This window comes from Dipodomys merriami, unplaced genomic scaffold, assembly GCF_024711535.1.
Source record: "Dipodomys merriami isolate MVZ:Mamm:240054 unplaced genomic scaffold, mDipMer1.0.p SCAF_201, whole genome shotgun sequence".
NCBI classification, from domain to species: domain Eukaryota; kingdom Metazoa; phylum Chordata; class Mammalia; order Rodentia; family Heteromyidae; genus Dipodomys; species Dipodomys merriami.
Genome location: NW_027203394.1, coordinates 192,969 through 261,959, shown reverse-complemented (window position 1 = coordinate 261,959; position 68,991 = coordinate 192,969). Strand labels below are relative to the sequence as shown.

Genomic DNA, 68,991 nt, shown 5'->3' with positions numbered 1-68,991 from the left:
CTAATTCACAGAACATTTCAAATATTATAGAATGCTTAAAGATTGAGAGTCTGACTTTTAAGCACAATGTTGACTCTTCAGAAAATTAACCAGGGTTGAGATAAATTGTGTAAGTAAATACCACTTTTACAGGATAGCCAATGTGACAAGACACAGTATGACAGTATTTATCAAATAGGGCTCTGTGACCAAAACCTAGTAAGTGGGATTGTGGAGATACTCTTAATCTGAATCCCCAGAATGATGCCCTGAATGGCCGCAAAAGAGGTAGAAGGGGACAGCAATGGACTCACTACTTTCCGAGTAGCTCAGTGCTCCAGGTTTCAAGGACCTGTCCACCACTGGTGGCTGCAATGGCCTTCCAGTTGTGTTACAGCCTGAAGGTTGTGTAGATGAGACAGGTGAGGGTGGGCACACATCCAAGGAGAGCTTTTCCAAGTCTGGTACCAGCGGGCCACCAAGGCCAGGGTCCACCTTCCCAAATTCTTGTACAATTTTTAGTCTCTCTTTTTCTAAATATATAGATATTCTTTGTGCTGTTCCTGGGGCTTGAACTTAGGGCCTAGGCGCTGTCCCTGAATGTTTTTTTTTTTACTCAAGGCTAGCATACCTGAGCCACAGCTCCACTTCTGGCTTTTCTGCTGGGTCATTGGGGATTAAGCATCTCTCAACCTTTCCTGCCCAAGCTGGTCATAAACCACGATCGTCAGATCTCAGCCCCCTGAGCAGCCGGACTGCAGGCATGAGCCGCCAGTGCCCGGCGGGTTTTTCTGAAGTGCGCACATGGTTGTTTCTCTCCGTATCATCTGACCAAGTGGGAGGCTTGTGGCTCACCCTGAGCTCCCGTATGCAGCTGCCAATGCAGACAGGCATCCGTAAAACCCATCAGATGCTCTTGCAGACTGGAAGGCAGGAGCCTGGACCTGACGGTGCTGGCACCCACCGCAGATCAGCCTGCACACTTACTTCTGCACCAAGAAGCCAGGCCACGCTGTGGTGGTCACAACCGGGAAGAGACAGACAGCTGGACCGTGTGGAGGGGTGCACCCGAGAGTTACCCTTGTGGAGAGGACCGTTCCAGAAGAAGGCAGGCCCAATCTAGATGACATGATTACGCGGGCGGCGGGCGCATGGAAAGGTTGGAGTGACTGTCGGGCAGCGGCTTCCTTTCTCTCTCGGAATTCTTCTGCCCTGGGCTAGGAAAAAGCAGCCGACCATAGAACGGGCAGGAGAGAGCTGGTTTGCTTCTTCTTGTTCCCCTTTCCTGGAGATCATTTGGATAAATGGTTTCATGTAATGAGAGGCGTTACGCCTTTGTGTTCCGCCCTCCTTTGGGTTTTGCTTCTTTTCAGCATGTTTTTGATGATCTTTGCGTAGTTGTACAAAGGAGTTGCCATCCAACAAAGCACTTTACGAACTCAGCGTGTGCTGATCATTCCCACGCGCACGCGCCCCTCCCCTCATTCCTCTTAATGTTTTAGGACATGCGTTGATTTTTTTTTTTGGGGGGTCCGGTCATGGGGCCTGAACTCTGGGCCTGGGCGCTGTCCCTCAGCTCTTCAGCTCAAGGCTAGCGCTCTACCACTTGAGCCACAGCGCCACTTCTGGCTTTTTTCTTTTTGCTTATGTGGTGCTGAGGAATCGAACCCAGGGCCTCATGCATGCAAGGCAAGCGCACTACCACTGAGCCACCTTCCCAGCCCATGCGTTGAATTTTTTCGGTCATATGACAAAGCAGTTGGTGTATAGCATGCATCTAGATCCCTGTCACATCTTCACCCCCCTTCCACACACCCCTTCCCTTTTCTTAATTTTGGGGTCTCTACAATGAATACTTTTTTTTTCTTTTTGTCAGTTATAGGGCTTGAACTCTGGGCCTGGGCGCTGTCCCTCAGCTCTTCAGCTCAAAGCGAGCACTCTACCACTTGAGCCACAGCACCACTTCCGGTTTTCTGGTGGTTCATTGGAGATAAGAGTCTCATGGACTTTCCTGCCTGGGCTGGCTTTGAACCGCGATCCTCAGATCTCAGCCTCCTGAGTAGCTAGGATGGATGACAGGCGTGAGCCACCGGCGCCCGGCTTCTACAATGAATTCTTGCCTGCATTCTCTCCCTTCATTCCTGTACCCCCTCCCCTTGCCCCCCAGACACACCCCTCTTCCTTGTAAGTACCCAGCCTTTTCCGGCACTGGTTTTGTTGGGCGTTGACTTTGTCCTGGGCCTTGGGGCGACGCGCAGGTGTGGTGCAGGTTTGTGTTGGTTATGATGGCTTCACTTGGCACATTCCCACGTTCGTTGAGGCGGACTTGGTACTTTGAACTTTGCCAAGGGGATGATTTTCAGATTTTCACCCCTCAATCAGACCTAGCTCCCCACCAGGGGGGGACACTGTCCAAAACAATCCCCTGCCTTACCTAACTGCAACTTCTCTCTGCTCATCGCCTGTATCATAACGACAAAGCAATCGACGATTTTCTTTGTAAAAAGAAGAGCTCTGACTCCTGTATGGATCGCATCAGACCCTTCCCCCCCCCCCCGTGGGAATCGGGGTGAGGTGACGGTGACTGAGCTCCTGGAGAGAAAGCCCGGCCCGGCCGCGACACCCAGCCGCTGGGAGACGCGGCGACTGCCCCGTGGGGTGCGTGGCCTGGGTCCTCGTGGACGTGGTATGGTGGCCTCCCCAAGACACGTGGCTGCCCCCCGCTTTTCAGTGGCGTCCCGCAGTCACCGCCTGCCGGGCCCCCTCTGATCCGTGGGAATGGGGCCCTGGGAACGGACGGAGACAGGCCACCGCACACCCCCATGCCCTGGGCGGCTGCTTCATCTGTAAGACTCTTCTCTCTCAGTTGTTCTAGAACCTTCCATCCTCTATCATGGGTGTGTTTGCTGGGGAGGTGGAAATCCCTTCTTTAAAAAAAAAAGGTATTGTTATTATTTTTTATTTATTATTTTTATTGTTAATATTTTTATTATTGAAGGAGTTAGACAGAGGGCGTTATGTTTCCCTAAGTCAGGTAATGGGTACAGTTCTTCCTGGAATTCTTCCCACCCCTTCCGTGGCTCCCTCCCAATCTCCCCTCCTGTTTCCACCCACCATTCTGTAGCTCATTTTATTTATTTATTCATTTATTTACTTTTTGTTGGTGGTGGGGCTTGAACTCTGGGCCTGGGCGCTGTCCCTCAGCTCTTCAGCTCAAGACAAGTGCTCTACCACTTGAGCCACAGCACCACTTCTGGTTTTCTAGTGGTTTTATTAAAGATAAGAGTCTCACAGCCTTTCCTGCCCGGGCTGGCTTTGAACCATGATCCTCAGATCTCAGCCTCCTGAGTAGCTAGGATGACAGGCGTGAGCCACCAGAGCCGGGCTTCATTTTTTAATATGGTGTAAAATACCATGGTTGCATTTGTTCCCTCTACATTTGTGCACCCCCCCCAAAAAAAAAAAAACAGCCAGATGGCTCACGCCTATCATCCCAGCTACATCAGGAGGCTGAGATCTGAGGATCATGGTTCAAAGCCAGCCCGGGCAGGAAAGTCTGTGAGACTCTTATCTCCAATAAACCACCAGAAAACTGGAAGCGGCGCTGTGGCTCAAGTGGTAGAGCGCTCACCTTGAGCTGAAGAGCTCAGGGACAGCGCCCAGGCCCAGAGTTCAAGCCCCACGACCTACCAAAACAAAACCAACAACAAAACAAAACAAAAACAACGCCGTCCTTTAATGGGAGTGGTGAGAATCACCCCAGACGCTCCCTACGCCGTTGGCTCCAGTTGGGAGATTCTGCGCTGGGTAACAAGCAACCTTATCCCTGTGCTGTGGCTCTCGGCGCCCACCCATCCACGCAGCCAGAGCTTTAGTAAAAGCAGCAAGCGACTAGATGATGCTCAGTGCTCTGTGCTTTGTGCTCAGTGCTTAGTGCTGCATGCTCAGTGCTCAGTGATCCGCGCTCAATGCTCCACGCTCAGTGCTCAGTGCTCGGTGCCCAGTGCCAGCAGTTGTAAGGGCCCTGCTCTGAGAGCTCAGCTCCCACTCATTCCTGAGCCGCCCTGGTCTCTGGCCCGGCCCTGTGCTGCTTTGCTGGAGCCAGACTCTATTTCTGGAAGGCAGAAAGTTCAGGCAAAGGGTAAGCTGCCAGGAAGGTATTAATTTACTGCACGCAGTGTTCAGGGCAGGCCCAATAGGGAGAGGGTTATTTTGGAAGACTGTACTCATCCAGTTAAGCCAGGAACGCTTGGGGTGATCAGAGTTGGGGGAGAAGGCAGAATGTCTGAGCCCGGGAAGGGACTCTGTGCCTACTGGGGGTTTGGCTCTGCTCTGGCGCAACGGAGCCTTGGAAGCTGGGCCTGGTGGGGCACACCTGTAATCCCAGCTACTAGGGAGGCCGAGGTAGGAGGATGCCAGTCAGAGGCCAACTCTGGAAAAAGGGAGGAGACCCTGTCTTCCAAACCAAGATAAAAATACAGGGCTGGGAAGGTGGCTCAGTGGGAGAGCTCTTGCCTCGCACGCATGAGGCCCTGGGTTCAATTCCTCAGCACCACATAAGCAGAAAAAGCTGGAAGTGGCGCTGTGGCTCAAGTGGTAGAGCGCTCGCCTTGAGCTGAAGAGCTGAGGGACAGCGCCCAGGCCCAGAGTTCAGGCCCCAGGCCTGACAAAAAAAAATACATATGTGTGTGTATGTATATGCATATGTATATATCTATAGATAGATATGTAGATAGATAGATGGATAGATAGATGGATAGATAGATGGATATGTAGATAGATAGATAGATAGATAGATAGATAGATAGATAGATAGATGGATGGATGGATGGATGGATAGATAGATGGATATGTAGATAGATAGATAGATAGATAGATAGATAGATGGATGGATGGATGGATGGATGGATGGATGGATGGATGGATGGATGGATAGATAGATAGATGGATGGATAGATGGATAGATATCCGCTAAGCTGATGGAATAAAACGTCATCGGTGGTTAGCTCAGCTATCAGGTGACCTTAGTTGTTCGGTGCAGGTGTGAGCAGGGCTCACTGAGCAGGGCTGTGTGGTCTCCAGGGTGGCGATCATCTAATGAGAAGAAGGAGAAGCGATCTCAACTCCTGAGTCTTCGCCGGGGTTGGGGGTCGGCAGGAGGCTGGGGGAGCAGTCGGTTAGGAGTCGCCGTGGAAGGTCAGTGGTGGAAGGCAGTTGATGGAAACACAGCCAGGAGGGGGGGGAGACAGGCAGGGCCGGCCTGGGATGGGAGTCAGCCGGGCAACTGAGGCAGGCTGACCGCAGGAACAGACACCAGCTAGAGGGCCGGAAACAAACCAGGGGAGAACCATCCTACAAGGGAGCGTCCACAAGTGACTCAGGACACCCCTAGATCTCAGAGAGAGTGCTCCAGCGCCCGCCCCAGCCTGCTGTGGGGGGGGAGAGGGGCTGCCACCCGGAACTGGGCACCGTCCATTAGCTTTGTCTCTCAGGCCTGGCGCTCTACCACATGGACCACAGCTTCACCTCTGATTTGGGGGGGATTCATTGGAAATAAGAGTCTCATAGACTTCTCTGTCGGGCTGGCTTCACACCTCGATCCTCAGATCTCAGCCTCTTGAGTAGCTAGGATGACAGGCGTGAGCCACGGCGCCCAGCTGGAATCTCCTTTAGATTTGCGTTTCACTGCGGCTGAGGACGGTGGAACGTTATTTGCCACTTCTTGAGAAACATTGGCTCAATTAACTTCCTCACTCACTGTGTAATCCATTCTATTGGAGCTAGCTTTGCTGTGCTCTCCCATATTCTGGATATTGAGCTATGGATTCTTTGATGACTAGCCGGCAAAGGCTTTCCCCCTCCTAATTCTCTAGAATGTTCCTCCATTGTTTCCTTTGCCGCGTGGAAGCTTTGTAATTGGATGCGGTTCCCTGCCATCCATTTCCACCCTGTCTTCTCCAGCCGCTGGGGTCCTGTTGAGTGGTGTCGCATCTCACGCGAAGGTCTTCGATGCACTTTGAATCGGCTTTTATGGGGGTGAGAGAGCGGCGTTCAGCGCATCTACATCCTGCCTGTGCTGGTTTTTTGTGGACAGACACACAAGGAATGGACGGTATCCCTGACAGCGTCGAGCTGGAGATGGGCTTCATAACTAATCCAGAGATGGCACACGGGGACAGGGCAGGTTATATACACACGGTGCGCCATGTTATACGGGGGGCTGGAGCATGTGGGATTTCAGTGTCTACTGACACCAGGCAAACACACACACACACACACACACACACACACACGCACAAACACAAATGCACACATATGTCCACACGGGTGTACACACACATTTTTATGTACCTAGAAAAGAATAAGAGCTTGTTAGAGAAACGCATAGAGGGCCAGAGATTTGGTACCGCAAGGGAGGAGGATTTTGTGACGATCTGGGTTTTTGTATGAATTTGTTGTTGTTGGTATTGATGGAGGTGGTCCTGGGGCTTGAACTCAGGGCCTTGGCGCTGTCCCTGACTGAGCTCTTTTGCTCAAGGCTAGCTTTGTACCACTTTTAGCTACAGCTCTGCCTCTGTTTTTTTTTTTTTTTTTTTTTTCCGCCTCTGGTTTTTGAGTGGTTCATTGGAGAGTCTCACGGGGACTTTTCTGCCTGGGCTGGCTTTGAACCTCCATCCTCAGAGGATCTCAACCTTGTGAGTAGCGTGAGCCCCTGGCTCCCGGCTTTCATTAGAGCTTCCTGAATGTCCCGATCTTGATATTTAACTTCTTTTCCAATGTTTGATTTTAAGGTTTTCAATTGTTGCTATAAAGCAGGCGTTGGAGGCGCCACGGTCCCGTAGGTCAGGTGCAGAGTGCCTTTGTGTTTGGACCGAGTTTTCCCCCTCCCTCATCACTCTGGTAAGATCTAAAGTAGAACCTGGCTTCTGTTGGAGGCAGTTCCCATGAAGGGGGTGCTGTGTGCACCCCTGGGGTCCCCTCTCTGAGCACCGCACCTCACAGAAGCCCATCTTCCCGGGGCCCGCGCCAAGATCAGGGGAGAAGAGGACATGGGAAAGCCCCTCCCGGGAGCCGCCCAGCGGCCGGGGTTCTCTGCCAGCTGGACCTTGTCCTGCCTGCACATGGCGTTCTGAGCACGCTGGGTGGCACCCAGTGGCCTGGGCCGGGACCCGAGCCTCACCCACCCTGGAGAAGCAGGCGCTCTGCCAGGCCTGGGCCTGGGGCCGGGAGCGTGTCCGTCTGGGCTTCGCACGGCCGCCAGGGTTCATCTCCGTTCCATCCTGCCAGCCTGTGTCCGGAGGAGCAGATGGCCCGAGGGGTGACATTCGGTTCGGGCTGCCTCCCGCCGGCAGCCCTAGCGACTTGGCAGGTGGAGAGGGGAGGAGGATTGAAGTTCGAGGCGGGCCAAGCACGGAAAGCGCCGGGCACGCCTGCTCCGTCTGAACCCCGGGTGGCTGCCTGTCCCACCAGCTTTGGGGGTGGGGGCTTGGGTGAGTGGAGGTAGGTGGATCACAGTCTGGGCTGGCTCGAGCATCCAGTACAAGAGCATCTCGAAGCCGGCTGGTGCACCAGGCGCCCTGCCGGTCCTCCTCCGCGGTGCTAGCTGCCTGTCCAGGCAGGCTGTCCCCAAAACAGGCTCAGAGTGTGGGGACCGGCAAGCATGGGTGTTCACTGGCCTACCAGGAGGTCACATGTGCCTCTGCAGACCAATCACCGTCCCTCTGATTTTCCCAGGCCCGCCCAGCCCACCGGGTCTGAAGCCAGAGCCCCTGAGGACCAGGGGCCAGGGGGAGTTTCAAGTCTCTCCCCCTGCAGTTCTGCCACTTTCCATAGACTTCTCCATCCTCAGCCCCAGCCTGCTGGCCCTACGCTAAGGCTCACTTTATCTGAGCTTAAGGTGAATGGATTTCCACTTGAATTAACCTCCCACAGGGAAGATCCTCCTGGGCAAGTGGGGTGGGGGGAGAGAAAGCATTTGATGCCTTAACCACCATCTCCTGGAGCCCCTGGGTCTGCAGCAAGACCTCCGTGCTCCTTCGTGCCCTCCATGGAGAGTGGTCTCCACCCTCAGCCTCTGGACATGACTGAGGACGGCAGAGATGCCAGCAACCTGTGAATGACTTTCTTTTGTGTGTGTGCGTCTGTGGGGGGATCGTGGGGCTTGTGGGCCTGGGTGCCATGCAGCTCGCACACCGCAGCCGTGGCCAGGAGGGGCGTGGGCTAGTGTCACGGGCTGCCAGCAGGTCAGGGGGGAGCCGGGTGGGCCTGTGCTGGGAGCCGTGCCCTGGGGAAGGTGGGAGTGGGAGCCCCGGGCCCAGGAGTCTGAGCCTGAGCAACACGTTGGTGGCCTGACTCCTGCCGGTCACCTGTGCCAAGCCCCCAGACTGCACAGCTAGCCAGGCGCTGGTGGCTCACGCCTGTCATCCCAGCTACTCAGGAGGCTGAGATCTGAGGATCGCGGTTCAAAGCCAGCCCCAGCATGAAAGCCCATGAGACTCTGATCTCCAATGGACCACCAGAAAACCGGAAGTGGCACTGTGGCTTAAGCAGTAGAGCTCTAGCCTTGAGCTGAAGAGCTGAGGGACAGCACCCAGGCTGAGAGTTCAAGCCCTACCACCTACAACAACAACAACAAAGAATGCACAGCTGGCAGTAGTAGCTCCAGGCTGAATGTTTGGGATTCTTCAACTCTTGGAACACGTGCTTAAGGATAAAACACACAGACACAGACACAGACACACACACACACACACACACACACACACACACACACACACACGTGTCCTCACGGCTGTCTAGCAGCTCCTGCTGGTTGTAGGATGAATGGCTGAGTCTCCAGATCTCCCTGGGGCCTGGATGGCTGAGCAGGCTGTTAGGGCAATGACGTGACTTCCAGAAAACACCAGACAGGTCCTGACTGGGCTGTGATGTCGTGGGCCCCGGAACACCTCGGCCGGTGGCGTCAGCCTCTCCAGGAAGCAGAAGCACCAAGGAAGGGAGGTACGTGCTCTCCAGCCACCATTACACAACTCCAGGGTGACCCAGCAGAGCAACCGTTGTTTGTTTTGTTTTGCTTTATTCCATACAGAGTTTCCAGCTGCCAATCACTTTTTGGTCAGTTGTGGGTCTTGAACTCAGGGCCTGGGCGCTGTCCCTCAGCTCTTCAGCTCAAGGCAAGCGCTCTACCACTTGAGCCACAGCACCACTTCCGGTTTTCTGATGGTTCATTGGAGAGAAGAGTCTCACGGGGACTTTCCTGCCCGGGCTGGCTTTGAACCGCGATCCTCAGATCTCAGCCTCCTGAGTAGCTGGGATGACAGGCCTGAGCCACTGGAGCCTGGCTTTTTTTTTTTTTTTTCTTTTGAGCAAAGTTGCTGTAGGTTCAGTGTACTTTCCAGGCCATCAGAATAGCTCCGGGGTTCGTTGGCGTGGTCTGATGACGCCAGCCCTGCCTCTCCGGGTGCTTGGGCTATTTAGAACCTACTGGGTCACCAGTCTCTCCTCTTCCTTCCTTCTCCACCCATTCTGGTGTCACCTCATTTCCTAAAAAAGATCTGCAAAAATAAGTTAAAAAAAATACATGAAAGCCTGAGAGAAAGCTATCTCCAGAGAGAAAGATTTTGAGACAGAAACCTACTTTTTGTATTGGTGTTTTGTGGGGGCAGGAGAGGAACGCCGTTCTGATTTCGCAGACTTTGAAGAAACTGCTGTTTTGGATCTTAAAAGGCAGGCGTGCATTATTTCTTATGTTCATCCTCGAAAGAATTCCAGAAGGAGTCTAACTCAGGTTTGAAAGGGATGGGGGACAGTTCACTGATCACAAAAATAAAAATAAAAAAATAACCCTCCCCTTCCCCCCCCACAACTAATCGATGCCAATTTAAAAATATTGGAGACGGAAGTAAAAAAAAATAAATAAATAAAGGTGCGTTTTTGGAGGTTCTGCTTCTGCTCCAAGGCTGAGGTGAACCAGGCCTGAGGTGTGTTCTGATTGGTTCTGGTTGGTGGTGTAGCCACGGCTGAACCAATCCCGGTGGACAGAGGACGGGCAGCTCATTGGCTGGCTGGGGAGGGACTGAGTCAGGAGTTCCGCCCTCACAGCCAGGTCCCGGGCCGGGACAGGCAAAGAACAGTTATTAATATCCCATCACTACCACGGCCAGTCACGAATGAACTATTCCCCTCCCTGGCAGGGAGCCGCGGCTCGCACACGTGGAAGGAATGGCCGAGGAGTCTTAGGTCTGGGCAGACGTCAAGACCCGGCCACCTGAGGCCTGTGCACACGGGCCAGCCTCAAAGCACACGGGAGGCGTGGCGGCGTCCCAGAGCTGGTCCCGCTTTGTGACCACCCTGGCCACGTGTGCCTGGGTGCCACGGTGATCTCCCTTGGCTACAACCATGGCCAGTTGGAGGCCTCTCCCTAGGTACGTGATCCAGGCGTCCCTGGCTTTGCACTGCGTTGGGATGCTTCCAGAATGTGCTCTGAGGGGCTGCAGAATGCACCCCCTCCCCAGGGGTGTCTAGGTGTCTAAGTGGGGAGCCCCTGCCACCCTGGGGTCAGGTGCACGCTCTTTCTTCTGGATAAGAGAGAGAGAGAGAGAGAGAGCCCATCGCAGTGAGTGTGTCGGCCATGGATAAGCGGCTCAGCCTCTAAATAAAGACATAAACCCCATGGCCACTTCACCGTGACCTGCTAAACAGGACAGCACACACCCAAAGAAGGGAGGAGGAGGGGGAGAGGGAGGAAGGAAATCGGAAGGGAAGGAGGGAGGGAAGGAAATAGGGAGGGAGGAAAGGAAGAAAAGAGGGAGGAAGGCAGGGAGGGAGGGAGGGAAGGAAGGAAGGAGGGAAGAATGGAAGAGAGGGAGGGAGGAAGGAAGAAAGGAAAACTGAAGACACTACCTTCAAAACTATCATCAGTGACCAGGCATGGTAGCTCACCTCTGTAATCCCAGCTACTTGGGATTACAAGAGGCTGAGGAAAACAACTAAAGCTAAAAAGGACTGAGGGCATAGGTCAGGAGTAGAGCCTGTTTCACCAGTTTAAAGTCCTGAGTTCCAAGCCCAGTACTGAGCAACAACAAACAATAACGAGACTGAAGGATCTTTAAAGACATGTTGACGACCAGAAGACAGCGCATGCGGTGGAATGCACCCCCAGAAATCTACGCCTGACCTGGTCTTTAAAATGACACCGCCATAATTTCCACTCACGTCAAATAGAGATGATGTCACCAGTGGACTGCAACTATCAGGAAAAGGGAAACTGAGTTCAGATAAACTCACCGACCTGTAGAGAGGAGAGGTGGGGGATGGACGGGTCCATGACTATTGTCTCCACTAAAAATGATTCGTAAAATCTAGAACGTGCACGAGAATAAGAGGTAAAACTGTAACAGAAGTAGACGGGAAGTGGTACTGTGGCTCAAGTGGTAGAGTGCTCGCCTTGAGCAAAAGAAGCTCAGGGACAGCGCCCAGGCCCAGAGTTCAAGCCCCACAACCGACAACAACAACAACAAATCTGCACATGCAAGCCACAAAGCCAGAAGGAAAAGAAATCCCGAGCCCAAAGTTATACTCAGTTCAAAATAAAGCAAGAAAGGGAAGGAAATGAAACGGAGCCAGCAGGAAAACTCAAAACAAGAAGAGAATGAGACAGCCAAACTGATGCAAACCTAGCAGCAGGTTTTGTGGTTTGGGTTTTTGTTTGTTTGTTTGTTTTTTGGTCCGGTCATGGGGCCTGAACTCTGGGCCTGGGTGCTGTCCCTCAGCTCTTCAGCTCAAGGCTAGCGCTCTACCACTTGAGCCACAGCGCCACTTCCAGCTTTTTTCTGCTTATGTGGTGCTGAGGAATCGAACCCAGGGCCTCATGCATGCGAAGCAAGCACTCTACCACTGAGCCACCTTCCCAGCCCTGGTTTGGGGTTTTTATTTTTGCCAGTCCCGTGACTTGAACTCAGGGCCTGGGCGCTGTCCCTGAGCTTTTTTTTTTTTTGCTCAAGGCGAGCGCTCTACCACTTGAGCCACAGCGCCACTTCTGGTTTTCTGGTGGTTGATTGGAGACAAGCGTGTCACAGATTCTCCTGCCTGGGCTGGCTTTGAACTACGATCCTCAGATCTCAGCCTCCTGAGAGGCTGGGATGACAGGTGTGAACCACATCAATTATGATCCTAGTCCTTTGGATTAAGGCAGCAGCCTAGCGTGGTGGAGGTGAACTCTGACACTTTCCCATCATCCCCTGCGGGGCTTGACTTCTACTTCCAGTGTTTTCCTCCAAATTCACCAGCTACCTTATCAAAAAGAAATCCATGTCACAGCTGAAAGCTAAAAGATCAGGAATAAAGTAAGTGCTAGAAATAGTGACCTCGTTTCCCTAGAAACTGAAGGAAATGACTGCTTTATAGGTCACTGGATTTTTTTTTTGGTATCAGAAGCATCTGACTCAATTAGGTTATTGTCAGATGTCCTTTAACTGTCTCTCACATAAATAACATGTCCCAAGAGAGCCCTGTGCACTGAAGACATTTCCACCTATTGAATAAGGTATCTTATTTCTGGGTTCAGGAGAAACTTGGTTCCTTCAAATGAACCTACTATGAAAATCTCAGGATCGGAGGTGATACGTGATGATAGAGTGCTAGCCAGTGAGCAAAAGTGACAGGTACCGAGTTCGAGTCCCGGTCCCGGACCTACAACAACAACAACATGAGATGAAAATCTGTTCAAGGCCAAAGGTAGGTGGGTGAGGAATATGTCTCTGTGTAAGAGGATCTCGGTTCAAATCCAGCCAAGGTAGCAAAGACCATGAGATTCTTATCTCCAGTCAACTAGCCCGAAGCCAAAAGTGGCAATGTGGCTCAAATGGTAGAGCACCAGCCTTGAACGAAAAAACCAAGGGAGTGCACAAGGCCATGAGTTCAAGCGTCCATTCTGACACCCACCCCCCAAGCCATACAAACAAAAACCCTTATGGGTCATATAAAATGGATATTATTGTAATCATGATAGGGACGCGGAGATGAAAGTGTGTTCTGACCGGCCAACACCACACCGTGAGACCATAGCTCAACAGAAACTATGATCACCGTTTTCAAGGGAAAAGCATTCTTCCATGTAGGGTAAGATTGTGAAAACCACACGTACTGAAGTCTTTAACATTTTCCATTGGCTGTATTTGTGAGTCTGGAGTTGAGAGGCTGCATTTGTGAGTCTGGAGTTGAGAGGCTGCATTTGTGAGTTTTCGTTCCTCTGCAGGGCTTTGGCTGTTATGTTTCCCCGACACACCACCACAAGAACGTTCTGATTTCCATGCAGGCAGATGGAAAGTTGTGCGGTGTATTTTAATTTGATTTTTTTTTTTTTTTATTTGCCAAGCATCAACGCTGGAGACTGTAATTCTGAAAGCTGTTTCTCTGGCGACATCTGGTGGCGAAACACTGAACTGCATCAGCATGAGGCAGGTGCTCTGGGCTGGCAGGCGTGAGCCTGTAGTGTTTCCTTAACCCTCTCCTGCTCGTTCCAACAGTGCTCCTTGGGCTTCATTCTGCTGGATTCACACCTGCGTATGCGGATGTATGTAAATATATATACACACACATATTCATACGTAGATATGTGTTTGTGTGCATGTACACTTGTATATAATATGTACTATATAAACATGTTAAATGACTCGGATCATCTTCGTACACACCCTTGCCAGCACCCTTTCCTTAATTTAATTCCTGGTCAGATTAGCTGTTAGTTTGCCACAGGAGGGCTGGAGACTCGGCTCAGCCTCCACTACTCAGGCTGCAAGAATGGACAGAAATCCTGAGGGATTTTGATTTTTCTCTCTCTCTCTCTCTGACTGTATTGGGGCTCGAACTCAGGGCCTCGGGCTTATGAGGATGGCATGATACCACCGAGCCACACCCCCGGCCCTGTTAACTTTAATTTTTTCCCCCCAAGGTCACTGAAGCCCCAACTGCTCATGGCCATTTTATTGTTTCCTTGATGTGTGCTTGGTGCTCTTCTATGTTTGTGTAGAGGAATGTGGGTTTTCATTTAAAATTCTCAAACAGGAGTAAAGATGTAAACTGGAAAACTAGACGTCTGAGAAATTGCCTCTAAATCCCAAGGACTCTACATATGAAATATGAGTTTAATATCCGCAGTAACTAAAACAAATGAGTACCTCCTCCAGACTTTCTGGAATTAATTTTGAAATGCTAGGTGCACCTACGTGCTGTGGGCTGCAGTTCTCTGAGAAAGCTACTCTATTCGGATGAAGTAACGTGGCTGTGAAGCTCATCCACACCAAAGAGACTTAATGTCCTGAGGCTGGTCTGATGTTTAAACCTAGAGCTTGCAGCAAAAGAATCTCCAACAGCCATTGTCTTTCACATATTTTTTTTTTTTTGGCCGGTCCTGGGGCTTGAACTCAGGGCCTGGGCGCTGAATGGCTCAGTGGTAGAGCGCTCGCCTTGAGCTGAAGAGCTGAGGGACAGCGCCCAGGCCCAGAGTTCAGGCCCCACGACCAACCAAAAAAATTAAAGGTCTCTGTGAAGCAATTTCTTCCTGCCCTGTTGATTGACACTGGTAAATTCTATCTGGAACCACAAAAGTCATCCATTTGTGAAAAGTGTGTAAAAGAGTGATAGAGTGTTCAGTTGGCAATTCACGTGTACTTAGTGTATTATTTAAAAAGATGAGAGGGGCGGCGTGGATTGACGCGCACTGACAGCCTGAATAAGGATAAGCTCTGCACAGCGGCTCTAAGACAACCAGGGGCGGGAAGGAGGGTAAACCTGACGCCCGGGCATAAGAGGGATGTCTCGATGTGTTGCAGCTTTGGAGGGGTTTCCTCGGCCCTCCTGGGCCCGGGGGCCTTGGGCCGGGATCTGCGATGGAGCTGTGTGCCGGGGTGGAGCACCGAGCTGCGTTCGTTTGGATTGTAATTAGGTGAGGTTTTGGTTTGCTGGTTTCTGGTTCCCATCCTGTCCTAGGCCCGGGGTCTGTCCGTCCACATGGTAGTAGCAGTCACCTTTGCATGCGCGGTTCAGTCACACCTGTCCAGCTGTCCTCTCCTCAAATGCAGCCATGAAAAACAAAGAGCACAAGAAAGGAAAGGCAGTCAGGGGAAACATTCACAAAACCCTGTGATTCTTCAGTGTCCAGGCGGGGGCCCACAGGGCCGGGACATAAATCCACGCACAGAGCCGCCACGGGACAAGGGGTGCGGGAAGCCTTAGCGAGCGGAAATCCAACCCCTCCCCCTCCCTCCCCCTCCCTCCCTCCCCTCCCTCCCCATCTCCCCCTCCTCTTCCCCTCCCTCCCCCTCCTCTCTCTCTCCCTCCCCTCTCTCCCTCCCCCTCCTCCCTCTACCTCTTTCCCTCTCCTCTCCCTCCCCCTCCTCTCTCCCTCCCTCCCCTCTCTCCCTCCCCCTCCCCCCTCCTCTTTCCCCCCTCTCCCCCTCCCTCCCCCTCTACCTCTTTTCCCCCTCTCTCCCTCCCCCTCCCCTCTCTCCCCCTCCCTCTCCCTCCCCTCTCTCCCCCTCCATCCCCCTCCCCCTCCCTCTCCCTCTACCTCTTTCCCTCCCTCTCCCCCCCATTCCCCTCCTTTCTCTCCCCGCCCCCCCCTCCAGCTCGGCCCCGCAGCCCCGCCCAGGCCCCGCCCACGGACGGCCCCGCCCCATGCCACGCCCCAGTCCCACCTCTGTGGCCCCACCCCTCACCCCAGTCCCACCTCCACGGCCCCGCCCCCTCGCCCCAGTCCCACCTCTGTGGCCCCGCCCCACGCTCCAGTCCCACCTCCACGGCCCCGCCCCACGCCCCAGTCCCACCTCTGTGGCCCCACCCCTCACCCCAGTCCCACCTCCACGGCCCCGCCCCACCCTCCAGGCCCACCTCTGTGGCCCCGCCCCACGCCCCAGTCCCACCTCTGTGGTCCCGCCCCACGCCCCAGTCCCACCTCTGTGGCCCCGCCCCACGCTCCAGTCCCACCTCTGTGGCCCCGCCCCATGCCCCAGTCCCACCTCCACGGCCCCGCCCCACCCCAGTCCCACCTCCACGGCCCCGCCCCACGCTCCAGGCCTACCTCTGTGGCCCCGCCCCACGCCCCAGTCCCACCTCCACGGCCCCGCCCCACGCCCCAGTCCCACCTCCACGGCCCCGCCCCACGCTCCAGGCCTACCTCTGTGGCCCCGCCCCACGCCCCAGTCCCACCTCCACGGCCCCGCCCCACCCTCCAGGCCTACCTCTGTGGCCCCGCCCCACGCCCCAGTCCCACCTCCGTGGCCCCGCCCCCACGTCCCAGTCCCACCTCCACGGCCCCGCCCCACGCCCCAGTCCCACCTCCATGGCCTCGCCCCGCGCACTAGGCCCGCCCTCCGCGGTCCCGCCCCGCGTTCCAGTCCCACCTCCATGGTCCCGCCCCACGCTCCCGTCACGCCCTCCGTGGCCCCGCCCCACGCTCCAGTCACGCCCTCTGTGGTCCCGCCCCACGCTCCAGTCACGCCCTCTGTGGTCCCGCCCTGCGCTCCAATCCCACCTCCATGGCCCCGCCCCGCGCACTAGGCCCGCCCTCCGTGGCCCCGCCCCACGCTCCAGGCCCGCCCTCCGTGGCCCCGCCCCACGCTCCAGCCACGCCCTCCGAGGCCCCGCCCCACGCTCCCGTCACGCCCTCCGTGGCCCCGCCCCACGCTCCAGCCACGCCCTCCGTGGCCCCGCCCCACGCTCCAGCCACGCCCTCCGCGGCCCCGCCCTGCAGCCCGGCACCCCCGGCCGTGGCGTGGCGTGCGGACGCCGGCGGGCCGCGCGGGGCCGAAGCTCCGGCAGCCGGGCCTCGCTCCGTGAGGAGACATGGCGGCCCTGACGACGGTGGTGGCGGCGGCGGCGGCGGCCACGGCGGGGGCGGGGGCGACGCCCGGGCCCGGCGCGGGAGCGGCGGCGTCGCCACAGGTGACCGAGGGCCGGGGCGGGGCGCGGGCCGGGCGGGCGGTGGCCTGGGCCCGGGTGGGGAGGCGGCCGGGGGGCTGGGGGCGCGGGCCCGGGGGCGGCCGGGGCGGGTCGGCCCCCGGTGCCCGGCTGGGGGACGCCACCCTCCTCCCCGGTGCCGCCCCGGGCCTCAGGGAGCGAGCTAATCAGATGGAATGGATGCGGAACCCGGATGCAAGGTGCCTTCCTCCGTTTAGCACTTTAGAACACACTCCGGCCCTTGCCTGGAACCCCAGCTACTCCGGAGGCTGAGGATCCGGGTTCAAAGCCAGCCCGAGTGGATTTGATCTCCAGTCAACTACTCAGAAGAAGCCGTGCGCGGCACTGTGGGTCCAGTGGTAGAGAGCTCGCCTTGAGCTAATAAAGCTCAGGGACGGGGCCCCGGCCCAGAGCTCAAGGCCCAGGACTGGCATAAGGAAAAAAAAAAAAAAGAAAGACTGATAGTCCTTTTTCCACAAAGTATTGTGTGTGCACGCACACACACACACACGCACACACACACACACACGCACACGCACGCACACACACACACGCACGCACACACACACGCACACACACACACACACACACGCACACACACACACGCACACACACGCACACACACACACACACACACACACACTGGGGTGAACTCAGGGCCTGAGCTTCTGTGCTCAAGGCCGGTGAGCTACAATTTGAGCCATAGCTCTAACTTCTCCTCTTCTTGAACTCAGGGCCTGGGCGCTGTCCCTGACCTCCTTTTGCTCAAGGCTAGCGCTCTACCACTTGAGCCACAGCTCCGCTTCTGGCTTTTTCTGTGTATGTGGTACTGAGGAATCGAACCCAGGGCTTTATGCATGCTAGACGAGCACTCTACCTCTAAGCCACATTCCCAGCCTAAGTCCCACCTTTTTTGGTGGTTAGTTGGAGTGAAGGGGCTCCACAGGCTTTCTTGCCAGGGCTGGCTTCGAAATCCGATCTCCAGATCTCAGCCTCTTGAGTAGCCAGGATGATGGGCTTGAGCCACAGCGCCTGCCCGTAGGTGTCGTTTTTTTTTTTTGTTTGTTTGTTGTTGTTTTTTGTGAACATATTGTACAGAGGGGTTACAATTACATGGGCAAGATAATGAGTACATTTCTTATCAAGTATTGCAGGCTTCTCCTTTGTTTACCCTTCACATCCCTTCCCAGCCTCCCCACATCCTCCCCACGTACGTGTGTTTTTTAAAAACTGGTTTGACCCTAAAAGGATCCCCTGAGAAACTCAACTGCTGATGTTCTATGTGAAAACCATTGCACGTGGATGCTTTTATTATCGGTACTGATGTTTTTGTTCTCTGTGCAGAGCGATAGCTATCTGGGTGCCTCTGGTAGAATTCGGCCTCAGCTGCAGAACTGGAAACAGAAAGTTAGTCGCATGAAGAGAGCAGAATTCCTACGCACAGCAGAAAAATTAAAAAATCAGTAAGTATAGCATTACTAGTCATTTGTGCATGGACAACAGAAAATTAATCCAACAGGACCTTACCTACTCCCACATGATTAGAAATATCCTGTCCAGTATAACAACAGAAAGGCAGGCTGAGATCTGTGGATCAGGGTCAAAGCCAGCCCGGGCCAGAGAGGCTGTGAGACTCATCTCCAGTTAACCACTAGAAAGCCAGAAGTAGAACTGTGGTTCTAAGTGGTAGAGCACTGGCCTGGGGGACAAAAGCTCAGGGACAGGCCCACACCAGGCCTTGAATTCAAGCCCACAACTGAACCCCCCAAAAAGATTGACACTTGATAATAGACTACTTAATATAGTCTATTTTACCATACTAAAGTAATATACTTCAAGGACAATACGATAGCTATCTCTTTACATTTTTTTTTTTTTTTTTTTTTTTTTTTGCCGGCCGTGGGGCTTGAACTCTGGGCCTGGGCGCTGTCCCTCAGCTCTTCAGCTCAAGGCGAGCGCTCTACCACTTGAGCTACAGCGCCACTTCCGGTTTTCTGGTGGTTTATTGGAGATAGGAGTCTCACGGTCTCTCCTGCCCGGGCTGGCTTTGAACCGCGATCCTCAGATCTCAGCCTCCTGAGTAGCTAGGATTACAGGCGTGAGCCACCAGCGCCCGGCTTCTCTTTACATTTTTATGTATCAACATTTTTCATTTTTTAGCTGTGCTATACATATTTTAACATTTATTAGTCATATAACAGTTCAAATTACAGTTGATACTCGTGGGACTTAACTCCCTGCTCTTTATTTGACTAATATTTTGATTCCTGAACTTTGTTAATCAAAGTAATTATTTTCTTACTCTGTAAATGAATTGATCACAATATAAAGTTGTGATTACCACGCACATCTTCATATTTTAAATAATTAAGCATATTTGAGTCAGCCAGGTGGTAGGTAGAGCCCAAGACTTCAATGAAAAAGCTAAGGGACCACACCCAGGCCCTGAGTTTAGGCCCTAATACTGGCACTAAAAAGATTTATTTACATATCTTTATATATATATATATATATATATATATATATATATATATATATATATACTTAAGTAAATAATCAAACTTGTTAATCTGAATCACTTATACCATTTGTCTCTTTTCCTGAAGGGTTATTATCATAGAAAAAGATAAGTACAGTCATCTCTACAACCAAAAGAGTGACTTCAGAACTGAGCACAATATGCTGGAAGAACTGGAAAACAAATTGATTAACAGCAGGAAAACAGAAAGTAAGTAGAGTTTGATGAACAGAAACGTTTCATGATGAAATCCATCCTTTCCTGCCTGTCCATCTGTGCTGCGTGTTCCGTTGAGTCCTTTGGTTGGTGTTACATGTGTCTTTCAGCTCACTCACTTGACTGGGTAGCTTCCATTTTAATAGGAAAGAGAGAATGGGGGGAGGGGGTAATTGACTCATCCGTACATGCTATTAAAAGCTCTCAGAAGTGGCTTGTGTCCTGGGCTGTCTGACCTTAGCTGGTTCTGGCCTTGGTGACTGAGTTCTGGCTCCCTTAAGCAACACAGATCAGAATGTCTGCTTAGGAGCTGTAGGAAGTAACAGGCCACGTGGTTCTGTGTTTCCGCCCCAAGAGAGGTGAACAGAATAAAGTGCCATTGTCCGCACAGGTAAATCTGCCCTGTGTGCTGTGAGATGAAGGCATTCTCAGTGGCGTGCTAAATGCTCACCCGTAGAAGTCTGTGATGGTACCTTGTAGACTGCACCCGTGCATGCTGGGAAATCCGTATCATACTGGTGCTACTTAGCATTGCTTACGGGAGAGATAAGGGTCCCCAGGCACCTAAGTTTTGTAACATACTGACCTAGTACCGTAGAGATGGCACTGTGTGCGGTACTCTCTCATCACCAGTTCACAGAAATTTCTAGTCTTTCTTTCACAGTGCTAGATCACACCGTTTTAAAAAGTCGCCTTCTGTGGGCAGTGGCAGTCGAGTGCTCCAGGTCCTCATGTGAGTGCCTCGTTCTGGGCCACCCAGAGCTTCGCCTCCCAGATAAGTAGAGACATTGCTGGCCTCGTATTCTTGCATTGCTTTTGCAGAGAAGCAGACTGCTGGTTGGTGACTCTGAGGCCACTTCATTTCCCCTTTGCAAAGGCGACCTGGACCTCCCATTTCCCTTTGGTAATGACACCTGGGTTTGTCTGAGCCAGGAGGGAATGAAGGTTTTCGTTGATGGAATTCCCGGGTTGTACGTTTTAAAGGGTAGAGCCAAGCTGGAGTTGTGGCTGTTTCTTTGGAGGCTGATTGGGGTGCTTCCCCGGCTCAGGCTGCAGCCCGGCTCAGTGTGCGGGGCCTGCACCCGGGCCTGGCTTTCATCCTCAGTGCCACCAAAGGGGAAAAGAAATTGTAAGGATTTTTGGATTGAGCTGTTAGGGTGCTTGGGGTTCATTTGTGAAAAATTGCAAAAGCAGGAAAAAGAGAGTGCATAAAATACCTAAAGATGTACAATGCTGTTGCTGCTGTGTGACTGTATGTATGAATGTGACTATGACCTACATCGACTACTGTAAAGAAATGTTACCATTATTAGTTTAGGAAAAAAACAAGAAGGACTGGGAACGTGGCTTAGTGGTAGAGCACTCGCCTAAGATGCACAGAGCCCTGAGTTTGATTCCTCAGTACCACATAGAAAAAGCCAGAAGTAGTACTGTGGCTCAAGTAGTCAAGTGCTAGCCTTGAGTAAAAGAAGCTCAGGGACAGTGCCCAGACCCTGAGTTCAAGCCCCAGGACTGCCCCCTCCCCCCCCAAAATGGAAGAAGAATCCAGTCAGCTTCCTGCTGGCAAAGACTACATGAGAAGGCCTTAACACCCCCTGTCTATGAGGCTTTTGTTCTGGACCTCACATTTTACTTCAGGCCGGTCCTTTGGTTGAGCTTGTATGCCAGACACACCTCCTGGGGCCTTGACCCTGATTTCACTCACGATTGTAGAGGATGTGTTCAGATTAAGGTGATGGCAATAGGTTTATCAGTATTAATACAATTGCTGGTCACATAGTTCCAGTATGTCTACAATAGTGTTAAGAGTTCTAGTTCTATAATGCAAAACAAAAATGATTTTAAAGAACAAAGGACGACGAGCTTCAGGTTACTGATCAAGCATTTAAAACCGTGTCCCATAACTCAGTCTCCACAGAGGAGAAGCCAGCCCGCTTCCCTCAGCAGCGAGTAGTAAAGGTCGCCGTCCTTTCAGACAGTGAGGAACGCGAGAGGAGCTCTGTCTTTGATAAGGCGGAGTGCTCCACTGTCCTGCCTAGCCCTGTGCTTCCTTTCCTCGGTGACTGGGATCGCCTGTGCACAACCCCAGCTGTCACCACACTTGTCACAGAACCGCTTACAGGAGTGTATTTCTTCCTTACAGGAGCAAAAATCCAGCAGCAATTAGCCAAAATACACAACAACGTCAAGAAGCTTCAGCATCAGTTGAAAGATGTGAAGCCCACCCCTGATTGTAAGTGAACTGAAACGTTGGCATCTTTCTCACCTACTGCTATTTCCGACTACTCATTAAGAAAACATGCTTTTCTAATAAGATAGATATTTCTCTCTTTAAAAAAACAAACGGCTTTAATGCAACAAAACTCTGTTTAAATGATTGGGGATTAGTAAGGAAGCACAAGAGGTTTCTAAAGTGTTTTAAAAAGTTTTTTAACCTTTACGTGCTGCTAAATCTTGTACAAGTATAAGACAGAAGGCCAATACCTGTGGCTCATGCCTATAATCCTAGCTACTTGGACTGCCAAAATCTAGAGGGGCATGACTCAGAGCCAGCCCAGGCAGAAAGCTCTACAAGAGTCCATCCTGAGAATTACCAGCCAGAAGCCAGGTTGGAGGTTTTTGCTCAAGTGGTAGAGCATCAGTCAAGCAAGTAAGCAAGCTGAGCAAATATAAACCCAAGTTCAAATCCTAAGGAAGGAAGAAAGGAAGGAAAGAATGGGAGGGGAGAAAGGGAGGAAGGAAGGAAGGAGGGAGGAAGGGAGACAGGGAGGGAGGGAGGGAGGGAGGGAGGGAGGACGGACAGAGACTAATTCATTTGTGAGGTGGAAAGCATGAGGTACAGCTAATTAAGAGGAAAAAAGAGGCCAAGTGCTGGTGGCTCACGCCTGTCATCCTAGCTACTCAAGAGGCTGAGATCTGAGGATCGCAGTTCAAAGCTGGCCTGGTCAGGAAAGTCTGTGAGGCTCTTCTCTCCAATTAATCACCAAGTGTTATAAAGTGCACTGTGAAGGATAGTGCCCAGAACTTGAGTTCAAGCTCAAAACAGACAAACACCAAAAACAGACAAAAAACATACATGATAAGGGCTCTTTCAAGAGGTGAGTGGATATATCTATGAGGAAATTTAACCACCACATTTGTCTGATGCAAACTGCAGGTCAAACAACAGTTTGCTAAGTAGGAAATACTTTTTTATTAAAAAAATTAATTGTAACATTTAATGATATGTATGTTTGGAAAAAAAAGTTGTAATGAGAAATGGCAGCCAGGCGCCGGTGGCTCACTCCTGTCATCCTAGCTACTTAGGAGACTGAGATCTGAGGATCCTGGTTCAAAGCTAGCCTGGGAGGAAGAGTCTGTGGGACTCTTATCTCCAGTTAACCACTCCAAAACCAGAAGTGGTGTTGTGGCTCAAGTGGTAGAGTGCTGGCCTTGAGCTGAAGAACTCAGGGACAGTGCCCAGACCCAGAGTTCAAGCCCCATGACTGATAAAAAGAAAAAAATTGCAGTAAAAAAATTTGCTTTTGGGGCTGGGATTGTGGCTTAGTGGTAGAGTGCTTGCCTACTGTGCATGAAGCCCTGAGTTCAATTCCTCAGTACCACATAAACAGAAAAAGCCTGGAAGTGGTGGTGGAGCTCAAGTGGTAGAGTGCTAGCCTTGAGCAAAAGAAGCTCAGGGACAGTGCCCAGGCCCTGAGTTCAAACCCCAGGACTGGCAAAAAAAAAATTTTTTTTTTTGAACAGAGTTTTCTTAATTGCTTAAGAAATGTTTTTAAATTACGGAACATCTTGGGCTGGGAAGTTGGCTCAGTGGTAAGAGTGCTTGCCTTGCATGCCTGAGGACCTGGGTTCGATCCCTCAGCACCACATAAGCAAAAAGAAAAAAGCCGGAAGTGGCGCTGTGACTCAAGTGGTAGAGCACTAGCCTTGAGCTGAAGAGCTGAGGGACAGCGCCCAGGCCCAGAGTTCAGGCCCCACAACCGGACCCCCCCCCCAAAAAAAATATTAGGGAACATTTTTTTTTCTTCTTCAACTTTAACTTGGCCATTCTGAAACATGACAAGAAAATAACCATTTTCCCATGGACTTTCTTTGTTTTTACAGTTGTTGAAAAGCTCAGAGAAATGATGGAAGAAATTGAAAACGCAATTAATACTTTTAAAGAAGAGCAAAGGCTGATGTATGTGTAACCTCATTTTCATATGAAAACAGTGGCCTGCTGACTTTTCATCATTCACCAATAGGTCCTTGTATATTATGAGTCTCACATCAATGCAAAGTGGCCCCTGTCTGTCCCTTAGGGTTTAGATGGCTAGAAGGGGACATATTTGGCTTTTTTTTTTTTTATTCCCAAGGGGAGCAGGCTTGTTTTGAAGACTCAGATTTGTATTGGTGTCACCTGGAGGGGTCCGGATAGTTCAGTTTTGAGGGGAATGAAGGGTTAAGGTGGACCGGCCATATCTTCTTCCCCAAGCTTCGTTTGTCTTCTGTTGCAGATACGAAAAGCTTATTAAGGAAGAGAGAACCACTAACAACGAGTTGAGCGCCATCTCACGGAAGATTGACACGTGGGCTTTGGGCAATTCAGAAACAGAGAAAGCTTTCCGTGCCATCTCAAGCAAAGCGGCGGTGGACAGAGTGGCGGCCAGTACCCTTCCGGCGGAAGTGGTGGAGTTTGAAAAGTTCCTCCAGCAGACAGGAGGGCGCCTGGGGGGCTGGGATGAGTGTGACCACCAGAACTTCCTGCGCATCCGGAACAAGCACAAGGGGAAGGCCGGCTTCACGCGGGAGGCTCTGCAGCACCTGCCGGGAAGGACGCAGGAGGAGGTGGAGCTGCACGAGCAGTGGTTCCGGAAGCTGCTGGCCCTGGAAGAAAAGAAGAGAAAGGTGAGGATGAGATTAATGGCCGACTCTCGCCGTGGGTTTCTGTGTTGTGGGAGGGTGCTATACTCAGAACAACAACCTGTGAAGTACGCCTGTGGCACTGACAAGCAGACTTGTCCTGCCAGTGTTTCTAGCCCACGAATCACACAGCGGGACATAGAATGTCTGATAGTCCACTTCCCTGCTCAGATTTGCTCAGACTTGGGAAACAAGTCTGCTTCACCAGCCAGGAGTGTGCTACTCGGGAGAGGAAAAGCAAGAGGCTGTCGGGAAAAATGCTCCACTGTTACAGGCTTTGAGTTTTTTGTTTCATTGGTGGTCATGGGGCACTGTCCCTCAACTCTTCAGCTCAAGGAGAGCGCTGCACCACTTGAACCACAGCGCCACTTCTGGTTTTCTGAGTGGTTTATTGGAGATAAGAGTCTCATGGACTTCCCTGCCCAGGCTGGCTTTGAACCACGATCCTCAGATCTCAGCCTCCCGAGTAACTAGGATGACAGGCGTGAGCCACTGGCACCCGACCTCTTTAAGATTTTTGACTCACACTTCATTACCCATATTAAAGACTCACAGTTTGGCTATCCCAGATTTTTTTTTAAAAGTAACCTTGGATTAAAGCCAATTCTCCCCAAGTTCCATTTGCACGAAGGTCCTGGATGGCGTTGGCTGACGGTGGGTAGCATCCCTTCCTCCAGCTGCCGAGCCCTTCCTCTGGTTGTCAAGACAGCTCTGGTTCCTGGAACTGCAGCACAGCCTAGCATGCGCAGGCTCTGGGTTCAGTGCCTAGCAACACGCACGCACACGCACACTCACTCTATAACCATCCAATTCCCTTGGGAGCAAAAGGAAAAATCTGTTCTGGTTGAAAACCAGGGGTTTATATAATCTATTATCTAAAAGTCTGACTTCTGTCCTGGGGTTTGAACTCAAGGCCTGGCGCTGTCCCTGAGCTGCTTTTTTTTGCTCAAGGTGAGCACTCTACCACTTGAGCCACCGTGCCACTTCTAGCTTTTTCTGTTTATGCTTTTTCTGGAATGGAACCCAGGGCTTCATGCATGCTAGGTGAGCTCTCTACCACTAGGCCACATTCCCAGCCCTGACTTCTTTATTTGCTTAGTAAGAAATGTATCTGTTCAGCCCGGCGCCGGTGGCTCACACCTTTCATCCTAGCTACTCAGGAGGCTGAGATCTGAGGATTGTGGTTCAAAGCCAGCTCGGGCAGGAAAGTCTGAGACTCTTATCTCCAATGAACCACCAGAAAACTGAAAGTGGCACTGTGGCTGAAGAGCTGAGAGACAGCACCCAGGCCCAGAATTCAAGACCCACGACCAACAACAAAAAAGAAAAGAAATGCATCTGCTCAACAGATGACAAAACTGGAGTAATAAATAATGGACTTAGCTGGGTACCCATGGCTCACATCTGTCATCCTAGCTACTCAGGAGGCTGAGATCTGAGGATCATGGTTCAAAGCCAGCCTGGGCAGGAAAGCTCCTGAGACTCTTATCTCCAATGAACCAGAAAAATGCCAGAAGTGTAGGTGTGGACTCAAGTGGGCTTTGCCCATGCCCTGAGTTCAAACCCCAGGTCCAGCATCAAAAAGAAAGAAATATAGACTCTTCATCAATTCCATCTTTGAAGTTTTAGAGGAAGTAGCAGGGTTTGTGTTGTTCTGGTTGCTCTCCGTCTCTCTGGCCCCCATTCCCCCCCTCCAGTATGCTGATTGTAGAAAGTTTGGCTTGGGGAGTTTTTTGGAAGGATTTTGTGAAGCATACGCCAGTTTATAAAGATGAAGCCCACGCTCTCCCCGCCAGGCTCCCCTGTCCCGCGCTGTTGCTCTTGCTGGCGGCCGCTGCACACAGGGCTGAGGTGGAGGCGGTGGTAGAGCATGTGGAGTACTGGTGGAGGGAGGCCGTGGAGTGGGGAGATGGAGCCAAGTTGGAATCTGTGGAATCATAAGACATCAAGGGGAGCCAACCACCTCTGTCCCCCACCTTCTGCCTAGACATGATCTTCAGACATGCGTGGATTTTGTGCGAGCCCTTGAGTGTCTCCTTAACTGTCTGTTCCTCTCCACCCCAACTCTACACACATCGGCCTATCCAACAGAAGCAGGGAGCCCAGCAGCCACGGACACTTGTTTTAGGCCATTTTAGTGACACACAGTGCCATGCTACATCATACCACACCTGGAAACAGGGCTGCTCACACTTGGTCCCCAGACCCGATGTCCAGTCTGCAAACTCCTGCAGGTGGACAAGAGAGCTGATTCCTTGAGATGCATGCTGTGCCCCTCAATTGACTTTTTTTTTTTTTTTTGGTCGGTCGTGGGGCTTGAACTCTGGGCCTGGGCGCTGTCCCTCAGCTCTTCAGCTCAAGGCTAGTGCTCTACCACTTGAGCCACAGCACCACTTCTGGTTTTCTGGTGGTTCATTGGAGGTAAGAGTCTCATAGCCTTTCCTGCCTGGGCTGGCTTTGAACCGTGATCCTCAGATCTCAGCCTCCTGAGTAACTAGGGCAACAGGCGTGAGCCATAGCTCCCTGTTGGCTTTTTTTTTTTAATAGAAAATTTTCTCACTGAAGGAGGAAATGCATTGATTCATTGTGACATGAATTCCTGACATTTTTTTGAGGACCAGAATTTGAGAAGCACTGAATTAGATAGCATTTGGTTTTAATCACCTATAGATATATGTTCAATAAGGGAGGGAGGAGGAGAGGGGGAGGAGGGAAGTAAAGGGAAACAGTTTCGGGGGCTGGGGGTTTAGCCCAGTGGAAGGGCGCCCGCCCGGCACACGCAAGGCCCTGGGTTCAGTCCTCAGCCCTGGAAAAAAACAAAAAACAGAAAGAAAGGGAAACAGTTTCTTGGGAGGGAAGTTATGCAGTATAAGTATATCCTAGAGAAGGCTGGTAGAATTTGAAAGGATCTTTACAAACCTGTACTCGGAGACTGACTATTACTTTTTCTCTGTGTGGGTACTGGGGCTTGAACTCAAGGCCAGGGTGCTCTGTCCCTTAGCTTTTTCCACTCCAGGCTGGTGCTCTACCACTTGAGCCATAGCTCTACTTCTGGCTTTTTGGTGGTTCATTGGAGATAAGAGTCTGATGAAGGGCTGGGAAGATGGCTCAGTGGTAGAGTGCTTGCCTTGCATGCATGAGGCCCTGGGTTCGATTTCTCAGCACCACATAAGCAGAAAAACCTGGAAGTGGTGCTATGGCTCAAGTGGTAGAGCGTTAGCCTTGAGCTGAAGAGCTGAGGCACAGCGCCCAGGCCCAGAGTTCAGGCCCCATGACCAACAGCAACAACAAAGAGTCTCTTCCTACCAAGGTTTGCTTCAAACTGTGATCCTCAGATCTGATGCCCAAGTTTATAGGATGACAGATTTTGCCAGGTGGTTTTTGTTGTTTTTGTGTTTGTTTTAATACTCTTCAACCCTGTATGCCATGCCCTTTAGAGATGAGCAGGATGAAGGCGGCCACATCTAGTGAGCAGCGTGGCCAGGCTTTGATTTCAGGTAGTCTGGCTACAGGGATCATGTTCTTGACCACCCCACCTCTAATTCCTCTCCTGATACTTGACCATCCAGAAGGTTCTCTCTGCAGTGGAAGGCCACATGGAGGCGACAGTGAGACACAGGGAAGGAGAGAGAGGAAGAGATGCACATGGCACTGTGGCCTTGACATCCCGAGGACGGAGAGGAAGGAGGGAAGCCCAGAATGGTCCATTCTTCATGGTTTTTAAAAGTACAGTGTTTTGTTTTGGTTTTTTTTTGGTGCAGAGGAATCCAACCCAGGACTTGATGCATGCTAGGCAAGCACTGCACAGCTGAGCCGCATGCCCCGCTCTGTCCCTGAGCTTCATGCTCAAGGCTAGCACCACCACTTTAGTCATAGCTCCATTCCCAATTTTTTTTTTTTTTTTTTGTACTTGGAGGTAAGAGTCTCACAGACTTTCCTGTCCAAGCTGGCTTTGACCTTTTATCCTAGGATCTTGATCTCCTGAGTAGCTAGGATTACAGGTGTGAGCCACAAGTGGCCAGCTGGGTGTAGTGATTTTTCTTTTCACAGTGGAAAATAGGAAAACAGCTGCCATTGGTTCAAAACAAAACAGAAAGCAGAGCAGCCCGATCCAGTAATCAATATTCTTTCCAAAAATAATAGGTTTGAGGTTGTATCTCAAAATACTGAAGGTTATTTAAAAACATTTCTATCTTTTTTAAAAAAATCATTTAGTCTATTCAGAATTGGAAAACTAAAAAACAGCAAAAAAAGGAAGAACTCATCAAGTTAAAAGAAAACGCAGACACAGTGCCTGTTACTGCTTCTAACAAACCGGAAGGTCATGAAAAGCACAAAGAGGATCAAAGAAAGAGACAGAAAATGGCGGTTGAAGCTTGGAGAAGACAGAAGAGCCTGGAGCTGTCGATGAAATCGGCCTCGCAGCTGAAAGTGGAGGAGGAGGAGAAGGAGAAGCGGCAGCAAAGGACACGCCAGCGCCAGCTCAAACTCAGACTCCTGCTGGAGAGTTACACCCAGCAGAAGAAAGAGCAGGAAGAGTTTCTGCGGCTTGAAAAGGAGACAAGGGAGAAAGCAGAAAAGGCAGAGAGAAGGAAAATCGCTGCTGATGAAATTTCCAGGTTTCAAGAAAGAGTGAGTAAATGTATTTGAACTCAGGGCCTCAGGCTTGGGAGGCAGAGCTCTATCTACCCCATAAACCAAAACTGCCAGGCCCCCGAATGATCCTTACAGGCCACACACACACAGGCGTTACTTCCAGCTTCTGGTCCACAAAAGTAAATTGAGTTGGGCGCCACTGGCTCATGCCCATAGACCATAGCCTCTCAGGAGGCTGAGATCTGGGGGTCTTGGTTCAAAGCCAACCCAGACAGGAAAGTCTATGAGACTCTTATCTTCAATTAGCCAGCAAAAAGCCAGAAGTGGAGCTGTGACTCAAGTGGCAGAGTGCCCAACTTGAATGAAAAAGCTGAAAGAGAGCTCCCTAGCCCTGAGTTCAAGCTCTAGTACCAGCAGAAGGTAACTGCTGTGGTGACAGGTGTGGCCCAGTGCAGAAGGGAGTGGGGAGGGCTTGGGGGGTGTCTGCCTGATGAAGAAGAAAGAAAGAAGAGATGGTCCTGGCAGCCACAAAGAAGGAAGGCGCAGAGAAAAATACATTCCTAGTCGAAATGGTGCTTGCTTTCTTTGAAGCCTTTTTTTTTTTTCTTTTGGTGCTGGTCCTGGGGTTTGAATTCAGGGTCTGGGCACTGCCCCTGACCTTTTGTGCTCTAGGCTAGTGCTCTACCACGCTGCTGCTTGAGTAGTTTATTTGAGATAAGAGTCTCCACAGATGGGGCTGGGAAGGTGGCTCAGTGGTAGAGCACTTGCCTTGCATGCATGAGGCCCTGGGTTCAATTCCTCAGCACCCCATAAGCAGAAAAAGCCAGAAGTGGCGCTGTGGCTCAAGTGGTAGAGTGCTAGCCTTGAGCTGAAGAGCTGAGGGACAGCGCCCAGGCCCAGAGTTCAAGCCCCCACGACCAGACCAAAAAAAGAAAAAAAAGAGTTTCCACAGACCTTGCCCCAGCTGGCTTCTAACTACAGTTCCCAGATCTCAGCCTCCCAGTGAGGATGACAGGACTGAGACACCAGCTTGCTTTCCGTGTCTTCATAAAAGTTCTATCGAATGAATAGCAGGAGATCCCAGGCCTCCCCGCTCTCCCGGAAGCGAAGCAGGCCATGTAATAAAAGACAAACAGTGACTGATGTACAGCTAGATGGGTCTTTGTTGATAAGTGCGCCTCACCCAGGAGACAGACGTGTGAGCCTGAGCCTATGAGCAGGACCAAGGACAGCTCCGAAGGATGGGGGAGGCCTCCATGCCCATGGCACTTCAGGGTACTTAGCTCTACTTGCAACAGCTGACACGGAGGCAGATCCTAACACTGTTTTCTTCTCTTTCTGTTGGTATTATTTTAGGATTTACACAAACTCGAGTTGAAAATTCTAGATAGACTGGCAAAGGAAGACGAAAAGGCAGAAAAACAAAGAAGGCTGACCAAATTAAAAGAAAAGGTACTCAGTTCTGAGGTTTTGGGGTATTTTTTTTTTTTTTTTTGCCAGTCCTGGGGCTTGAACTCTGGGCCCGGGTGCTGTTCCTCAGTTCTTCAGCTCAAGACAAGTGCTCTACCACTTGAGCCACAGCACCACTTCTAGTTTTCTGATGGTTTATTGGAGAGTCTCACGGGCTTTCCTGCCTGGGCTGGCTTTGAACCGCAGTCCTCAGTGTCCTGACTAGCTAGGATGACAGACAGCCAGACACCGGAGCCCAGCTCTTGCGAACTTTCTTGTCCAAGCTGGCCTCCCCACTTTGAGCCCTCTGATCTCAGCCTCCCAGATAGCTGGGATTACAGGTGTACGCCACTGGGTTGCTCAGCTAGCGGTACCTCATCCTCTATGTCGACTTTCCCTTTCTTATTTGTTTACGTATTTGAAAGCAGCTATTGTTTGAATGCCGCCATTGTACATGAGCAGCAGCTTTTCTTCCTCCCTGAATTACTTCGCCCTTCCTCCATGTCGTTCTTAGCTGTATGTGCCTGTGTTTTGTGTCTACGCAGCTGTGAACATAGTGTAATCTTGGTGGTATGCTCAGAACAGAGGTTCTAGAGCCTTTACAGGCCAAGTAGACACTCAGTGATCGTTTCTCACCACTCACTTACTGTGTAATTGGATCACTATTATGCTTTTCCAAAATAGAATAAGATAATAGAAAAGTAAACACCTAGTTTATTGATAAATACATGTAGCCCAAATTTTATTTCAGCTACATGAGCACAATTAGAAGTTCGTTATGAACATGTCACTTTTTAGCTGATAACAAGTATGTTCCATACTGCTGCTGCAGGTCTTACTTGTGTAATAGAAATAAATTTATTTCCTGAGAGTTAACTAGCCCTACTTTACTTCTGATTACAGGTTGAGAATAATGTCAGCAGAGATCCCTCCAGGCTTTACAAAGCTACTAAAGGTTGGGAAGAACGAACCAAAAGCATAGGACCGACAGGCTCTGGGCCACTTCTTCATATCCCACATAGGTAAGCGGTGTTAGAGACTCATATACACAGCACAGTTGTGTTGTAAGCGATTTCCTCATGCACAGAGCACCGCTGCTATACAGCAGCAGAGTGATAAAAACAAATATATATATATATATTTTTCTTTTTTTTTGGGTCTGGTCGTGGGGCCTGAGCTCTGGGCCTGGGCACTGTCCCTCAGCTCTTCAGCTCAAGGCTAGCGCTCTACCACTTGAGCCACAGCACCACTTCCGGCTTTTTTTCCCTGCTTATGTGGTGCTGAGGAATCGAACCCAGGACCTCAGGCATGCGAGGCAAGCGCTCTACCACTGAGCCACCTTCCCAGCCCAATATCTATATTTTTAAGCTACTGTATCATCAGTTTTTTTTTCCTCCCCCTGCATATGGTACAGTAATTGCTATTGTTTCTTCTCCTAGGGCAATTCCAACCTGGAGACAAGGAATAAAGGGAACCACCTGAGCCGACGGGAACCCGGCCTGTGCAGAGCCCGGCTGCCTGAGGGGTTGCAGGCGGCGGCCGGGTCGGGTTGGTGGTTCTGCCCGTGCGGGCCAGGGCCGGCCCCGAGCTGGCTCGCCAGGCCCTGCTTCCACCCGGAGGGCGCCACCAGTGTGCGCGGCCGGCCTCGCGGGGACGTCAGTGGTAACTCTCGAAGCGGCGGCGCGCCAGCTTGCGCACAGGAGTGTTGGGGGCCACTGAGCGCTCTTGCTAGTCAGCCGTGGGCGCCGGGCGGCGGCGGCGGCCTTCTGCGTGGGGATGCTCTGCGCCCGTGGGCGGCGCGCGCGGCGGGGCGCGCCTCCTCATTAAACCGCTGTGCCTCCGTGCCTCCGCCTGGTGCCCTGTGATTGCCCGCGCCCGCGCCCGCGCCCGGCTGCGGCCGGACCCCCGGACCCCCCCGCCCGCGGTCCCCGCTCCCCCCCCCCCGCGGTCCCCGCTCCCCCCCCCCGCGGTCCCCGCTCCCCCCCCCCCCCGCGGTCCCCGCTCCCCCCCCCCGCGGTCCCCGCTCCCCCCCCCCGCGGTCCCCGCTCCCCCCCCCCGCGGTCCCCGCTCCCCCCCCCGCGGTCCCCGCTCCCCCCGCCCCGCGGTCCCCGCTCCCCCCCCCCGCCCCGCGGTCCCCGCTCCCCCCCGCCCCGCGGTCCCCGCTCCCCCCCGCCCCGCGGTCCCCGCTCCCCCCCCCCGCGGTCCCCGCTCCCCCCCCGCCCCGCGGTCCCCGCTCCCCCCCGCCCCGTCCCCGCGGTCCCCGCTCCCCCCCGCCCCGCGGTCCCCGCTCCCCCCCCGCCCCGCGGTCCCCGCTCCCCCCCGCCCCGTCCCCGCGGTCCCCGCTCCCCCCCGCCCCGTCCCCGCGGTCCCCGCGGTCCCCGCCCCCCCCCGCCCCGCGGTCCCCGCCCCCCCCCCGCCCCGTCCCCGCGGTGCTGCCCTGCGCCGTCCGTCCGGCGTCGGGGCTCGGGTCCGCGCCGCTCCCCCCCTTCATCTGCCGTCAGCCCGGGCCGGAAGTGGCCCGGAAGCGCACCTCGGCCCTGCCAGGCGCCGCGGGCGGGCCGGGCTCCGCGAGCCCCTCCAGGCAGGACTCGGCCCTCCGCGTGGGAAGCGGGCCGCGGGCGCCCCGGACCGCGGGGCGGCGGGAGGGGAGGGGCGGGGCCGGACGGCGGACTTCCCACCGGGCCGTCGCGCGGCCCCGCCCCCGACGACTGCTTCCGGGTCGCGGCGGGGGTCTCGCTTCCGGAGCAAGATGGCGGCCACGGAGGACGAGCGGCTGGCGGCGGGCGGGGATGGCGAGCGGCTGGACTTCCTGCGGGACCGGCACGTGCGGTTCTTCCAGCGCTGCCTCCAGGTCCTGCCCGAGCGCTACTCTTCGCTGGAGACCAGCAGGTGGGCGCCGCGGGGAGCGGGGAGCGGGGAGCGGGGAGCGGGGAGCGGGGAGCGGGGAGCGGGGAGCGGGGAGCGGGGAGCCGGGAGCGGGGAGCCGGGAGCGGGGAGCGGGGAGCGGGGAGCGGGGAGCGGGGGAGCGGGGAGCGGGGCCGAGAGCGGGGAGCGGGGAGCGGGGAGCGGGGAGCGGGGAGCGGGGAGCGGGGCCGGGCGGGGAAAAGAAAGCGAAGCACGGCCCCTGTCCTCGCGGAGGGCCGCGGCGGGCCGCAGACCCCGTACCGCACCCGGGAGAGGCCTGCTGGGCCCGCGGGGAGCCCCGGCCGCAGAGCCCTCTGATGGGTGCCGGCCCCAGCTCGGGCCGTGGGCCGTAGGGACTGGGGTGCGCAGGCGTGCCCGGCCATCGTATTGACACTCCGACCTGTGAACTCCCTGACATTTGAATGAAGTCTGACCTTTTAGCCCCGCGCCTGGGGCTCACGTCTGTCATCCCAGCTCCTCAGGAGGCTGAGATCTGAGGATCGCGGTTCAAAGCCAGCCCGGGCAGGAAAGTCTGTAAGACTCTTACCTCCAATAAATCACCAGAAAACCAGAAGTGGCGCTATGGCTCAAGTGGTAGAGCGCTCACCTTGAGCTGAAGAGCTGAGGGACAGCTCCCAGGCCCAGAGTTCAAGACACACAACCAACAAAACAAACAAAAAACCCTGCCCTTTTGTTAAGTTGTATTTTCGAGTCACACTCTGCTTACAGCTGTACTTACAGGTCTATGACTTTATTTGCAAAATGCCAGTGTTTGGCCCTGTAAATTTCCAGGTTTATGAAACCCTGTAAAAGAATACAAAGGGGGGGGGGCAAGTGCTCGCCTTGAGCTGAAAAGCTGAGGGACAGCGTCCAGGCCCAGAGTTCAAGCCCCACCACTGACAAAAAGAAAGAGAAAAAATACAAATGGTATAATCTCTGCTTATAAGCTTGATTAAGTGAATAGAGAAATTGTATGGGGCTGGGAAGGTGGCTCAGTGGTAGAGCGCTTGCCTTGCACGCATGAGGCCCTAGGTTCGATTCCCCAGCACCACATAAGCAAAAAAAAATATCCGGAAGTGGCGCTGTGGCAGTGGTAGAGTGCTAGCCTTGACAGCTCCCAAGCCCAGAGTTCAGGCCCCACGACCAAACTCCCCACCCAAAAAAGAGAGAAATTGTATGACTTAATGAATTTTTATTTATTTATTTGTCAGTCATGAGGCTTGAACTCTGGGCCTGGGTGCCGTCACTGAGCTCTTCAGCTCAAGGCCAGCACTCTACCACTTGAGCCACAGCACCACTCTGGTTTTCTGGTGGTTCATTGGAGATAAGAGTTTCATAGACTTTCCTATCCAGGCTGTCTTTGAACCACAATCCTCAAATCTCAGCCTCCTGAGTAGCTAGGATGACAGGTGTGAGTCACCTGGGCCGGGCTTGACTTAATGAGTTTAATAGTTGATTTTTATTATAGGTCTAGGATTGACATCAAACATTGAATATTAGAGGATAGATATGTTGCATCCTGGTGCATTAATGAAGAGATGAGTATTTATATATTGTTTCTCCCTCCTCTGTCCTCCTGCCCAAGACCTCGTCTTGCTGTATAGACTGACCAGTGCACCCAGACTCCCCAGTGCCGAGATTACAGGCATCTGCCACACTGAATTTTAAAATCATTTTTAGTTTCCTATGGCTTATTTTTAAGAAATAACTGGATGGATCACATTAGGTCATTTGTTTATTTTTTTTTTTCTGTTTTTGTCTTGAAGGATTCACAGTCTTACCTGTGGTTACACTATGTTTTTTTGTTGGTTTTGGTTTTGATTGTGGGACTTGAACTCCAGGCCTGGGTGCTGTCCTTCAACTCTTCAGCTCAAGGCGAGCACTCTACTACTTGAGCCACAGCACCACTTCCGGTTTTCTGGTGGTTTATTGGAGATCAGAGTCTTACCAACTTTCCTGCCCTGGCTGGCTTTGAACCATGATCCTCAGATTTCAGCCTCCTGAGTAGTTAGGATGACAGGCAGGTGCCACCAATGCCTGGCTTACACTGTTTTTTTTTGTGATAATTGTGATTTATAATTAAGATTGTGTCGCACAAAATCACAACCTTTTGGTCACAAAATATCTTGAGTTTTTTGGGTTTTTTTTGGGGGGGGTCAGGTCATGGGGCCTGAACTCTGGGCCTGGGCGCTGTCCCTAAGCTAGGCTACCACTTGAGCCATAGCGCCACTTCCGGCTTTTTTCTTTTTGCTTATGTGGTGCTGAGGAATCAAACCCAGGGCTTCATGCATGCAAGGCAAGCAAGCGCTCTACCACTGAGCCACCTTCCCAGCCCCCATCTTAAGAGTTTTTGGTCGATCATGGAGTTTAACTTTGGTCTTGGGAGCTGTCCCTCAGCTCCTCAGCTCAAGGTAAGCACTCTACCTTGAGCCACAGTGCCACTTCCAGTTTTCTAGTGGTTCATTGGAGATAAGAGTCTCACAGACTTTTCCTGCCCGGGCTGGCTTTGAACCGCGATCTTCAGATCTCAGCCTCCTGATAGCTGGAATAACAGGCCTGAGCCACCGGCACCCGGCTCTTAAGAGTTTTAAAACAGCCGGGCACTGGTGGCTCACGCCTGTAATCCTAGCTACTCGTATCTCCAATAAACACCAGAAAACCGGAAGTGGCGCTGTAGCTCACCTTGAGCTGAAGAGCTGAGGGACAGCGCCCAGGCCCAGAGTTCAAGCCCCACGGCGACCAAAAAAAAAAAAAAAAGTTTTAAAACACAACACTGTGGCCTGAGTTAGGTTCTTGCTCAGTATTTCAGTTCAGTTCTACATGCGTTCACTGAGCGCCTCTGAAGAAACCAGCATGGGCAAAGACAAACCAGCAAAATAGGGCCCTTAAGGCTGGCGTTGGACTGGATGTTTAAAAACATTCCCCACTATTAGGGCAAAGTTACTCCATTTCCCTGCTTTTTTTCAGTCTGATAAGAACGTGTGTGTGTGTGTGTGTGTGTGTGTGTGTGTGTGTGTAAATATATATATATGTATATATATGTATGTATGTATGTATGTATATGTATTTGTAGGTGGTGGGTTGGGTTTGTTGGTATGGGGTTTGAATTCAAGGCCTCTGGCTTATTTGGTTTTCTTGTTTGGTGGCACTCAGAAACACAACCTTGTAGTCAGAAAATATCTATTGATAGTAAGAGTTTTCTGATGACCATGTCTCCGGAAAATTAAGTATGTCATTTGCTGAGGTTTTTCTTTTATATTAACAAAGGAATAGAAGACCCATTCTGAGCCAGGTGTTGTGGTGCAAACCTTCAGTCCAGCTGCCCGGAGGCTGGCATGGTGAAAGACTCTTAAAAAACAACAACAACAAAAAAACCCACCATGTTCTGGGGATCAGGAGAGTAGGAAGACGGGAAGATAGGCATCCTGAGCCAATAGGAATGAATAGTGCTGTTGTATCAGGATGGACTAGCACGTTGGGAATGCTGATGTATGAGAGTTGACTGTTCACAGAGTTTGAGCCACTTGCTTTGCTTACCTCCTTTCCTTCACGGGTGTCCCTGGGGATCTTTAACAGCTGCCTAGATGTCAAGTGGGGCCATAGCTACATCACGTTGCAGTGTTCTAAAATTAGGAATAAATGACTGCATTAAAAAAAAAAAAAGTAGGCTGGGTACAGTAGCACCCACTGTAATCCCAGCTCCTCAAGAGGCATAGGTCAAAAGAGTCTTGGTTCAAGGACAGCTCAGGAAAAAAATTAGGGGTACTTTTTTCTCAACAAAGAAGCCAGGTGTAGGATTGTGTGGCTGTGGTTCACAGGTAGGAAGTGAAAGGCAGGAGATTGAATTGTCCAAACTGAAGACCCTACTTGAAGAGTGACTAAAATAAAGCACCAAGGGTGATAGGCAGTTCCGGGGCCGTCAAGGAGTAGAGTGCCTTCCTAACACCGAGAGGCCTGAGTTCTACTCCACTACCACCAAAAGCAAGGAAGGAGGCAGGGGGAGCAAAGGAGGGGCTGAGAGGCTATGAGGAGGCCCCCGCCCCCTCCAGCACGCACACCGCACCCAGATCCCAGCACGTGCTCGTGAACGGCTGAGGTCCCCTGTGAAGGGGACTTTGAAGCGTTATTCATTCATGCTTGGCAGCGGCTGACTCACCGCAGCTGTTTGAAGCTTAGTCACATCTTTACAACTCCTTCACGGGCGAAGTAGCGTTTCTAGTATCATACATCCTGACAGAGAACAATGTTCACCGCAGAGCCAGTGCGGAACCTGTAGGCATCACGAAACAGAACCGGGCTTCCAGACCAGAACCCGGCCACCTTTCATTTCTGGTGTGTTCTCCTTTGGGGGCGTGGTTTCTACCAGGAGTCCTGTGGGGGCCACTCGGTCCTCTCCCTAACCCAGCCCAGCCCAAGGAATTCTGCCTTGGCTTGGTCAGGCCCATTTCCACTGTGAACACGGGCCTGTGGACTCGGCACAGGAAGAACGAAGTGGGGACTCGGTTCTCCAGGAGAACCAAGTGCTCAATGTGACCGCCTGAGCAGGCCGAAGCAGCCCTGGGGACTGGGTTCTCCATGAGAACACAAGTGCTCGGATGTGACCTCCCGAGCAGGCGGAAGCAGCCCTGGACGCACTCTTCCCTGTTCTGAAACCACAGATAGACAGGGAAGAAGAGACGGGAGAGGTCTCCACGGTGGTGCAGCACGCCCGGACCTTGGAGGTCATCTCTCCATCTTCTCGGGAAGAAAACCAAGTGCTGCCAGTCCCCCGTCCCTTGATCCATTGGTGACAAAGGTCACAGGGCTCTAAAGCGGGGTCCCGGCGGGAGGGAGTCCTAGCTACTCCCAGGGCTGGGGTCTGAGAGTCGAGGTTGGAAACCAGCCAGGGCAGGAAGGCCTGTGAAACTCTCCTTCAGTTCATGCCTGAAGCCAGGAGTGGAGCTGTGGTTAAGGCGTTAAGAGTGCCAGCACTGAGCAAAAAAGCTAAGGGACAGTGCCCAAGCCTTGAGTCCAAGCCCCAGTACCTGGAACCCCCAACCCCACCCCACCCCAAAAAAGCTAAAACCGAGAAGCATACCTGCTTTTGCCCTATCAGTGAAAATTGACCTTTTCATCATGGGTTTCCAGCCTGTTCAAAGCCCATTGTACTGATTTTCAACTCCTCAGCCGCTCATGCTCGGGCTCCAGTGCACTCATAGCTGCTTCGGGTGAGCTCTTAAAGCTCTTCTTTTTTTTTTTAATTAAAGGTGCGACTGAGGCTATTGAATTTAAAAGCCATTGCGTCGTGTGGTGACAGGTGAAAGCGGTGCTGCGCTGCCTTGCTGGGCCGGCCCCGCTCCGTGGGTCCCGTGGCGTGACAGTGAAGGCGGCGTTTTGTGTTTTTTCTTTTAGGTTGACAGTTGCGTTTTTTGCTCTCTCCGGGCTGGATATGTTGGACTCCTTAGACGTGGTGAACAGAGGTGACATAATAGAGTGGATCTACTCCCTGCAGGTGCTCCCCACCGAAGACAGTGAGTGAGTTTTTAGCCTTTTATTTTTATGGTGGCTGGTCGGACCTCGTGGGCGTGTTAGTGTTCACTGAAACCGTGAGTGTGCTTGTGCCTGTGCTTCCCGTGGAACCAGAGCAACCTGGGGTCAAATGGGGACCCACACTGTCACCCCACTATGGGCACCCCTCACTGGTGAGCGCTTACTGGTGACCCATGCTTGCTCTTCACATGTGACTGACCGAGACCGCCCGCTCCCCCCACACTTGTCTCCTCAGCATAACAAACTGCTATCAAGTTGTCTTTTCGCTCAGTTGGGCCCTTTCTCCTGGTCTTTATGTTTAATTGATATTTATATGGTTTCTTTAGCACTCTTATTACAGCCACTTTTATAATTTCTAAGCCACTTCTATAAACTTGGGTGTTTTGCTTGATTACATTTCCAAAATTCAGAAGGTTCGTGATCAGCTGAATGAAAGCACACTTTTTTTCTTTTTTTAAGCTCTGGGATGTTCTCTCAAGTGTGGAACACTTAGCACACTCAGGCCTGTGTGTTCGATCCTCCACAGGGAGTAGTGGAAATGGCACGGGAATAAAGATCATGAAATGGTAGAGATTCGTGCAGTCCCTATCAGCAGCCACTGCTGTCTGTCTAATGAGAGTCTGCACTTCCTAGCCATTTGGCGCCTGGCGGGTAACCATCTCCAGCTCATCCAGTGGTTTGTGAGAATTAAACATCTAGGACTTTTATTTAGAAGGAAGTTTTGTCTATTGACGTGCCCTTGGAAATAGTGGATGGCTTTCTAGTTCATTTTTGAAGTCCATAGTTGTGGGGTGGTTTGTTTTTTGTTGGTCACTGGGCTTGAACTCAGAGCCTGGGTGCTGTCCCTCAGCTCTTCAGCTCAAGGCAAGCGCTCTACCACTTGAGCCACAGCACAACTTGCAGTTTTCTGGTGGTTTATTTCCTGCCCGGGCTGGCTTTGAACCACAATCCTCAGATCCTCAGCCTCCAGAGTAGCTAGGATGACAGGCGTGAGCCACCAGCACCCTGCTTGTTTTTATACAGCTCCTTTAAATCTAAACTTTGTAAATTCTTTTTTTTTTTTTTTTTTTTGGTCGGTCGTGGGACTTGAACTCTGGGCCTGGGCGTTGTCCCTTAGCTCTTCAGCTCAAGGCGAGCGCTCTACCACTTGAGCTACAGCGCCACTTCCGGTTTTCAGGTGGTTTTATTGGAGATAGGAGTCTCACGGTCTCTCCTGCCCGGGCTGGCTTTGAACCGCGATCCTCAGATCTCAGCCTCCTGAGTAGCTAGGATTACAGGCGTGAGCCACCAGCACCCGGCTTAAACTTTGTAAATTCTTGTTAAAAATTATTAAGCATTCTAGAGTAGATCTATCAGAATTTAATATATCTAACACCTTTCTTATAGGCACTAATTAGGGTCAAACAATGACATTGTGTATCTGGCCCTGGGGTCTGTCCTGGAGTCTGTCCTGGTCTGTCCTGGTCTTAGCTATTGTGAAGCTAAGAGTGGGAGGACTGTGGGTCCCGGAGACGCCATCTCCCTGGAAGGCGAGCGGCGTAGGGTGGCACACACCTGATCCCAGCATGTCCGGAAGCCTAAGGTAGACGTTTGCAGGTCAGGTGCGTGCCTCGGGCAGGAAGCAAAGCCTTACCCACGAACAGCCAGTGGGCCCGGGCCTCGAGGTGTGGCGTTGCTTCTGCTTAGCAAGCCGAGGGCCTGAGTTCAAACCCTGGTCACTGGCAAGAAAAAAAGTTAATATGACTATAAAGACTATCACACAGGAAGTGGCGCTGTAGCTCAAGTGGTAGAGCGCTTGCCTTGAGTAGAAGAGCTGAGGGACAAAGCCCAGGCCCAGAGTTCAAGCCCCACGACCGACAAAAAACAAACTGTATAGAAGACTATCACAGACTGTGCAGTAGTACAGAAGTAGTCCTGTGTGTGTGTACTGACGTGAATTCTGTTCACTGCGTGTGACACGTGGTAAGCTAAAACATACAGAGAGCTGGGCATGGTGATGTGTACCTGTAGTCTCAGCCTACTTGGGAGGCAGAAGCAGGAGCTTAGTCGGGAGTTCAAGGCCAGTGTAGGCAGCACAGATTAGAAAAACGTTGAAATGTAGACAGTAAAAAGCTTTCAGTGTTAAAAGTCTTAAATTGGAAAAGGCCTTAGAACTTTCAAAACAAAAAAATAATGTAAAAATTACATGGCTGTATACAAATGGTGGTTATTTTGCTCACGGCCGAAATGATGCTGTACCTTCAGCGTCTTGCAGTTGTGAAAGCACTGCCAAATACATTGTCAGGCGGTTCTTAGGAACCCGCCTGGAGAGAGCGCCTGAGGCCCTGCAGACGTGACTGAGATGGAGTAGAGCCAGAGCTCGGGGCCACGCCGCCCTGCTCGAGGGGAGCCTGGCGTGCCTGGCCCAGGACACTGAATAGTTCATCAAATCCACCCTGACCCCCGCTTAGCCTCAGGATTGTGAAATTCCTAATCCTGGTAATTGGTGTGGTCGGATCACTGGAGCTTCCCGGTGCTTCCCCACCCCCACCTCCAGGGGTTTAAGAAGCATGAGGCTGGGCTGGGACTGCAGTGGGCCTCAGGCCCACTGTAAGACACCTAGTTAACTCCCAGCAAGCTCCAGCCAAGGCAATGTCCTGGTCTCTCGCCTTCTGTAGACTCAGTGCATCAGGAATTACTTATCATGTATTGTTTTGTTTTGTTTTGTTTTTTTAGATCCAAAATCCTGAGGCTCTCTTATGGCATGATGTGAGAATCTGGTCTTTTATTCTTAGATCCCATTAATTATTGGAAGTAGGTGATTAGAAGTCCTGAAAGGTAACCAGGTGCCTGTGGCTCATACCTGTCATCCTACCTACTCAGGAGACAGAGATCTGAGGATTGCATTCAAAAACAGCCTGGGCAGGAAAATATGTGAGACTTGTCACCAATTTACCACCAGAAAGCTGGACGTGGAGCTGTGGCTCAAAGTGGTAGAATACTAGCCTTGAGTAAAAAGCTCAGGATAGAGCCCAGGCCCTGAGTTCAAACCCCATGATTGAACAAAAAAAAAACAAAAAACAAAACTGAAAGGTAATTCTTTAATGTTTCATTTTCAGTTGGCTTTTTGGATTTGTTCCCTTCTTAAGAAGTATGTTTACAGGGGCTGGGAAGGTGGCTCAGTGGTAGAGCGCTTGCCTTGCATACCTGAGGCCCTGGGTTTGATTCCTCAGCACCGCATAAGCAAAAAGAAAAAAGCCGGAAGTGGCGCTGTGGCTCAAGTGGTAGAGCGCTAGCCTTGAGCTGAAGAGCTGAGGGACAGCGCCCAGGCCCAGAGTTCAGGCCCCACGACCGGACCCAAAAAAAAAACAAAAGAAGTATGTTTACAGTGTTTTAAGTACGACTTTTTTTTCAAGCATATTGCACATTAAATTATTATCCATCAATCTTAGAATCATAATGTATCAAAAAATCTTTGCAAGCTGGGCACTGCTGGCTCATACCCGTAATCCTAATACTCAGGAGGCTAATAAGATCTGAGGGTCGTGGTTCAAAGCCAGCCCTGGCTATAAAGTCCGTGAGACTCTTATCTCCAGTGAACCACCAGAAAACGGGAAGTGGTACTGTGGCTCAAGAGCATTTGCCTTGAGCTGAAGAGCTGAGGGACAGTGCCCAGGCGCAGAGTTCAAGTCCCATGACCGATAAAAAAAAGTCTTTGTTGAAGGAATTTCCTCATTTCAGGCCTAGTCATGTGTCTGGTGGTCACACAGATGTTTCACCATCCAGGTGTCATTCTAAATGCTTGACTTTGTAGTTTGTTGAAAGAAATACTTGGTTGAGATACAATGTTTGTGTTAAGCAGAGTGTAACTGTGCTGGTTATTAATAGTAGTGTTTGCCCTGGCTTGGAAGGAGCTTGAGACCAGCCTGAGCTAGCGAGGGAGACCCCCTTTCAGTACTGATGATGATGGGGTGGCAGCTATGGATTGCTCTCTTGGTTGAGTAAGTACTCAGTGTTGTGCATAAATCTTCCTGTACAGATTATTTTTTTGCTGTTTCCTCATTACCCAAGTTTTATTTTTCTTACATAACTGCGATCCTTATGGGTACATTGTTATCTAAACTACTTCCCGTAATACAAGCTAGTCTAACCTTCACCTCTGCAAAAGCAGAGTTTACCAAAGCTGTGGTTCTTGGTTGCTTTGCTTTGCTTTTCTTTCTTTTTTGGGGGGTCCGGTTGTGGGGCCTGAACTCTGGGCCTGGGCGCTGTCCCTCAGCTCTTCAGCTCAAGGCTAGCACTCTACCACTTGAGCCACAGCACCACTTCCGGCTTTTTTCTTTTTGCTTATGTGGTGCTGAGGAATCAAACCCAGGGCCTCGAGCATGCAAGGCAAGCGCTCTACCACTGAGCCACCTTCCCAGCCCCTTGGTTGCTTTTCTTGATGAATGAAGCAACTCATTCTGACCCTAAACTCGTGGGTTTCTGTGGGCCTGGGTGGGGGCCCAGAGGCCCCATGGCTTTTCAGGTCTGTGCTGGTGTCTGCTGCTCTCCTTGCTTGTGCTGAGTGGGAGCACTGGGCCGGGCCAGGGAAGGAGCAGAAAGCATGAGCTAAAGGCTGGTTTGCACTCAGGGCCATGCTGCAGCCTGGCATTTTTATGGTTTGTCGGTACATGGCTTTGAACCGCTACCCTCCAGCCCCAGCCTCCTGAGTACCCAGGATTATGGGTGTGAGCCTGGTGCCCGGTTAACGAGTTGTTTTAACGCGTCTGTTTAATGGGCGATTTTTTTCTTTTCTTTTTTTTTTTTGGTCAGTTGTGGGGCTTAAACTCTGGGTCTGGGCGCTGTCCCTCAGCTCTTCAGCTCAAGGCGAGCGCTCTACCACTTGAGCTACAGTGCCACTTCCGGTTTTCTGGTGGTTTATTGGAGATAGGAGTCTCACGGTCTTTCCTGCCCGGGCTGGCTTTGAACCACGATCCTCAGATCAGCTAGGATTACAGGCGTGAGCCACCAGCGCCCGGCTGGGCGATTTTTTTTCTTACATTTTAGGTATTTAATGGTAATCAGCTTTCTGAAAGTACTTTTTTTTGGGGGGGGGGGTCTGGTCGTGGGGCCTAAACTCTGGGCCTGGGCGCTGTCCCTCAGCTCTTCAGCTCAAGGCTAGCGCTCTACCACTTGAGCCACAGCGCCACTTCTGGCTTTTTTCATTTTGCTTATGTGGTGCTGAGGAATTGAACCCAGGGCCTCAGGCATGCTCTACCACTGAGCCATCTTCCCAGCCCATCCATTGCTGTTGTTTTAACTGAAGTATTTAAGCTGTCCTTTTCTCCAGCTTCAGAGTCAGCCCCCCTCCCCTGCCCCCCTTTTGTCTTTTGTAGTACCGAGGCCTTGGCTCAGTCTGCCATTCTCTAGGCCAGCACTTTTCCTGCTGTGTTCCACTGGCTGGAGAGCTGAAGAGCTTCTTGTCCACAGTGGGCTCGCTGAGCATGACAGACCGGCGATACCTTGAGAAAAGGGTCTCACAGACTTTTTTGCCTGGGCTGGCCTTAAACCTTGATCCTCCTGTTGTCAGCCTCGAAAGCAGCTAGGATTCTATAGATGTGAGCCGCCAGTGCCCATACTGTATATACTTTTTTATTCAGTGTCAGTTTGTATTGTCTTTTTTACAGAGGAGGGGGAGGAGGAACAGGGAAGGAAGGAGAGAAGGGAAAGAAAAAGGGGAAGGGAAAAGGAAAGGGATAGAGGAGAGAAGAGGGTATTTTTACTTTGAAGAAACTTTTCTTCACAAATTGCAAGGAAAGCTATGGATATCTTTCCATGTTACTTTTGATGCTATGTAATTGACCGATTTTCGTGGTTACTGCTTGTGGAACTTGGGTCCTGAGCTGAAGTATCTCTGACATGTTGTTTAGGAGAGCCAGCAAGGTGTGTGTGGGGGGTAGCACACCCTGTTAGCATCTGGTGGAAAATGGAAGAAACTGCTCATCGCTGGTTTTCTATGCCTGCATAGCTAGGAGGAATAAGACCTTCCTTGTGCATTCTTTTTAGTTTATTTTGGAAGCAGAGCTGGGGCTTGAACTGGACCTTAACACTTGCCAAGTGTGCTTTCCATCCACGCCAGCCCTAGAGCTTTCCATCCACGCCAGTCTGTAGTCAGTCTCCTAACCTTGATGGCATGTGGCTCAGTGCTGGAGTGCTCCCTAGCACGCATGAAGCCCCGGTTCAATTCTTTAGTACCGCATACACAGAAAAGGCCAGAAGTGGCACTGTGGCTCAAGTAGTAGAGTGGCCACCTTGAGCTGAAGGGCTGAGGGACAGCGCCCAGGCCCAGAGTTCAAGCCCCACGACCGACCAAAAAAACAAAGCAGTGGGACTGCAGACAGGTCGTGGTCCTGAGTAACCCCTTGGGCGTGGCGTTCACGGGGCATTTGTTTCCTGTTGACCATGTGTAGGGTGAGTTACGTGGTCATGTGAGGGAGGCCGTGTGTAATAAGTCCCTGCTTCAGAGTGCCCCATGCAGGACCCGTGCAGCCCACCCGCGTGATATCAGCCTGGCTGCGTGGGGAGCATCTGTGAGACCTCGGAAGGGAGGAGTGTTTTAAAGAAGTGTGCATTTTGTTTTCTAGGATCAAACCTAAATCGCTGTGGTTTCCGAGGCTCTTCCCACCTGGGCATCCCCTTCAATCCGTCCAAGGTCAGTTCCCACCGGGGCGTGGACTGAGCAAACAATGCAGACAGATGAGGCTGTCCAATAAAGTGTATTACAGACTAGCAGCATCGATGAGAAACCTGCCCCCCTCCCTGGAACATGTACTCCTGGGAATTTATACTGTGAAAAGAAATGGAAGGGCTCAAGCAGAGATTGGCCATCGTGCAGCCCAGGCCTTCGTGAGGCTTCGGGTACACGCACACGCACCATTTTATTTCTAGCCAGTTTGTCCTTTCTAGCTTTTTGAGCTTATAGGAGAGTCATAGGTTTTTCAGCCTGTATTCTCTCTCTTTTTTTTTTTTTTCCCCCTCCGGTGGGTCAGAGCCTGATTGCTGTCCCTGAGCTCTGTTGCTTACCTGTGCTCCACCACTTCAAGCCACAGAGCCACCTCCAGTTTTCTGGTGGTTAATTGGATATATGAGTTTCAGGACTTTCCTGCCCAGGCTGGCTTTGAACCTTGATCCTCAGATCTCAGCTGCCTAAGTAGCTAGGATGACAGGCGTGAGCCACCGGTGCCCAAAATAAAACTGCTGGAATACTAACCTATAAAATGGTACCATACAATACTACTTTAAACATATAACCAGCCAGGCACCGGTGGCTCACGCCTGTCATCCTACTCAAGAGGCTGAGATCTGAGGATCACGGTTCAAAAGCCAGCCCAGGCAGGAGGACCTGGGTTCGATTCCTCAGCACCTTACATAAGCAAAAAGAAAAAAGCCGGAAGTGGCGCTGTGGCTCAACTGGTAGAGCACTCGCCTTGAGCTGAAGAGCTGAGGGACAGCGCCCAGGCCCAGAGTTCAGGCCCCATGACCGACAAAAAAAAAACCAAAAAACCTTGTGTCAAACTAGTTAATGAAGCATTCATATTTCAATTTCTTTTTTTTTTTTTTTTTTTTTAAATTTATTTTTTATTGTGAAAATACTGTACAGAGGGGTTACAATTACATTGGCAAGATAATGAGTACATTTCTTTTTTTTTTTTTTTTTTTTTTTTAAATTGTATTTTATTTTATTTGAGAACATACTGTACAGAGGGGCTACAATTACATGGGCAGAATAATGCATACATTTCTTACCAAGCATTGCAGCCTCCTCCTTTGTTTACCCTTCACTTCCCTTCCCTGCCTCCCCCCTCCCCCCACCCAATTTTAATTGACATAAAATTGGTTTGAATTGTAGAATCCTGGAACAGCTCACCCTTACGATAGTGGCCATATAGCAATGACCTACACCGGCCTTTCGTGTTTAGTTATTCTTGGAGATGACTTAAGCCGCGTAAACAAAGAAGCTTGCTTAGCTGGCCTGAGAGCCCTGCAGCTGGAGGATGGGAGGTAGGACCACTGGAAATTACTTGAGGGGTGTGTGTGTAAGTATAAGTACCATGTGTGTATCATTGTGTGTGTGTGTAAGTACCGTGTGTGTATCATTGTGGGTGTGTGTGTAAGTATAGTTATTGGAACGACAAAGATGAACATACACAGCCAATGGTTAGAGGATCCTGTGTTCTTGTCAGAACCACCTAGGGTGGAGGTTGTAGCTCTGTGCACTCATTTAGCGCATGCATGGACTCAGTTCAACCCAACACGGCCAAAAAGAACAAAGACCAGGTGACGTCCAGTGTGTCCAGCCGGTGCTTCATCAGAAAAGTCATCTTTATAACCCCAGCTACCTGGAGGGCAGAGATCTGGGGGTTGCGGTTCGCGGCCGGCCTGAGCAAAGACCAGTTGTGAGACTCCATCTCATGGCCTGTGGCATGGCCCAGGCACAGAAAGCAGCCAGACCCTTCCTGAAAATAGCCCCCCCCCCCCCCACGGGCTGCACCGCAGCTCGGGAAGGCCTGCCTGCCACAGTGGATAAGTAAGAGGCCCTGATTTCAGTGCCCTGGGCTGCAGAAAACAAAGACAGGAAGGAATCCAACATGTTCTTGGTGTGAATGAGGGCAGAAGTAATTTCACTTACCTTCTACATGAGAAACTATTTTGAAGTAAGCGTCCACTTCTCTCGAGAGCTTCCTGCTGGCCGAGGAGAGGACGCGCTGAACCCTGCGTGCTCCGTGTCGGCAGGCTCACTGCTGCGCCCATGTGGACGGCTGCAGGTGGTGCAGCAGCACTACGCTTGTCTGAGGAAGACTGCAGACAAAGCCGGCGCGCCACCTATCTGAGCTTGGCATTCTCTAAACTTCTTCATCTTGGTCGATAAATAAACAGGAGCTGAAGGGAGAGATTTCCTCGCAGCAGAGCAATGGCTCACCCTCTGCCTCCCTGCCGTGGCTTGCCTGCCCTGTGCCCCAGCTCCCCTCGTGGGAGTGGCAGTGTCTGGCGGGGCATCTCGGGGTGTGCAGTAGCTCTGAGCCAGAGCGCTCTCGAGTTGACAGCCAGTAAAGATTGTTTTATATCATTGTCCTAGTACGTCATACAGGTAGCATAGCATTTTATATCAGTAGCAGAGACACCAAGTAGGTGTTTGAAGCCCCCTGTAAAAATATTTGTGTCCAGCGTGTTAATAATCATATACTTGTTCCTTTCAGCTTCTGTGCGGTTCCGGAAGGCAGTGAAAATGACATGCGGTTTGTGTACTGTGCGTCCTGCATTTGCTATATGCTCAACAACTGGTCAGGCATGGATGTGAAGAAGGCCATCAGCTACATCCGCAGAAGCATGGTGAGTGGCGCAGACACTCCTGCGCGGGCCATCCGTGCTGGCACATGTGTGTGCTGTCCTGGTGCGCCACAATTAGAGACCATGCAGAGCTGGTCATACTAGAAGAGCAGATTGAGTCCTTGGTCATGAAAATAGAATACTTGTGTGAGTTTTTTCTAACATTTATTTTTAGGAAAATACCATGGACTATAAATAGTAGTCTTACCCAGAATAATACTTTGCTCTGGTTTTTTGGTTTGTCGTGCTAGTCCTATAGCTTGAACTGGGGACCTGGTCCTGTCCCTGAGCTTTTTCCGCGCTGAGCCACAGCTCCACTTCTGGATTTTTTGGTTACTGGTTGGAGATAAGAGTCTCACAGACATTTTTATCTGGGATGGCTATGAACCACAATCCTCAGATCTCAGACTCCTGAGTAGCTAGGATTACCAGCGCCCTGCTCCTTTGCTCTGTTTATATGTTATATAAAATTGAAAAAAATGGAGCTGCTTTCTACGGTTACTGCTTCTCAGATGTGACATTTGTAGTGCTCTAGATTAGAGTATTTAAAACAGTTTCTTCAAGCTTTAGCCAATGTTTATAAATAGAAATGTATGTGAATGAATTCTCAGAGGAATGGAGTTGGTTTTAGATGAATATGGGACTATGGATCAGATTGTGTAGAAATTTGCCCAGTATTTAAAAGCTAGTGGACAGAGAGGCACCTTGAACAGGTTTAGCCCTGTTAGGGAGGTGGGCCAGGTGCACTGACTCTTCCTGTTCGTGCATTTGTCCTATTTTTGTTCCCTTGGTAAAGTGATATGTGCCAGAGTTTTCTCTGCAAAGCTAGCATTTTTTTTCGCTTTGTAATTATTTACTATCTCATAATTTGGATGCTTTAAATACACTGAATACACTGTCATGAAACTTCTATCCATTTGTATTTAAGTGTGCACTAATGGTTGTCTGGCTCTGACCGCCATGCTGTAAATGGTGATGGAAATGCTTCAGACTGAATTCTTGTGTATTTCATGGGTGACAGTCTGTCTTGTCAGTGCCTGTTTGGCTGTTCATTGAGGCTCCAATTTAGGCACTGAGAGTCTTTTCACACAGGCTCGGCTCGGCTCGGCTTGCCACGTTTCCTTCATGCTCAGGGCCTTCCTGCTTCCCGGCATAAGATATTCCAGGTTCATCTGCAGTCCTCGTTCTTCTGGAGGACGGTGTTGAGAGAGTGTGCATGGCTTCTCGGCCCCTCTCAGTAGGTAGGGCTCTATAGATAGTGTGTGGATGTTTTCCCAGCCCTCACACAGACACACGCAGTGTACACGTGTCTGTCCACGTACTGCACACCATGATCCAGTGCAAGAGTTCTTCAGTTCTCTGATACTACAGTGTTCATTTATTTTTCCTCTTTAGTGTCTGTATGTTATTTATTTGAAGTCGGCTTCAGGTGTTTGCACAGTTTGGGTCCCCCCCTCTTTGTTGACCTTCATTTATGTAATGTGTGCGATGCCGGCCTGCTTCTGAATATCAAGACTGTGTGAGAGCCGTGTTCAGAGAGGTGTGACCCTCCGCCCTGTGCCTGCCATCTGCTCGAGAGGATGTCTTACTGGTTTTTCCATCATCTTCCTTGTGTTGCTTCTTCATGGGACAATATAAATCTATCTTATTTCTCCTTTCCCTACTTCAGAGATAGTCTACCCCCGGCCTTGTTTTTTTCCCCCACTGAGCAACATACCTTGATACTCGCCTGCAAGGTCATGTTTTCCTCATTCTTTCTGGTAAAGCAGTGTGCTTCTCAGGTGCCCCTTAGTGGTTTCAGGCGTTCTGTATGTAGTGTGTGTGTGAACTTGGTGTGACTCCCATCCCATGTCAGTGTCCCACGCTTCTTCACTGCGCTTGTCATCTGCGTGTCGCTTTGGTCTTCTTCGCTGCGTGTGCGGTCCTCTTCACGATGCCTTCTTAGAAAGGCAAGCGTCCTGTGCGTGAGGCTCACCACCTGGCCACGGCGCCGTGGCAGAGCCACGATGGAGCCGCTGGCAGACAGGGCACTGATCACTGATCCCGATGGCATTTGTCATTTTTGTCAGGATTTCTGGACCAAAGAGCTTACTTTAAATGGTTGAAGCCAGTATGCTGTGACGACTGAGATCTAAGCCATTTGTAAATTTACACTCTGGGGGACTGGACTGGGTACGTGCTGGAACTGTGGGGGCCAGCTTGCCCGAGACGCTGTGTGGGGACCGTGAGTGTGCGGAAGGCCCGCCTCCCAGCAGGGCCCCTTTCTCCTCCTCAGCCGGCAGTGGTCTGACGCTTCATCATGCTTTCTAAAACCCACAGGTTTTCACTTGTTCTCCTCGCTCTCTTGATTTTGGAGGAAGTGTGAGGAGAGGGAAGTTTTATGCGCAGGCTCGTTATATTTTCAGTCAGCCAATACATACTAGGAAGTGTGCAAGGGAAGTAGGGCCCGAATGCTGGGTAGAGCTGGGTCTGTAGACAGTATCTCCGAACTGAGTCCCTGCACTCAGACATTTGGTTTGGGAAAGGAAACTAGGCTGGGTCCTTGAAAATGGCTACTTCTACTTCTCTGTGGAGAAAGAGTGCATATTTTGGAAAATAGTTGTTTTTTTTTTAAATGGAGTGTTAAAAAAAAAAAAAGGAGGGCAGGGAAGGTGGCTCAGTGGTAGAGCGCTTACCTTGCCTTGCATGCATGAGGCCCTGCATTTGATTCCTCAGCACCACATAAGCAAAAAAAAAAAAAAAAAGCCGGAAGTGGCACTGTGGCTCAAGTGGTAGAGTACTAGCCTTGAGCTGAAGTGCTCAGACCCATAGTTCAGGCCCCATGACTGGACCCCCCCCCCCCAAAAAAAAAAAGGAGTTCTCGTGTATTACTATTTCTCTGCAAACTAAGCAGTGTTTTCTTTTTCAGTCCTACGACAATGGGCTGGCCCAGGGAGCCGGACTTGAATCTCACGGTGAGACTCAATAAACATGCTGCTGTCTTTCACTTCCTTGAAAACTCCACAGTATCTTCAGTACACAGACTTTAATGTTGTGTCCACTGTTACTGTAGCCTGATGTGTGTGCTTTCTTTTCTTGTTCTCTCTTCCATTCTGCAGTTCTAGACTGAAGCCTCCTAGTCTCTAGTCATCACCAGACTGTTCAGACCTGCATGCTCCCATGATACAGTTATCTGTTCACTAAGTAGCTGCATGAAAATACCTTGCAGCTATTCCTTAAGCTGTTGTTTAAAAAATAAAAGCTTAGCCAGGCGCTGGTGGCTCACGCCTGTCATCCCAACTACTCAGGAGGTTGAGATCTGAGGATCACAGTTCAAGGCCAAGGAAAGTCCATGAGGCTCTTAACTCCAATATACCACTCAGAAAACCGGAAGTGGCACTGTGGCTCAAAGTGGTAGAGCGCTGACCTTGAGCTGAAGAGCTCAAGGACAGTGCCCAGGCCCAGAGTTCAAGCCCCACAACCAACAGTAAATAATACAAGCTTAGTTTTCTTTGGCTTAACATTTACTTTCTTAAGTATAATATTTTGTATAGCTTCAAATTACCTCATGTTGATCAACGCGGCATGGAAGAGTTTCTGTACTGAGTGGATATTTTGAAATTGTCGTTTAAAAATTATATTTCACTGTTTTCATTTAACCACTCCCCCCCCCCCAGTAATTTGTACAATGTTTTCATAGCATCTCAGTTATGGGCTTGGTTTAACAGGAGGATCAACTTTCTGTGGCATTGCCTCCCTGTGTCTGATGGGCAAGTTGGAAGAGGTGTTTTCAGAAAAGGAGCTGAACAGGATAAAGAGGTGGTGCATAATGCGGCAGCAGAACGGCTACCATGGGCGGCCCAACAAGCCTGTGGACACCTGCTACTCCTTCTGGGTGGGAGCGACTCTGAAGGTGAGGGGTCACGCGGGGCGCCCTGCACTGCCCCATCCAACATGATTAGCTGAGGCCAGTTCTCTTTGTTTGCTGCTTGAAAATGTGCATCCTTACACCAACTCCCGAGACCCACTCGCCTCCCAGAGTCACAAGTACTTGTTACTGAAGCTAACCAGTGCTTTGTGTAGACGAGATTTCTTTCTAGAAAAGTTATACCAGTAACGATTATGTGGGAGCTGTTAATTTAAAAATGCCAGGTGCTTAGTGGCTCACACCTATAATCCTAAAAATAAGAGTAAATGGCGTGTTTAAAATGACAGATGGGTCAAGTGTACTGGAGAAGTTATATGTTGAGTCTACATCCGTTTGGCTTGATTCAGAAGAAAAAGCCAGCGGGTTGGGAAAAGGAGAATAGATGTGGTAAGGAAATACACACTTGGGCAGTTGACTACTTTCAGGTGCTCAGGTCTGCAGGGAGCTGCCCTGGGGACCTTAGCTGGAGACTCGTCACGGACGACACACACTGAGTCATGAGCCGGAGGGTAGCATAAGAGCTTACGTGATCATGGCTGTTTGTCATTTCAGCTCCTGAAGATTTTCCAGTACACTAACTTTGAGAAAAACAGAAATTATATCTTATCAACTCAGGACCGCCTCGTAGGGGGGTTTGCCAAGTGGCCGGACAGCCATCCAGGTACCGTCCAGGACAGTCCCTCCCGAGGCCCCGCCCTCCCTGCCCTGCCCCTTCAGTCCACGGTAGAATCTCAGGAAATTTTCCTTTGATAACATTTTTTTTTTTTTTTTTTTGTGGATCGTGGGGCTTGAACTCGACCTTTGGGCCCTGTCCCTCAGCTCTTCAGCTCAAGACGAGCGCTCTACCACTTGAGCCACAGCGCCACTTCCGGTTTTCTGGTGGTTTATTGGAGATAAGAGTCTCACGGCCTTTCCTGCGTGTGCTGGCTTTGAGCCATGATCCTCAGATCTCAGCCTCCTGAGTAGCTGGGATGACAGGCATGAGCCACCAGCGGCCAGCTGATAACTCATTTTGATGATATGTATTTTAAAACTTGGTGTTTGAGACTTAGAAGAAGCAAATATTTCAAAAACTAGCATTTTCCTGAATGTGATTTTAATTCTCTGTGGGGCTGCTGGATATGTATTTCGAAGTGTGTGCATACAATAACTAAAACCACCTGCCTTCCAGATGCTTTGCACGCGTACTTTGGGATCTGCGGGCTGTCTCTCATGGAGGAGAGTGGCATCTGCAAAGTCCATCCTGCCCTGAACGTGAGCACACGGACGTCAGAGCGCCTTCGAGATCTCCATCGCGCGTGGAAGAGCCAGGGCTGCGCGCAGAGCTCGGAGCACGTGCAGGTGGAGACGTGACGGCGGCAGGCCGGGCGCGGAGCACAGCTGCAGCACCAGGCTAGAGGCCACGTGCGACCAAGTGTGCTCCTCCGCGGAGAGCCATGCCATCGTGCGGTGCAGGCTGGCGCCAGCAACCTTCCCACCAGGCTTCAGGAAAGCCTCGGTGGAAGCTTGAACCACAGCAGTGGATGTTGTTTGGTTCTTAAATGTTACACTGTATTTTTAAGAAATTCTTTGAGGCAAATCAACTGTGTGGAGGTAGGTTATCTTTTTAAAACGCTTTGGTACAAATTATATCTTAAAATATGGACACAGATCTTCAAACCAGTTTACACTTCACTCAGCATTGATAACCCTCAAGTGGCAATGACTGTTTAACAGTCCTGACTGGTGCCGGTTGGGGAAAGATGGCTTTACTGAATCATGTGTCAGGATCATTCTTCAAAAAGAGATGATCCCATCATCTTTTTTTTTTTTTAAGAATGACTTGTTTTATTCGTGTGCCAATTAAAACTTTTGTGGCCTATAAAAATGAAATTAATTGTTTATAACAAGAATAAATAGGTGCAACTAATACTTTAGTTTTCTAAAGGGAAATTGTTTTCAGAGGACTATTATGTAAATGAGAGAAAAGTAACCTGACTGATTATAAATGAGAAAGTTTTGTGTTCTGTGAGTCTTTAGACATTGCTGGTGTGAGTATCGATGTGTGGGGTTTTTAAATCTGAAGCATTCACTGCCTTCTAAGGGCAGTGGGAGGGAGATACTTTTCTAGAAGGAAAGACAGTGAGTGTTATTTTTCTGAGATTTTTGATACTGTAAATTATACTTGTTCTTTTTATAACTAAGTGATTTTTAGCCATTTGGAGATTTTCTTCTTTTTTAAAAAACTTTTTTTGTTGCTCTCAGTGTATAAACTGCTCTAATTTTAAACTTCCAGTTTGAGCATCCTTAAATTCAAAATCCAAACTCTGAAATGCTCTGAAACCCAAACTCTGCATACCTACGGGACCCCCCGAGTGGAAAGTCTCATAGACTAAACATGCAGGCATGCTGAAACTACCTTTAGCTGCTTTGTACTTAACCTTGGATCCTGTCCGTGAGATACGATGTGGATATGGAAAGCCCAGATCTGAAACCCTTGTGGTCCCAAGCATTTTGACTAAGGGATGCTTAATCTACAGTAATTTTTCTTTTCAGTTTAAAGAGTTCAAATACAAAAAGGGAACCACTCAAGTAAGCTTCATGGTGCGGCTCCGTGCATGTCATTTCTATTTTTATAGTTCAGGTAAGTGCTAGGGAGATACAGAACCATCCAGAGCTTAAGAACGTTAGTTTGCTTTAATTCGTTGTTTTGTCTTCATTCTGTGAACTCGCTCGTCCTAAAGGAGCTAGGGTAAAAACGGCTCCACGCGAGCTACCAGCTCAGCACACACCACGGCCTTCAGCTCAGGTAGGCAGACAGGCAGGAGTCCAGTCCTGAAATGGAGAAAGAAAATTCTCCACTGGAAGAGCCAGGCTTCCACCAGTCCAATAATAAAAATTGAATTGTTCTACAGACTTCAAAAGCTAAATGATTAGGAACACTGGGTACCGTATTTTTTAGGTATAGGCATTTTTAATTTACTTTTATTTCTTTTCTGAGACATGCCCTAAAATAAAACCCTTCTAAAAGGAAGTGCGGATACTTGAAACAGTCATTTACTTATGATTGGCATGCTTAGTTTTCAATCTGATTTTACAAAGTCAACTTAAGCCTTTTTATTTGGGGGCTGGGGGCAGGAAAGAGCAGGTGAGGGTGTAACTCCCTGAACACTTGCCCAGTATAGACGCGGCCTGGCTTTGATCACCAGTGCGGGAAGAAAAGTTAAAAGCCTGATTGGAAATTTCCCATCAGTGGGAGAAAATAAGCTTGCCAGGTTTTATTCTTCTGTAGGTATTCCAGTTGCTTCTGTTTCAGTCCTGGAAAGTTCACACCTGGCCGTGTCAGGCTAAGTTATCACCTAGATACGTAGACCCTGCTCCGGGGTGTGTCAAGGCCCACGCTGCCTGTCCTGAATAGAGAGCAGTGGGCTCTGTATTCTGAAGTGACTAATAGCAAGACTTTTTTTTTTTTTGGGCGGGGGGTCCGGTCGTGGGGCCTGAACTCTGGGCCTGGGCGCTGTCCCTCAGCTCTTCAGCTCAAGGCCAGCGCTCTACTGCTTGAGCCACAGCGCCACTTCCGGCTTTTTTCTTTTTGCTTATGTGGTGCTGAGGAATCTTGAACCCAGGGCCTCAGGCATGCAAGGCAAGCGCTCTACCACTGAGCCACCTTCCCAGCCCAGCAAGAGACTATTCATGACACAATGACTCTAGTTGACGTACCTGGGGCAGGGTTTCTTGTGAAATTTGAGAGTCCAGTAAAAGTTCACTTTTCACAGAAACCTATTGACCAGGCAATAGTAGGTCCTTCACTTGTGGAAAAATTACTGCTAACACGTTCAAGTGTTTACTTCGCAAGAAAAATGGTAATAAAGTAAATTGTAAGCATCAGTTCACATCTGTACTCTGTTCTTTACGGTAGTGATATAGTGAGAAGAGAAGTGTATTTGTATTTGTTAAATTTTTAGGGAATCATTTCCAAGTAATGGAAGCTCAAAGTTTGCTGACAGTGGCCCACAGCTGGAGAGCGGCTGGCCCTGAGAACATTTGGTAGACTTTAATAAGGAGATGCTTGGAGGGCGGATGATTTGGGTTCAATCCCAGATCTGCCAGGTGAGCAGCGCCATCTTGGACCCTAGATTTGCCATTGGTAAAATGAGAAAAATAGGACAAACTCGTGGGTGTATTGAGGATTGAGTGAGTCAGTGAGCGTCAAGCACTGAATGCAGCGCCAGCATTGCAGTGAAGCCCTGATGCACTTGGTGTCATATCATCATAAGATTCCATGTAAAGGTGGAGTCTTTCAGAGCTTAGCCTCAGGGAGGGCAGGGCGCTGGCCCAAGAATGAAGCGGAACAGTCCGCCAGTGGCCAGGAAACACTGGCCCAGCTGCCGGGCTGGAGGGGGGAGGAGGACTGGGGGAAGGCAGCTGGTTCCTGAGCTCCCGCTCTGCGGCACTGCCCACCGCCCTCAGGAGAGTTGAGTGGACCAATGGGAGCAGAGCCGGTGCAGAGACCCTTCTCCAGAGGGGTCATGCAGCAGGGGAGTGCTGAGGAGAGGTGGCCCCGTGCTCCCGGGGGGCCCTGCGAGACTTGACATCCAACCTGGACAGGACGGGCATGTCGCCCAGAGCACCCTCCTCCCGGAAGCACAGACAGACCCGCTTCAGGCCAGAAGCCGGCAGGGCCAGGACTGGGGAGCTCAGGAAGACAGCTCCTGCGTACCTGGGCTGCTACCCAGAAAGCCCGAAGCTGATGACCCAGTACAGTAGCAGTAAAACACGGCGGACGCCCCAGGGCCCCTTGACCACGCGTGAGGCCACACTGGTTGCACTTGGGAGCCTCGCCAGTCACTAACGGACGAGCAAAGCGCGTGCCGGCACGAGCCACTGCTTTGCATCGGTGGGGCCCGCGTGCGTCACCCCCACCGCTTCAGCTCTGGGAGAGAACGCAGGCCCTGCTGCTGGGAGGGTCTTGTTTCTCCTTACGCAGGTGCACTCGCTTTATGAACATTTATCCATGTCTGCACACATCATTTTTGCCATGTATGTATGATTTCCATAAAAAGACTTTGTAAAAAGAAAAGACCTTGTACAGGCCTGCATGCACAGAATAGGTACAACATTCACGTGTGTGTGTCTGTGTATATACACATACTTAAACTACAAGAGAATTGCCACACCCGGCCTATTCTGTTCAAATGTAGTCTCAAGTTTCCTGCTCAGGCTAGTCTGGAACCTCAGTCCTCCTGATCTTTCTCTCCCAACTAGCTAAGATTGCGGCCATGAGCTGCCAGTGCCCCAGAGGTATTGATTGGGGTTTGAACTCTGAGACTCCAGCTTGCTAGGCATGCACTTAGCTCTGTCTGCTGAGCATATGCCCTGTGAGTCACCTCTGGGTTTACTGATTTCCAGGACAGCCGTGTGTGTGTGTGTGTGTGTGTGTGTGTGTGTGTGTGTGTGCGCGCGCGTGTGTGCGTGTGTGTATCTACATCCCCACACCCTGGCAGTGTAACCCCCTCCCAGCTTTGGCTGTCATGGAGGTGATGTTTGACACTGGCCTGGCATGTGGATCCCAGTGTCTCTGATGGCCAGTCTTCAATTTCAGCTCAGGCCCCTGAGCAGGGAACTTGGCTCTGCTGCCCCAGACTTCAGGCTGTACAACTGTGAGCTTTTGAGGCTGCCTGCTAAACACATGGTAATTTATTTCTCAGCAGTAGAAAACGAGCGCCTCATAAATTATGAGTAGTCAGTACAGACGGAATTGCAGTGATTTTTTCAGGGCAAGCCACAAAACAAAGGAATAAAAGGAGTCCCCCTCCCCCCCCCAAAAAAAAATGTAGCATGTGTACTGTCTTCACCAGTGCTCTGTAAATGGGCTGAGCACAGCAGGTGGTGGATTTCAGCTGCCTTACAGCCATGACTGGAAATTGTGAAAACATGGTTGATGATACTACCTTAGCGTAATACCATGCAACATAGAGACACTGCCAAGCAAACTACAAATGTGTTACTAGCACCCAAGCAAATCTCCACAGAGATTTCTTAAAGCTGTAACGAAGTTACGGGTTGTTGGGTAGGGTCTTCTGAACGGATGGATAACGTACTACAGTTCTGTAGGATGTCTTCAGTGGAGAAGCCCATGAGGCATGTTTATAGTCAGGGGCGTGGTGGATCTATCTCAGCACCACCCCGAGATCAAAGAGAAATCCACACGTAGGACCATGAGAGGCACGGGAAATTCACCGGAAAAAATGAAGTAAGGGAGGTTCATTCCAAGTGCGTGCTCAAAGCCCGTATCCCTCATTCAATCCTACATCGGCAAGTCGGCATTTATAGCGTTTTGTGGGGTCTTGAAAGAGCGACGAGAAATGACGAGTCAAATATCTAATTCGATGAATCCCCGAGTAGCTTCGTAGAATGTTCGATTTTTACCTTGTGATTTAAATTTGGAGTCCCCCAAAAAAGTGGCAGGAAAAGAGCATTTGAAATGCCGAAGTATTTGTGAAGTGCAAGTCCACAGCATCTAAGGATCTCAGCTAGCTCCAGGCGTGAGAAACACAAGGTCCAGAGATGGTGCAGCGTGACGGCAGAGTTCCCATTGGAAACAGTGCAAGTGAGGGCGCGGTGGAACACTTCTACTACCCAAGGACACCGCCATCAACCGCGAGCGCTCACCCACTCCAAGGATGCTCTCACACAACTGGAAGAAAGCCAGAGGGACGGGCAAGCAAGCATGGCCCGGTTACGGACACCCAGTTGAGGAGAGCCAAGCCAGGAATCCCTATATTGTATTCTATGGAAAACTCTCATCTGTCAAGTTTGAAACTCATTGAGCCAAGCACCGGTGGCTCACACTTGTCATCCTAAGTACTCAGGAGGCTGAGATCTGAGGATCATGGTTCAAAGCCAGCCAGGGCAGGAAAGTCAGTGAGACTCATCTCTAACCAGCAGAAAACCAGAAATGGTGCCGTGGCTCAAGTGGTAGAGCCAAGTGCCAAGACCAGCGTGCATGTTAGATCCCGTGCTTGGTTTGGGAGTTGTTTGGTTGCTTTTTCTTCCCAACAGGGACTCTTACCTCTACCTGGGTTACCTGGCTGGCCCCGGAGGCGTTCAGGCTTGCATCACGTTCACTGCGTGGTTGGACTGGCTGCTTCTGAACACATCCACACATTAAAAGGTACGTTTTGTTAAGAACAGGTCATCAGCCTATTAAAGGTGGGTTTAAGCCTTCAGGGGCATTCTGATGAGAAGAAGTCATACTGCGGACATGGGATTACTAGGTGTCCTCAGACAGATACATGTACTGCTGGGGTTTGGTCTTTTTTTTTTTTTTAACGCTTGGGGGTTGGTCTTGGGTCTTGAACTCAGGGCCCGGGCACTGTTCCCAAGCTCTATTGCTCAAGGCTAGCGATCTACCACTTTGAGCCACAGTGCCACTTCTGGTTTTCTGGTGATTCATTGGAGCTAAGAGTCTCATACTTTCCTGCCCAGGCTGTCTATGAACCATGATCCTCAGATCTCAGCTTCTTAAGTAAGGATTACAGGCCCCCCAGCACCCGGCCTTTTTTTACATTTTTGTTTTTTAGTTTTTTTTTGTTGTTGTTTTGTTTTTTGCCGGTCATGGGCCTGAACTCTGGGCCTGGGCGCTGTCCCTCAACTCTTCAGCTCAAGGCTAGCGCTCTACCACTTGAGCCACCGCGCCACTTCCAGCTTTTTCTGCTTATGTGGTGCTGAGGAATCGAACCCAGGGCCTCAGGCATGCAAGGCAAGCGCTCTACCACTGAGCCACCTTCCCAGCCCCGTTTTGTTGTCTTTTTAAGAGCAGCAGTTCTTGAGTGTCTGCATCAAGCCTAGCCCCCCCCTCAGCCACGTCCAACACCAGAGAGGGAAGGTGTTTTCGTGGAAAAACATCACCAAGCGGGGTTGGCTTAGTGCCAGTTACCTACTTACATCCCCCGTGGGTGAAAGCTACAACAATAAGGAGTTGTCAGCGTCAGACTTGCACGGTTCAAGTAGACAAGTGTCCAGATGCGGTGATCGTAGCCTCTGAACACACGAGAGCAGAAGAGAACGCGGGGCCCACGCCAGACGCCTCATCCCCACGAGAGGCTCCGGCCCCCGGCCCCCGCACACGGCCAAGGCCTGCGGGAAGGGGAGGTGCTCCCCCAGAGCCCCGGTGGCGTTGGAGAGGAGGGAGGGGAGAGGAGGGCAGGGGAGCGGGCTGCCGGCTGTCCCCTCCGGTCCCTTTCCATGATTTGTAGAGATCACAGCGGAAACGTCACATTCTTCAGAATCTGATTTCCGGGGATTTTCCTTCCGAAGTCTGGTTCCCCGCAGACCAGGCAGTTGGGCAGCCTTGGATTTTAGTGTCAGGAGATCTGAGACCTGAACACAGCTCAGATCGCGCCATGCCGGACCCCTTAGGGGTAAAGAGATCACCCCCAAACCAGGAGGCAAAGGCACATCCACCCCGCAAGTGCTCTCCGCGGGGGGAGGGCCACCACGCTGGGTACACTTCTTCTTTTCTTGTTGCTTGCTTTGTTTTTGGTAGGTTCTTGAACTTTTGCCTGCGGTGGCCAAAAGAGGCAAGGGACAAGGAAGAGTACTAGGGGTGACAAGTATGGTCAGAGGACATTACATGAATATATTACCACCCTGCCCAATAACCCGTCAAAAGAAGACACAGAGCCGCTGGCTGGTAAATCATGGCTCAGGGCTTTTCTCTTGCTCTTATTTTTTTGGTCATGGGGCTTGAACTCACGGCCTGAGTGCTGCCCCCTGACCTCTTTTCGCTCAAGGCTAGCGCTTTACCACTTGAGCCACAGCGCCACATCTGGTTTTCTTTTGGTTAATTGAAGAGTCTCAAAGACTTTTCTGCCGAGGCTGGCTTCGAACTGCGACCCTCAGGTCTCAGCCTCCTGAGTAGCTAGGATGACAGGCGTGAGCCACCGCGCCCGGGTTGGCTCAGGGCCTTTTTAGCCTCAACAGTGTGCCTGCATATTGATCCCCTGTTAATCCCGAAAACTAGTAGGCGGTCCTTTCTGGAACATAGCGGAGCACACAGAACAGAACCAAGTAACCTTTCAGAAGCGCCAGGCGCAGCAGAGAGCCTTCGGGGCTGTGACACTGGGTCCCCAGCCCGGATGCAGAGTCCTCCAGGCTTGGGCGGTTCCCCAGGGGCTCGCGGTCGCCTAGCAACCACGGCATCCTTCCTGCACCTGCCACGGGGCTTTGCCTGGGGTCTGGAAAGGATCTCAATTAACAACTGCACCACGTGATCACCGAGCCGGGCACTGCTCCGCGTGGTGTTAGCACCCAGCCTGGGACCCACAGCCAGCCCTGGCTCCCATGTGTCGAGTTGAGCCCGTTTTTCTGTCCAGCCTCTGAAGGCCCTGGGAGCAGTAAATCTTGGCTCCACACTGGGCCCTGTTGTGGGCCACCTGGGGCCACCTTTCCCCACGCCAGCTCCCATCCCTGCGTGACCGGAACCGTAAAAGCAGCCACCTGGCTGAGCAGACAGTACAAAGGGGCGTGCCTGTCTATCCAGACGCCAGAGGAGGAAATCCGCCGGCCAGCCACACACAGCACAGGACATAACTCTGCCGTCCTCGAGCCCTGGGCCCGTTGTACATCAGGCCAGTGCTGTACTGCGGAGCTGCATCTCCAGCTCATTTTGGTGCCAGTTCTGGGGCTTGAACTCATAGCTTGGGCACTGTCCCTGAGCTGCTTTTACTCAAGGCTAGTGCTCTGCCACTTGAGCCACAGCGCCTCTTCCAGCGTTTTCTGAGTAGTTTATTGAGATGAGAGTCTCATGGACCTTTCTGCCGGGGCTGGCTTTGCACCATGATCCTCAGATCTCAGTCTCCTGGGTAGCTGGGATGGCAGGCGTGAGCCACCGGCGCCCGGCCAAACAGGCACTTTTCTGCCTGCCTGCCTTTTTAAAAGGCCTCCATCGATTCCTCCATGCTCCACAAGCTATTCTCATGTAGACCGTGCCCATGAGCAGGGAGAAAATGGAGCCATGTTCTAGTTATGTGTCTCAGGAAATCACGTGAGCCTAATTGGACGTTGCCAGCAGCCATGGAAGCTTCTGACTTTGGACTTGCAGGCCAGAGCCTCTCCAGGGTTTCACAGCTTGTGGAAATGAGTGGGGCTTTGAGTAGGGCTTGTGTTAACCCATCTGATCCTATTAAGCTCTTGGAGCCAATCTGTTATGGTGCTGGGGCCGGGGTGGGGGGAGGGGGAGGGGGAGGGGGAGAGTCCTCTGAGATGCTAGATCAGTTAGGACCAGGTTGAAGGTGACAGAAAATAACATCCCTTCAACAAGTCCATTTTCTCTTGAGAGGAAGAAGGCGGGGGGGGGGGGGTGGGCAGGAAGAGCGGGAGGTATCACCTCCGTCCACTCGGGCTGCTCTTCTCCCTCATCTTCTAGCTTTAGGAGCTTCTCAGAAATCCAAGGTGATGCGTGTCGGTAGTGCTCACCTGTAACCCTGGATACTACTCTTGTAGGAGGCTGAGATCTGAGAATCCTGGTTTGCAGCCAGTGCAGGCAGAAAGTAGGTGAGACTCACCTCCAATTAACCTGCAAAAGAAACCCGGACTGGCTGGAGGCATGCTTCAAATGGTAGAGCACCGGCTGTAAGGAAGAAAGCCAAGCACCTTGAATTCAGTCCAGGGACCCCCAATCCTTTGTAGTTTTCAGATAGGATCTCCCTAACCTGTGCTCTTTGGCCTTGAACCATGATCCTCCTGTCTCTGTCTGACATTACAGGTATGTGCTGCCAGGCCCAGCCTGGCAGTTGAGTGACAGTTGGCTATGGCTAAAATCTTTAGCCTCAGTTGGGAAGTAGATAGATTCATTCATTTAGTTTCCCCTTTATTTCTTCATTGGCTACACACTTGTTTGGATGTTTCTATCAGAAAGTCATTTTTTGTTTCATTGTTTACAAAGCAGTGAGGTAATAATGTAGCCAAAGATTAAAAGCTATTACTCAAGTACTTGCATGACTGAACACACAGCACTTCTTTTTATGTACTTTTATTATCTTGAAAGAGTTGTAGGGGATTTCCATTTAACATGTCTTTGCAACTAGGTAAACCAGAATTGTCTTAATGGTACGTGAGAGAAGAAATGAAATTCCAATTATATGAATATTCCCCTCTAAGTGTGCATTACGTGGAGCAAAGCACACACTCTGAATTTTTATATACTTGAAGACAAGTATTAACCACTTTCCTTTTTAGGAGTAAATGGCATGCTGGGAAACGCTTTTCTTTTCTTTTTGTCGGTCATAGGGCTTGAACTCTGGGCCTGGGCGCTGTCCCTGCGCTCTTCAGCTCAAGGTGAGCGCTCTACCACTTGAGCCACAGCGCCACTTCCGGTTTTCAGGTGGTTTATTGGAGATAAGAGTCTCACAGACTTTCCTGTCCAGGCTGGCTTTGAACCGCAACCCTCAGATCTCAGCCTCCTGAGTCACTAGGATGACAGGGGTGAGCCACCTGCGCCCGGCTTTGGGAAATGCTTTTCTGAAACCCAGCGCCCTCCGCTAGCGAGCTGAGGCCCTCTAAAATAGACGCGTGTGATGAACACATTGTTCTAGTGCATATGAAAAAGGAGCCACAGGGCTTCTCTAAGGAAAGGTCCGCACATAGTGCTGTTGTGCTTCAGAAATGGGTCGGGAAGAAAAACCACAGCAGCAAAGCTGTCTGTGCGGAGGTGATGAACGCGTCTCCCGGGTGGAGAGCTGTGGCCCCGGGGGCAGTGCAAGGCTAGGACTGCAGGCCTGGGGTGCTTTCCCCTTGAGCCCCCCACACCAGCCCAGCCATGGGCAGAACTGCAGAGTGCAGCGCCCCCCGGGCTGTGGGATCGCCCAGAACTAAGGTGATGAGGATCTGAGGCTAGCCCACACAGGAACATTCACAAGACCCCTCCTCAGCTCACAGCTGGACTACCTGGGAGGGGCTCATGAAAGGCCTGGAGAGTCCATCCCAAAGGAGGGAGGCAGGATGTGATGGGGGCGTGTCTCAGGTGGTAGAGCACCTGCCTAGCAAGCTGCAAGGCCCTGAGTTCAAATTCCGATACTGCCAAAGAAAAGCAAACCCACCAACCACAGGCTCCAACGGGGATTGTTGTATGGAATGGGAGAAGATACAACTCTCGTTCTTTCCCTTCTTTCCCTCCCCCTCCCCTCTCCCCCCCTCCCTCCCTCCCTTCCTCTCATTCTTTCTGTGGTGGGTCTTGAACTCTGGGCCTGGGCGCTGTCCCTCCGCACTTCAGCTCAAGGCGAGCGCTCTACCACTTGAGCCACAGCGCCACTTCCGGTTTTCTGGTGTTTTATTGGAGATAAGAATCTCACGGACTTTCCTGCCCAGGCTGGCTTTGAACCTCGATCCTCAGATCTCAGCCTCCTGAGTAGCTAGGATGACAGGCGTGAGCCACCGGTGCCTGGCTACTTATTTCTTAAAAAGGAGTTTCAGCATGTTTTCCTTTTTGTGCCCTTGATATTAAACAGAAATAGTGATTTAAAAACAAAAAAAAACCCCAAGATGGCATTCTTGGTGACCTGGTGGCCCTGGCCCGTCTGTCCCTGGGAACACCCTTCGCTGCGTACTGTTATTTTGACAGGGAAGCTGCAGAGCAGCCTTTCCTTAGCGCTTTTCTCCACGGGGCACTCCTGCCTAGATGGTTCTCTCCTCTGACAGCCTGGCAGGCACGCCGCTGACTCAATCCATCAGTAGCCTGTACGAACATTATTAGTGTTCCTGCCTGGCAATGGGAGGCTAAGGCGTGCCTTTTGTTGGGGGTCTGCAGTAAAACATGAAGGAATTTGTAAAAATACATATATATATGTCTTGGGGGGGACAATGGGGGGCAAGAGCCATGCTTTGTGATTTTTACCGGAGCTGATAAAGATCCTATCCAGTCATCAGACCGTAGACCGCATTGTGCTGATGAATAACGCTTCCTGCCCCCGTCTGCTCGCTCACGCCTGAGCCATGCGAGACCTGAGTCCCAGCCTCGTAAATCAGCTGCCTTCTTCCTCCCTCTCCACACGACAAACGGCGCCACGGTAAAGCAGCAGAGGGCAGGGGGCCTCCTTCCCAGCTACGGGATGACTCCAGCCGCTGCCTGTCATCCCAGCTACTCAGGAGGCTGAGACCTGAGGATCGCGGTTCAAAGCCAGCCCGGGCAGGAAAGGCCGTGAGACTCTGATCTCCCATGAACCACTCAGTAAACCGGGAGCGGCGCTGTGGCTCAAGTGGTAGAGCGCTCGCCTTGAGCTGAAGAGCTGAGGGACAGCGCCCAGGCCCAGAGTTCAAGCCCACGACCGACCAAAACAAGTCAATAACTAAGTTCCTTTCTCCCTGGCTTGGAGCGGTCCTGCAGCACTGTCAGGACATTCCAGAACAATGCAACAACCGTGGCCAGCAGCTCTGAGCCAAGGCCGAGCCAGCCAAACCCAGCCCTTGTCCCCAAGGAGATGACTAAGATGCTGCTGGAAAGTTCTACACACCGCCAGGCCCGGATGGAAGCGGCCGATCGAAGGGGCTAAGTTATTCCCAGGCAGCCATCGATCAATGAGTGACCGGTGGGTGGGCCGGTGTGTGGACCTGTGGGTGGGCCTGTGGGTGGGCCTGTGGGTGGGCCGGTGGGTGGGCCTGTGGGTGGGCCTGTGGGTGGGCCGGTGGGAGGGCCTGTGGGTGGGCCAGTGGGTGGGCCGGTGGGTGGGCCGGTGGGTGGGCCGGTGGGTGGGCCGGTGGGTGGACCTGTGGGTGGGCCGGTGGGTGGGCCGGTGGGTGGGCCGGTGGGTGGGCCGGTGGGTGGGCAGGTGGGTGGGCCGGTGGGTGGGCCGGTGGGTGGGCCGGTGGGTGGGCAGGTGGGTGGGCCTGTGGGTGGGCCTGTGGGTGGGCAGGTGGGTGGGCCTGTGGGTGGGCCTGTGGGTGGGACGGTGGGTGGGACGGTGGGTGGGCCGGTGGGTGGACCTGTGGGTGGGCCTGTGGGTGGGCCGGTGGGTGGACCTGTGGGTGGGCCGGTGGGAGGGCCGGTGGGTGGGCCTGTGGGTGGGCTGGTGTGGGTTGGTGGGTGGGCCTGTGGGTGGGCTGGTGGGTGGGCCGGTGGGTGGGCCGGTGGGTGGGCCGGTGGGAGGGCCGGTGGGTGGGCCGGTGGGTGGGCTGGTGTGGGTTGGTGGGAGGGCCGGTGGGTGCCCGCCCCGCCCCGTCGAGGAGCCGGGGGCAGCCCAGGAGGAGGGAGGAGGAGGCAAAGCCCCTAGGAGCTGGGAGGAGGGCGAGGGGCAGAGGCCAGCGAGGACCCCGCGCCTGTCCGAGGGGGGCCCAGCTGCCTGCCAGGCGGCCGTGCCCGGGCGGGGGCGGGTCCCGGGCGCACCGGGAGGGGGGGCGGGGGCGGGTCCCGGGCGCACGGGGGGGCGGGGGCGGGTCCCGGGCGCACCGGGAGGGGGGGCGGGGGCGGGTCCCGGGCGCACCGGGAGGGGGGGCGGGGCAGGGGCGGGTCCCGGGCGCACCGGGAGGGGGGGCGGGGGCGGGTCCCGGGCGCACCGGGAGGGGGGGGGGGCGGGTCCCGGGCGCACGGGGGGGGGGGCGGGGGCGGGTCCCGGGCGCACCGGGAGGGGGGGCAGGGGCGGGTCCCGGGCGCACCGGGAGGGGGGGGGGCGGGGGCGGGTCCCGGGCCCGGCGCTGCGGTGAGGAGGAGCGGGAAGGTGGCCCGTCCGCGGCCCGGCCGCCTTTTGTCGCGGGGGGCGCGGGGGGCGCGGGGGCCGCGAGCCGTCCACACCCGCGCGCACCCGGGCCTCCGTCTGCCCTGCGGGGAGCCCCGGCGTCCTCGCCCGCTGACTCCCGGCCCCGCCAGGGCTGCTCCCGGCCCGGCACCTGCGGGTCCGGCTTTGTGTGCACTCGGCCCCCCTGGGAGGCGTGGCCTCCGCGGCCCCGGGGGCGTGGCCTCGGCGGCCCTCGCGGGGGCGTGGCCTCCGCGCTCCAGTGTGTGGCCTCGGCGCCCTCCCGGGGGCGTGGCCTCTGCGCCCCTCCCGGGGGCGTGGCCTCCGTGCTCCTGTGTGGGGTCTCGGTGCACTCCGGGGGCGTGGCCTCTGCGCCCCTCCCGGGGGCGTGGCCTCCGCGCTCCTGTGTGGTCTGCGTGGCCTTCCCGGGGGCGTGGCCTCCGCGCTCCTGTGTGGGGTCTCGGCGCACTCCGGGGGCGTGGCCTCTGCGCCCCTCCCGGGGGCGTGGCCTCCGCGCTCCTGTGTGGTCTGCGTGGCCTTCCCGGGGGCGTGGCCTCCGCGCTCCTGTGTGGGGTCTCGGCGCCCTCCGGGGGCGTGGCCTCCGCGCCCCTCCCAGGGGCGTGGCCTCCGCGCCAGGCCCGCCCACCCAGGGTGGCGGGGTCGCGTCGCCGCCCGCATTTGTTCCGCCAGCTCCCGCCGCCCCGGCCGCGTCCGGGCCCTGACCTGCGCACCCCGCGGCCCGGGACCCCCGGAGGCCTCACCCCGCCCAGCCCCGCCGCCCGCCGGTCGGCCTCGGAGCGGCGCCCCGGGCCCCATGCGCCGCGCCGGGCGCCCGCGAGTCGGCGGAGGGGCGCGGCCATGGCGGCGTCGGGGGACGCCCGCGACTTCAGCTACATCGCGGACCTGCTGGCCCGGGGCCGGGTAAGCGCGCCCGGCGCGGCGCCGTGCGTGTCCGCCGCGCGTCTGCGGGGCCCGGGGGGGCGCGGGCCCGGGCTGCGTCGGGGGGACGGGTGAGGGCCCGGGGGGGCGCGGGGCCGGGCTGCGTCGGGGGGACGGGTGAGGGCCCGGGGGGGCGCGGGGCCGGGCCGCGTCGGGGGGGGGGGGGGACGGGTGAGGGCCGGGAGGGCGCGGGGCCGGGCCGCGTCGGGGGGACGGGTGAGGGCCGGGAGGGCGCGGGGCCGGGCTGCGTTGGGGGGACCGTCCGAGGACCCGGGACGCCGGGGGGGGGGGGCCCGCGGGAACCCTGGGTCCCCGCCCCGCACGGGCTTCCCCGCAACCCCGGCTTAGGCTCCGACGCGCAAAGGCGCAAACGCCACGTCGGGCCTCCGGCCCCGGCCCCCTCGATTCCAGGGAATGTTTGCGCCCGGCTTCGGGCTTCGGGGGAGAGCAGCCCGCGGGCCACCTCTGGATGCCTGGGGTTTGGAGAGCAGGCTCCCCGGTAGAAAGTGCATGCCTGTGCGCATGCGCGTGCATGGGTGTGCATTGTGAGTGCATGGGCTGTGTGCGTGCGGTGTGAACTGAGTGCATTGCTTGTGCATGTGTGTAAATGTGCGTGCGAATGCGTGTGTGTGTGCGTGAGTGCACGGGCGCGCATGCATGTGTGCGCACGTGTTTGTGTGCGTGTGTGGGCATGTGTGCAGGTGAGTGTGTGCACGTGTGTGCACTGAGTGCATGTGTGCGTGCATGTGTGTAAATGTGCGTACGAATGCATGTGTGTGTGAGTGCACGGGCGTGCGTGCATGTGTGCGCATGTGTATGTGTGTGGGTGGGCATGTGTGCAGGTGAGTGTGTGCACGTGTGTGCACTGAGTGCATGTGTGCGTGCATGTGTGTAAATGTGCATACGAATGCATGTGTGTGTGAGTGCACGGGCGTGCGTGCATGTGTGCGCACGTGTGTGTGCGTGGGCATGTGTGCAGGTGAGTGTGTGCACGTGTGTGCACATGTGCATGGGCGTGCGTGTGTATCTGGTTGCCTCCTCACCAT

The 68,991-nt window shown here is 52.3% G+C and overlaps 3 protein-coding genes and 1 long non-coding RNA gene across 5 annotated transcripts in view; all 4 read left to right on the top strand.

The window, feature by feature from the left end:
• Positions 1-9,348: 9,348 nt before the first annotated feature.
• On the top strand, positions 9,349-13,557 carry LOC138833139 (uncharacterized). The gene is made up of 3 exons (XR_011373813.1): positions 9,349-10,403; positions 12,989-13,098; positions 13,355-13,557. It is a non-coding gene; the product is annotated as an uncharacterized lncRNA (long non-coding RNA).
• A 3,215-nt stretch (positions 13,558-16,772) lies between these two features.
• Ccdc112 (coiled-coil domain containing 112) lies at positions 16,773-32,460 on the top strand. The gene is made up of 10 exons (XM_070031494.1): positions 16,773-16,920; positions 18,280-18,398; positions 19,542-19,663; positions 21,813-21,902; positions 23,774-23,849; positions 24,166-24,556; positions 28,787-29,203; positions 30,524-30,619; positions 31,520-31,638; positions 32,056-32,460. The coding sequence occupies exons 1-10, from the start codon at positions 16,822-16,824 to the stop codon at positions 32,096-32,098; spliced, it is 1,572 nt and encodes a 523-aa protein (XP_069887595.1). The 5' UTR covers positions 16,773-16,821; the 3' UTR covers positions 32,099-32,460.
• Positions 32,461-33,340: 880 nt separating this feature from the next.
• Pggt1b (protein geranylgeranyltransferase type I subunit beta) lies at positions 33,341-56,168 on the top strand. Its single transcript, XM_070031493.1, has 9 exons — positions 33,341-33,505; positions 38,912-39,030; positions 45,652-45,719; positions 46,917-47,068; positions 48,265-48,397; positions 51,303-51,348; positions 52,102-52,286; positions 52,854-52,962; positions 53,473-56,168. Exons 1-9 carry the CDS (start codon positions 33,366-33,368, stop codon positions 53,652-53,654), a joined length of 1,134 nt encoding a protein of 377 aa, XP_069887594.1. The 5' UTR covers positions 33,341-33,365; the 3' UTR covers positions 53,655-56,168.
• Positions 56,169-67,764: 11,596 nt separating this feature from the next.
• Trim36 (tripartite motif containing 36) overlaps positions 67,765-68,991 on the top strand; it is a 26,613-nt gene continuing 25,386 nt past the window's right edge. The window contains exon 1 of one of the 2 annotated variants that reach the window (XM_070031489.1): positions 67,765-67,927. In XM_070031489.1, coding sequence (XP_069887590.1) covers positions 67,865-67,927 — 63 coding nt within the window. In that variant the 5' untranslated portion in view covers positions 67,765-67,864. The remainder of the gene's footprint in view (positions 67,928-68,991) is intronic. The other variant, XM_070031490.1, reaches the window with a different exon arrangement.

Excerpts from the sequence above, each read along its gene's own strand:
- Ccdc112 (XM_070031494.1), top strand. The coding sequence starts at position 16,822 with ATGGCGGCCCTGACGACGGTGGTGGCGGCGGCGGCGGCGGCCACGGCG. Across the intron at positions 29,204-30,523 it reads TTTCCAGGTTTCAAGAAAGA|GATTTACACAAACTCGAGTT; the intron begins GTGAGTAAATGT and ends GTATTATTTTAG. Across the intron at positions 30,620-31,519 it reads TGACCAAATTAAAAGAAAAG|GTTGAGAATAATGTCAGCAG; the intron begins GTACTCAGTTCT and ends TTCTGATTACAG.
- Pggt1b (XM_070031493.1), top strand. The coding sequence starts at position 33,366 with ATGGCGGCCACGGAGGACGAGCGGCTGGCGGCGGGCGGGGATGGCGAG. Across the intron at positions 39,031-45,651 it reads GGTGCTCCCCACCGAAGACA|GATCAAACCTAAATCGCTGT; the intron begins GTGAGTGAGTTT and ends TTTGTTTTCTAG. Across the intron at positions 47,069-48,264 it reads CTGCAGCTGGAGGATGGGAG|CTTCTGTGCGGTTCCGGAAG; the intron begins GTAGGACCACTG and ends TGTTCCTTTCAG.